Source organism: Ziziphus jujuba, chromosome 1 (assembly GCF_031755915.1).
Source record: "Ziziphus jujuba cultivar Dongzao chromosome 1, ASM3175591v1".
Taxonomy (NCBI): domain Eukaryota; kingdom Viridiplantae; phylum Streptophyta; class Magnoliopsida; order Rosales; family Rhamnaceae; genus Ziziphus; species Ziziphus jujuba.
The window spans coordinates 15,249,174-15,313,669 of record NC_083379.1 but is presented as its reverse complement, the minus strand read 5'-3'; the positions used below and the strand labels follow the sequence as shown (position 1 = coordinate 15,313,669).

Here is a 64,496-nt window from a genome sequence, read left to right as displayed (position 1 = left end):
ACCAGTATTTGAAACAAAAAAATATTCATTATTATATCTATGCTTTGCGACTTTACATATAATGCATATGCATTTTAGCATTTGTAAATTTCAAAAGATATTCGGTCCTTTTTTAAAAGTGTCAAAATCAGTATCAAATTGAAATTTTGTAGAAAAATAAAATATTTATTTGTTTTAATGATTTCTAACGGAAAATAAATTTCAAAATATAAAAAAATAGTCTACCGAAAAAGTATCATTTTGAAATTTTATTTTATACATTTTATTTAGAAATAATTTTAGCCTCAAATTTGAAACATAAATTAATTGATTATTTATAAGTCTTAAATATCTCAATCTAACCAAACACTCCAAAAAATAATCTATAAAAAATTGATTTAAAAATTTTAATTTTTAAAAAATCAATTCTTAAAAATTAATTTTCCTTTGTACTTCAAAACTTTCCAACTCGAAACTTAATCGGTATATTCAATTAAAAATTTAATAGATTTTTAAAAAGTTAATATGTTTAATGGAATTTATGGATTTTCTTAAAATTCTATAAACTTCGCATAGATTTTATCAGAATCCTATATGAAGTTTATGGGACTTATGTTATAGATTTTAACAGATTTTTATAGAATTCTAATAATTTTAAATTTATTTTTCCTATAACTTAATTTTACTATTTTGGTGAATAATATAATTTATTTTAGTAAAATAACTATACCATAAGCATAGTTTTTTTAAATTATTTTTATTTATTCATTTTTATCATACCACAGGCATTGTTGAACATTCCTGCTATCGGACAAATTAACAAATAGGCAAACAACATATATATGAATATTAAACTTTGATAATATCATCCTTGAAATATTTTTAAAAAAATAAAAAATAAAAAGAAAAAAACAATAACAAGATGAATTAAAATAAAATTAGACACATATATCAAATAGTCTTGAACCATCTCTATTATTTATTATTACATGTAAAATTTTATTTAAAAAAAAATTTCATTGTTCATTACTTTGATTTCTTGCGTTTTGGGCACCTATAAACATATTTAAAGCCATTGTAGTTTTCCATTCATTAGCATTCTCTCGTTGTTGCTTTTGACTTTCAAACAGCTCCTCAAAATTATTTTTTTCAATTTTTTGTGTTAATAACGATGATGGAGATTCATCATTTGGCTCTATAGAAAACTCATCAGAGTGACATCCCTTGCAAAGAAAATTATGCAGTCCCACACAAGCTAAAACTAGCTCTGCTTGTGTTTTAAATGGAAATGGAGGAGCAAACTTAAAAATTGGGAATGTAGTTTTGAATACACCAAATATCCTCTCAATCACATTTCTTAAAGAAAAGTGACGGAGATTGAACAATTCAACTGCAGTTTAGGCGTGACGACTTGGACCAGAAAAATCTTGCAAATGGTATTGAACCCCTCGAAATGGAGCTAAAAATGGTCAACGATTTGGAAATCCACAATCCACCAAAACATATTTACCTAAAAATATAAGATATTAATAATTAAGTCATAACTATTATTTTTGTAAAAATTAGTATGTATTGAAAAATATATATAATAAAAAATATATATACCTTGTGGCACTTTAACTCCATTCTTTTTTGATAAAGCATCACGTAGCAATTTTGAATCATGATCTGAACCTTCCCATCCACTAAGCACGTATATGAACTTCAAATCAAAGTTACAAGCTGCTAATACCTTTTGTGAAATTTTTTCATGACGATTATAGTAGCTACTTACATCACGACCTTTTACTATTGTTGGTATATGTGTGCCATCAATAGCTCCAATACAATCCCAAAAGAAATAATAAAATTTATAATTAACATAAAACATAAGGTGTTAGAATAATAATTGCAATGTTAGAATAATAATTACAACACTATAACAATAATAATAATAATAATAATTATTATTATTATTATTATTACTAAAAAAAATAAATAGGTAAAACATCCATTGCTTACCTTAAAATAAAGGTAAAAGTTTGTATGTTCTCTTATTTTACTTGACACTATAGATTTTAGTTTAACCATCATATTTGGTGCTATTGTGTTCAAAGTCCTCAACATTTTGTTAAAGTTTTTGCTCATTGTGAAATGTGATCAACTAAACGTTTCACGAGTCATACGATAGCGAGAATTTTGACCTATAATAAATAAAAATGTTGCAAGCATTTCTTCAATACAAATGAATCTTGTATCCTGCAAATGTATTTTTTCTCTAACAATTTTACATAGCTTCTAAAACACATTAGGATACATCCTATATAATTGTCGAAAATGTTGGGGATCTTCTTTCAATACTTTATGAATATAATTATACCCTTTAGAAGTGATTGGTCGTCGAGCCAATGGATGTTCGATATATTCATCACATATGCTAATTGTTAATGCATTTAATACCTCAAGTATTACTTGAATTGCCTACAATATAAATTTAATGGTTTCATAAAATTCTCCATCTTCTTATGTATCTCTTTCTCCGACTTCTTCTCATTCCATTTTCTCTATTGATTTAAAACATAACATCAAATATTATTATAAAAATATAAAATGTAACAAAAATAATAATATCATGAAGGGGACAAAAACTCTTTAATGAAAATTTCAATTCAGTATGAATTGAAAAATAAAGCAAAGGAAAAAAAAATCACTTAAATAAATTAGAGAGAAAAATATACCAAAACTAAAAACATAAATCGTAAAATAGTTAATAATGTCCAGATAGCTAATTATATATTTTAACACTCATTCCATATTAAATGATATCCATTTTGAGCGCTTTTCAGGTAACACCTTTAAGAATGCATCTTTAACTCCCATTTTCTGAATCAATGTAAGTACTTTATAATGACCACGACTATCTAAATTTGAAGTCTCCTTAAATAGCATTCCAAATATCATTCTTCTTCTCTTTTTCACTAATTTCCTTTTTCCTTTTCTCCATTAGGGTATACATTTTCCAAATTTCAGTTGCAATTTTTTCAATTGAGTCCGAACCATGAGAAAGTTTTCTAGAAGATTAACTTATGGCGTTCTGATCAAATGAACGAGTATTCCCTTCACATTCTCTTCTAGTTCATTTTCTTTGAACGATGTTTTCCATAAGAACTTCTAAATTTGGATCGAGCTCTAACATTGATGGTTCATTATGTTCAGGGTGAAGGTGCTTGGTATGATGGATCAAGTTGAGTTTGCACGTATGCCTCGTTAATGTCATCATATATATAGTCATCTATCCTAACATGTGTACTTTCATTTTACCCATAAATTCTTGTATCGTCTCCCAATCCAATACAGTTTTTTCCAATGGTAATTCCATTTCCAATAGCAATTTTCAAATCCTCAAAGTCAACAAAAGTGTCTATTTGAAATTGTTTTAGGTATGGATGAGACTGACAAATATTAAAAAAAAAAAAGAAAAAACAAATATAATACTTTGTTAACATATAAAAATACAAAAAATATATAAGATATAATATAAAATATATTCTTATGAAAATTTATAATCTCACCTTAAAGTAATTATCTCATGTTTCATCTATGGCAGTGAATCTTTGTGTGGCTACATCCCATCCAAAACCAAAGTGGAAACGCATGAGTTGAGAACGTGTTTGATAATGCATTTTAAACCATTTCAAGCGACTCTGATGTCGAGAATAATTTTTATTACACCCAAATGCTTCATTAAGCTTAGGAAGTATCTTGCTTTCCACAGATAGTTTGCTAAATACATCATTATTATCACATCATCCACGATTAGCAGCATCAACCATCAGTTCCAACAACATATTACTTTCTTACGAGGTCCATGTGTTATATGCAGTTTTACCTTTTCATTATAAATCTCCTATTGTAATAATAAATATCTAAATATAAAGCCTGTGAATAGTTGAAACTCATACTTATATATATATATATATATATATTATAAATTAAGCATATAATAAGCAAGATCAAGATCTTTCACATTCCAACTCATCAGGCTATAAAATCAAATTAAAAATATTTAATAAATCATATTAAATTCATGATACACTTTAAAAAACTACTAACTGAAGTCAGAAATAATTTATTTTCCTAATGTTTTCTTAAATCTTTCATTTAAAAAAAAAACCATATTTTCCACTTTTAATAATATACATTTTTTTTAATAGTTTTGCTTACATCCTGTAAAATGATAACCTATATCTTGACTTGCTAATATTTTGAAGAGTTACTATTTTTTAACCACACTATGAACAGGTTTTTAGGGAGCTTTTCTTCCTAAAAATGCATTTAAGAAGTCTGCTCTAGAAGAACGTCTAAATGCCGGTGTTTTTGTTTCGAAGGTAACTATCTAATGAGTAATTGTACTGGCAAACATACCATTTTTCTGCATTGGCAAACTAGATTATATTGAAGAGTAAAGATGATTTACTATTCCATATTCCAAACTCTAAAGCCTATCTAAAAATCCACTACACAACGAAAATAACAGTTGCATAATTTAACACAAACTAATCCAAGCACCCATCAAAAGTATCTAAAGAAGTTAGCTCAACTAATCAAGATTCTATATTTCAAAGTGGGAAATTAAAAACACCTAAAAATCAGAACAAAATATTGATATTTATATACCTAAATATTTTTCCAGGAACTCCTGTTCTTCTTACATAGCAGCAGGAAAATCATGAAAATACGAGCAATTCAAATCCTACTGACAAGGAAAAGCATTACTTTGAAGGCTTTCTACAGCTAGGGAATTTTCTTTTTCTATATGTTTTACATATGTCCAAGGAGCCAAATCAAACTTTTATATATATATATATATTATATTAAATAAAATTAAACTAATTACTTTTTCTTTTACTGTGGACTATAATTTACCAAATTTAGAGGATGAATGTTATTCTTCTTCGTATTTTTTAAAAAACAGTAGTGACTCGACATATACAAAGCATACTACTAAGAAAAAAGGAACAAAAAAAATTGAATTATACCCAAAAGCCCAGATAAAGCAAGGAAGCACGTGCAGAGAGCCCACAAGGAAGGTCATCATTTTGGTTGTTGTCAGTCTGTCAATTTTGTTCAGCCGATCGTCTATCGAGTTGGGTTTGTCCATCCGTTCTTCATTCTGTCTCAAGGCAGTGGTCTTACTCGATGTTAGGGTTCTAAAATTTGGTGAAATTTGTGGGGTGGAGGTTAGATTTATGAAAGCCTTTAGTATTTATACCTAGCATTCCAAAATCCAATCAAATCCATCAATTTATAAAAATTTTCTAAGTTAATGACTTTTTGAATATCAATAAACTTTTATAGACTTTTAAAAAGCAACTAAAAAAAAATTTGAATTATACCCAAAAGCCCAGATAAAGCAAGGAAGCACATGCAGAGAGCCCATAAGGAAGGTCATCATTTTGGTTGTTGTCAGTCCGTCAATTTTGTTCAGCCAATCATCTATCAAGTTGGGTTTTTCCGTCTGTTCTTCATTCTGTCTCAAGGCAGTGGTCTTACTCGATGTTAGGGTTCTAAAATTTGGTGAAATTTGTGGGGTGGAAGTTAGATTGTGAAAGCCTTGAGTATTTATACCTACCATTCCAAAATCCAATCAAATCCATCAATTTATAAAATTCTTCTAAGTTAATGACTTTTTGAATATCAACAAACTTTTATAGACTTTTAAAAAGTCATAATTGAATGCCACCAAATTTAAATAGATTCTATAGAATTCGGAATTGAATACCCTAAAACTTTAATAAATTCCATAAAAATCTTAATTGAATACCCTTTGACTTTTAAAATCTTCTTAAATCCATCAAACTCATGATTCAATATACCCCTCTTAGTACTAATTTAGTACTGCACAAGATAAGATGTAAAAAAGCTAAAACTACAAGTGAACATCTAGACCACAATCCCTTTTAACATATTATCTAAAAAACAAATAAAATAATGCCATATTTAATAGATGTAACATTAGTCTACTTGCAATTGGTAACGAAGTGATAAAAGTTCTGAAATTGGGCATCTTGAATATAATTTAAAAAATAAGAAAGAAAAAAGAACACACGGACTAAATAAAATTAATTACCTTTTAAATAACACAAGAAGAGCCGTAATTTGGAACTTTCTTTTGTTTTTTATTCTTTATTTTTCGATCCTTTTAGACTTTCAATGGTGAATGAAAATAAGACTCTGATTGGTTGGGTGAGAGTGTGTAGTGAAAATAATAGGGTGATTGGTGTGTGGTCAACCCAACCTAACCTCATTTGTGGTTTGCTGCTTATTTGGAGCAAGAAATGGAGATTGACACTCTTCTCCAATAGTTCCACATGCAAAGTGTGACAGTCCACACCTTTGGATTGATCTAGTAGTATTTTTGTAAATATTTGAAGTTCAAGATTTTCGATCTTGGACTCTAGGAATCTCTTAATAATGTCACTAGGATGGTACACATCGAATGTCAGGCTAAGATATGAAGGTCTGCAAGAGAAAACCCCATTTTGATTCTTCACACAAAATGATATTTCCAACTTACAAGAAGGAAATGACTAAATAAGCTCTTTAGGAGGGTAGTCCGTATCTGGCTCTCCACGACCCCCGACTCCGAGTTCAAGCTTGGGCTAAGCAAACCTCCCATGGGTGATAGTAAGTCGTGGGGCAGGCATAGATGCCACAAAAGTGGTCTTATGTCTCCGAGGGACATGAAGAACCTAGGACAGTACCGGTAGGCACTATTAGCTAGTATTACGTGTCACTCCTATGTCAGAGGTTCAATGTAGCATTCACTATGCCGTTTCCTATCGGCAATGCTAAAGACAGACATGGACCTTGGCTATAGGATTGTAGCAAATGTTCCATAGAGCAGGGGCTTGGGTTCTGCTCCACTCAAGAGAGTCGAAAGCCAGTGGACATGGACGAGGTGACACTATGCCATTGGGCAGCATTCATATGTAGGCTTCTGAATCTTGTGTTGCTACCTAGGGTGGTATGTTGGCACGATGCTAGCATACATTCTTTAAAGTCAAATGTTATTCAAGATGTGTATGGACCAAGGCCCAAATGGAGAATTGGATTCTTTAAAGTCAAATATTATTCGAGATGTGTATGGACCAAGGCCCAAATGGAGAATTGGGTTGCTGGCTAGATCTTGGCACAAGGTCGACTGGTGGCCGAGTGGGCATAATGCCATCGGGCTAGCTTGTTAGGTGGAGTGAACCTTAATGACTATGAGAACCTACAAATTGGGCAAATGTATTGGCTAATACCCTTAATGCCAGAAAGCAATCATAGTCGCCTACGTGTGAGACTAACAAGAGTAGTTCTCGTCGGTGAACCTCATAAATGTATGATTGGTATCAGATCGGTCGATATATGGAACTCGGATAGTTGAAAAGCTAGCCTTGACTAGAGAGTCTTGGCACTGCACGGTCTATTTCCACTACGTAAAATATAGGATAGTGGCAATTAGTATCAGAGCATGGTTTGTCCAGCAATAAACGACCTACGAAATGGATAGTGTTAGTCGGTGATTCTTAGATCCGTAGAACCCCAATGCTACTGTGGAGGGGCATTTTTGCATGGTGTGTGGGTAGTTGTGGCGATATGCCCAACTTGAATATGTTATAGGGATGTTCACCAAGAGAATATCTGTGCATAACTGAGATGCATCTTTACATGGAAGCTTAAGCAGCGAGCCAAATGCAAAGTTCTTAAATGGGACGAGCATTTATAATAAAGATTGGTGCTTTGAAAGGAACTTGTGCATTGTTCAATGATGAGCCACAAGAGATTGCTAGCCACAATGCTCCTCTTGGAGTTCATAAGACGTGTGGACAGTGAAGGACTTCATTGTAGGATTATAAGTTACAGGGGGCACATTCCTTCTTGAAGTCTATGGACGGATAACGCACATTTTTTGGAGGTTGTGTAGCTCTTTTAGGTAGTCAAGGACTTGCTAGCTATGTAGTTCTTTTCAGGGTGTTGATCTCAAAATTATTCAAAAACAATGCTATAAATAGATCTATTTTTATCAAGTCTCAATAGCCACGATGTGTAGGATGAAAGAAGAAGCCAGTGTGATGGGGTGGTATAGGTTACATTTGTCCAATGGTATAAGTTATGTTTGTCCAAAAGGAAGGACAACCTTGTTAGGGCAAATGAGAAGTCAAGGCAGATATGTGTGGGAGAGTGTCTAGAGCTAGAACTCCCATGGACATCATTGAATATGGGATCAAGGGCCAATTGCAATGCTACGATAGTGGCAAAATGCTGAACGACATTCTATTATATGGCCATGTAAGCCAAGTGAAAGGGTTACAATGGTGTTCCAACATAGGGCAGATTTGAAAATTCGACCATGAAGGGGCCAATGGTTGGGTGCCATAAAGGCATAAATATGGGAGAGAATTGGAAATTAGGCCAGTAGGGCCAAAATTGTGTGTGCCACGAAGGCAGAAGTGTGGATGAGAATTCAAAATTTGATCGGCAGGGCCAACATTGTGGGTACCATGGAGGCACAATTATGCGCAACATAGCGGATAGGGCCAAGAAAGCTAAGGAATGAGTTTGCCAAGAAAGGCAAAAAGCAAGCACCAAAGTCGACACGATCATGAGGGCCAAATTTTGAAATGCCACAATGGCATGAACTTCGAGGAAGCACAACAAACCACAAAGCTTGAGTAGCCTAAGAGATATTGTTGCTTAGAGGTATAAAAGATCAGTTGTGGAGGCAAAGAGCTTCAATAGAAGCAATAGCCTTGAAGGCATAGTGGTTTGTGCCATGAGGGCACAAGACTCTCGTACAAGTTCCTAAGGAAACCACAAACGAACTAGTTCAGTGAGAAAGCAAACACTTACTTGAGGTGGAATCACCGCACTTAAATAGAGACATCAAAGGCATAAGTGGGGGAGTGATCATTGCATTGACACCCGACACCTTGGACTCAGAGAAGTGATGGTTTTGGAAATCTTAAGCAAAAGAGTACGTTTAAGTCAAGTTGAGCAATGTGCTTTAAAGTGGAGGTCTGGCCAAAGGAATTCATGTGGGACAATACTATATCCTTGAAACTTTTGGCCAGAGATGAGTGTAGCCAAAGTAAGCTCGCGGTTGAGCAGCCTTGCAAAATATGGTAGCTACTTGTGGGTGGATAGGGGCTAAACAATTACGAGATTATGGAAACCCAAAACCTCACAAAGCGAAGTGCCAAAAGGCGTACATAGGCGTGGAAAACAAAAGGAATTCGAAAGGCAGTCTCAGCGGTGACCAGCAAGATATCCTATATGACCAAGAGGATCGAAGTTAAGCATGATATATTGTCAAAGGACAAAATTTGGTTCAAGGAGGAACCATGATTGCATAGAACATTGAGAATTTTTCGGAAGGTAAAATTGGCTTAAGAGAGCCTAAGTGCCGAAAGTGAGCAAAATTGACACAAAAGAATAAAAAGGAGACTTAGTTCAAGATGACATCAAGTGTCGAAAGCCGAAATGAGAGGGTCTTAGAAGAGAAGACTTCCACTTAATATGTGGCAAACTTGTCGTGTAGAGGATGCCACTTGTACAAAGGATAGGCTTGGAGCCACGAGAATGTTTGCACACTTGAGAGAAGTTGTGCATCAACTTGTGATTTTAGGTAAGCTAGCTAGCTTGGGATTTGCTAGCCGAACACCATCGTGGGGACAAAAAACCAAGCTTAGGAACAAGAGCTAAGAAGGTAACTTAGCTTGTCACAGCCATATGGTGCCAACATGATGGAAAATTGAGCGTGAGGACAAAGAGCTAAGAAGGCGACTTAGCTCGTCATAGCAGGAAAGCGTCGATGATTTGTGAAATGGAGTTCAGAGAGGAAAGAACTATCACATGAGAAACTTTCGAGAGTTTGGGTACCGTTGGGACCATTGATACACAGGCAACACCCAAGAGGAAAAGGGTATGCTTGCTGTGGTGGTCAGAGTCACAGTCGGATTATATTAAGTTTTGGTCCAGACAAGGTCGTTGAGGACATGGAGTGCCTTAGATCATAGCTTGAGAATTTATCAGTCCATGAGGGACAATGGAATTGGCTGTGGTGACAACAAATGAAGAGTTGCACTTGTCCAAGAAGGACATAAGTTTGGCTAGGATGCCATCAGCGAATGTGAAAGGCAAAATTTGTCTAGAAGGGATATCATTTACTTGCGGAACCAAAGTGCATGGTGGAGCACTACTATGTGCACATGGGGGTGCAAGTTTAATTTTGAGGGAAGCTTGATTATGGGTAAATGCATGCAAGAGGCTTTTGGCCAAGTACAATAGTGGGTGCGTGAAAGTCGTCACAAGGGTGACTCTAAAGAGGTAGAGGGACAAAGTATGTAGAATCTTGAGTTTGAGCCTGAAGAGCTTATATGGGCTAAGTTTAATGAGCGGCGTACAAGAATGAGGAGAATAGCCGGCAGGCACGTCAATGAGGGCATCAACATGATAAGTGGGGGAGAATGTGACAGTTCGCACCTATGGAATGGTCTAGTGACATTTTTATAAATATTTGAAGTTCGGAATTTCTTAATAATGTCATTAGGATGGTGCATGTCGAATGGTAGGCTAAGATATGAAGGTTTTTGCTAGAGAAAACTCCATTATGATTCCTCGCACAAAGTGATATTTCCGATCGCCAAGAAAGAAATGACTAAATAAGCTATTTAAAAGGGTGGTCTGTGTCTGGCTCTTCACGGCCCCCAACTTCAACTTCGAGCTTGGGCTAAGTGGGCCTCCCATGGGCAATGGCAAGCCATGGAAAGGGCATAGGTGCCGCGGAGGTGGTCTTATGTCTTCGAGAGACAGAAAATTCCAAGAACAGTACCGGTAGACGCTATGAGCTGGTATTGTACATCATTCCTGTGCTAGTAGCATTCACTATGTCGTTTCCTATCGGCAATGCTAAAGACACACATGGGCCTTTGTTATAGGGTTGTGGCAAATTTGTCATAGAGCAAGATCTCGAGTTCTGCCCCGCTCAAGAGGATCGGAAACCAGTGGGCATGGATGGGGCGACATAGTGCCATCGGACAACATTCATATGTGGGCTTCCGAATCTTGTGTTTCTACCATGGGTGGTATGTTGGCATAATGCTATTGTGCATATCTTAAGGTCAAGTGTTGTTCAAGATGTATATGGACCAAAGTCCGAATGGAGAATTAGGTGGTTGGCTAGATCTTGGCACAAGATCGAACAATAGGCTACTGAGTGGGCTAGCTTGTTGGGCAGTGTGAGCGTTGATGACTATGAGAACCTATAGATGGGGTGAGCATCTTGGTTAATAACCTTGATGTCGGAAAGCAATCATAGTCACCTACGTACGAGATTCGCAAAAGTAATTCGCAAAAGTAATTCTCGTCAATGAACCTCAAAAACTTATGATTGATATTAAATGGGTTATATAAAATTTATATAGTTGAAAGGCTGACTTTAACTAGAGAATCTTGACACTGCACGATCTAATTCCGTTGCATAAAATATAGATCTATTTCCACTTAGTAAAATATAAAATCGTGACACAAAGCTACTTCCACTTTTTAGTGGATTCAAATTAAGAAGATTGTCCATCCTTTTATTAATATATTGTTCAACAAAATAATATAATGCTGCTAAAATAAAATTGTTAAATTTGATTATCAAATAACGTTAACCAGGTGATAGAATCATAATAAAAACATTAAGAGTATTGCTCTCTATCATGTTTTAATCAATTAAATTACTATATGAATATATAGGATTCACTAATCACCAGTTCATGACACAATCCGTGAAAATAACATTTTTCAAAGCTTTGTTAATTTTTGGACATCTTGAAACAATCAAAATATGAGTCTTGAGAGAATAAAATGGAAACAAACGAGGGTTGAATAACAAAGAGGTCGTGGTTACTTTTAAATAAACCAAGACACCGACATTTCAACAACTCCAGTCTCCAGAAAAATGAGAAAGATGGACGCCTATTCCCTCATTTTCCATTGATACCAAAGATCGGTTTCTTCAATGCACCTACCACTCATAAAGCTATTAAAAAGCATCTTAATAAAAGAAATAAATAAATAATTTGACCATTTTGCCCTTTTCATCAAATATGACATATTGTACATTAGTGATGCCTAATAAACATTGTTATAAATATGATACTGGTGCAAATACAATAGACGTGCAATTTTTTATTTTTTATTTTTTGAAAAAATATATTATATTTTGCAAAACTTTGGGGGATATCCCATCAAATGAACCAGACCCCATTTCTATCTAGTCCTTACCTAAATTTCGGTGCCCAAGTCCTTCCTTTTTGAATCGGAATATGCTTAGCTGGAAGATCTCATCTTTGCATAATGTCTTGCAGTGTTGAACAAGGGAAGGATTTCCTTGTCGTGAAAGCATATATGGTCATTATAACCTCCATATATCATAATGCCTTCCATTGCAAGGCAGATGACTTAAACTGCATGGTGGCCAAGGGACTATCGGACACCGACCTTTGCATTCTGACGATCCAATATAACATTTAAGATCTTGCCAGGGACAAATATTCTTTTTTTGACTGCCATCCCATTCAAGTACTTGGACAGTTTTTCATCCTTTGAAGCCAACTCAAAAGCATCTTCCTCTGAGCATGTTTCTTCAACCTGGATGGTACCCCTTGTCTTGCCATTGATTTGAACTGGTAGGACAATAGTAGATTCCTTCAAGTAAGCAGGATCAGCCTGCAGTAATAACATTCAAGGAAGAGAAATGATGGATAATGAAAAAGAAAAACTTGTAGCAAGTCTTTAGCTCTTTGTTGCACTATTTTCTACTTCATTTTCTAGGGTATTAACCAAAATGTTAAGAACCATAACACCTGTGCTTACCCATTAGCAAAAGAATACAAAGATTTTAATCATCACTATGGTCACAGAATCCATTTAATGTGACAAGTTAGGTATAAAACATAAAGTATGGAACCGTGCTTTTTCAGATTCAAGATAATTCTTAAACGTAGCAGCTTGAAGGACACAAATACAAACCCGATGAAGTGCTTAATTGATATTCCTAGAGGAAAAAATGATTTGCAATATTCCCACTTGTCATCTATGGATTTATCAAAGTATATCTATTGTTTTATGATTCAGAAGACAAGAGTATTGTATTGCCAAATGGAAAACTACTGAGTTCTGAAAAACAAAAATGATCTGCCATACATACAGTTTCAGAGTTATCTTATAAACAGAGAGTAGACAGATCCACACCTTAGGAAACTTCTCATATGCCAATGATTTTGTGTGTCCCAGGCGAAACCAAAGTTCCTCAGCCACGTGAGGTGCATAAGGTGAAAGCAACAAAATAAATGCTTCAATAATAGATCTTGGATGTTTATCCCACTGCAAACATTATGTAGAAACTCCTTAAATATCAATCAGAAAATTCATATTAAATGGCAAAATGTGTGTGGGGGGAAATTATGTAGAAACTATTTAAAGATTCAAAATAATATTAAATTACTGGCAAAATCTGTGCGGGGACTGGGGAGGCAGGAGGGAGAGAGACATTCGTCAATCCACCAAATTATATTTGGAAATATTTATGTTGAAGTTAAAAAAAAAAAAAAATAACCCTCTCTTCAGAAGGATAATGTACAGGAAGAAGGATAATATACAGGAAGAAAAAGCAAGATCTTCTTAACATTTTTTTAATTTCCCCTCTCAAGCCTCTCAACAGAACATAAAACCAGGTGAAGAGCCAGAAGCTTCCACTAAGGAGCCAAAATGAAAGGAGGTAAATTTTTTTGAACATTATAAAAGTGAGTGACCTATACACTGAACTATATTATCATATAGAAAGATTTAATATGTGATTACATGTATACTAAAAGGAATTACTAATCAGAACATGTAAAATGCTTTTGAAAATGGTGAATTAAGATCCACTAATACTAATAAAAGAATAAAACACTATAACATAACAACACCAAATAACAAGCAACAATTAGAAGTATCTTAGCCACCTAAGAACATCAATAAAATCAAGATCAACTAAGCTCTAGAATTCCCAGCCCACTGGAATATCAAAATGATTGGAAGTTCACTATTTAGCTCCCATCAGAAGAATCTCTACAAAAATCAAACGGTACATCAAAAGTGATTGGAAGCATGCTCCTTCCACGCACTCAAAACAAGCAGGATTATGTTCCCACCAAGAAAACAATACCAGTCAACTATCAATGATTAGGTTTTTTTAGCCAGTATAATTAAGCGTATGTTAGAAGAGAATTTATCAAACCTTATAAGCAACATTAATGAACTCCATCATTGCTGAAATTCCAGTGTTGAAACGTGTTCCTTCAATTTCCTCTGTCACCTGAAATTTACAGACAACTTACTTATTATTATAGATGTAGACTTATTGTAATGTATTTTATGTACTATTTAAGGGAATTAGTTTTTGATCCAATCGTTTAAGGTTTTGGATCAGTAGAAATTTAACATAAAGAGACAATTTGTATTGATATGCATGAATGTCACACCAACAACCAACTTAAAGAAAATGCGAAACCAAGCAGAGTATTAACTAACTAGTACCCTGCTTAATTAAAAAAAAAAAAAAAAAAGGGTGATAAAGTCTTCTCTGACCTTAGCAATGCATTTATGGAGAGAACGAAGTTGTTCCACTGTAGGTTCCTCATCAGTCACCACCGTTCCATCGGGAAATGTACCATCAGTTAAAGGCGAACCAACAACCAACCTCCAAGTTCTCCCCAAAAATCGATGGACACCTTCAATACCACTTGTATTCCATGTTTTTGAATCTCTAGAAGTAAACAAGTTGTGAAACATCATGTAAGAAAGGATCATATATTTTTCAGTCTCTCTTTATGCTTGAACAAAGAAAAGGTTAGACTGACTGAGTAATCAAATATTCATGTCAAAATCCTACCTAAGTGGACCCATGAACATTTCATATAAACGAAGTGAATCTGCACCATATTCAGAAACAACATCATCAGGATTGACAACATTTCCCCTACTCTTACTCATCTTGTGAGCACGGGCAATCAAACGAATGTCCGGATTGTCTTTCAGGACAAAAGAATCCCCAGATTTCACGACCTGAAGAATGGAGGATTATCATTTTGTCAAATAAAATAAAAGATGAAATCTCAGAAATAGATTGTACAATGAAAGATGGAAATTTCAGAAATTAATAGTCTTATCTTTTCTCTATCATTTCCTCTTACTTTTTCTTTTTTTATTTCTTTTATCAGAGTTGAATAAAAAACCATGCCATACCTTCTCCTCAGGTATCCTTTCCTGAATATATTCATCTGACATTTCAGCAGAGTCTGCAGAGATAAGATTCCCTTCAGAATCCCTCAACGCTGTATATTGAACCTGCAACTCATAAAATTAGAAACACAAATTGATGAAGAAATACCCAACAGGAAGAAGAAATAGACTTATTTCACCCAACATGCCGAATAAATAGACTTACTTCCCCAAGAATAATTCCCTGGTTTATGACACACTTGAATGGTTCTTTGGTAGAGACAATGCCTATATCAAAAAGAACCTGAAATATTGAAGTTAAATATGAGTGTGAGAGAGAGAGAGAGAGAGAGAGAACTAAAAAAAATAGAAAAAAGAAGCAAACAAACAAAAAAATCGTGTATTAAAATATCTTGATGAGCCAAATCAGGTTAGAATACTGTCGGAACCACCCAACAAATATATGAATACCGAATCCCATGTGTTATCCTCCCTTAATGAACCTCATAGAAAAGTTCCAGTACCCTTTTGCAGAAATATCACCTTGATTGAGCAAAATATTGGGTTTAAAATTGACAAACAAAAAATAAAACAAGACCTATTTTTAAGGTTGAGACTCACTTCATAGACATAATATAACAAGTAATATGCAAATGTTTCTCATAATGCAATTCAACGACAACAATCAGAATAATTATAAAGAATAGCAATGATGAATAAGATAAAATGTGTCACAATTTGACATACAGGTGCTTTTTTCTATCGGAAATAATTGGAATTATAAGACTCTAGCTACCAACATATCCCACATTTAGTTACAATGAAAGATTTGGAAACAAACCTTGTGCCAGAATCTAGAATAAAGCAAATGGAGAACAGCATGTTCAGCACCACCAACATACACATCAACTGGGCTCCAATATCTGCAGTTAAGAAGAAGACAGGGAAGTATGGCAAAAGTGCAAAAAAATTTGTATCCTAGCAAGTAATCTTAATAGAGTTATTAAAGATTTTTACTATATGTTAAAAAGAAAAAAGAAGTAATGTACTCTTACTTTTCTTTTGTCCTTGCAACCAATTCTTTTGAATTTTTTGTGTCCATGAACCTCAAATAGTACCTGGACACGAGCTTTAAATAAGTACAAACTTTAATCCCATGTGAGTTCCCAGAATTTGATAACTCCACCAGAATAGATAAAAAAGAATTTGCATGTGACTAATTAAAAAAAAAAAAAATTGCAATCTCACCTCATAATATTCCAAAATTCTAAATGGTAAATATGTGTTTTCTCCAATCAACTCATTATAAGAAGAGGTATATTAAAGATAATTAGTTAAAATAGAGAATGAAGCAAGACGTGAATGGTTTATAGAATCATCCAGAGACAAATAGCTTCATCAGCTCACCATTACAAATAAATAAATAAGCCTTATGAGATTCAAAGAATTTCAGCTTGCAACCTCACAATATATCATTTGGTACAGGTGCAGAAAATAAGACACAAATTCACATGGGAAGGAATATTGAAGTGACCAGTACTTCATGCCAAGAAGACTGATGCAACCAACTAGCAATGGATCTCTGGAAGTTTAGGGAAGACTTTTGTGGAGGTTCACTGTAGTCATGCTATGATTTTTGCTTGTTAGGATTGGTATGCTAACCTAATAGAAAGTACAATCCGAGTTGCAAATGAAATTACCTCGGATAGGCTTAGTGGCAAAAAGATTTATAGAGCTGATGATTTAATTGGGATAAATAATAATTTGTTATTAATTAGAATAAGAGCTTAGTAAGAAATGAAGAAATATATCACAATTCTTGAAGGTTATAGAAAAACATATTACCAACAAGAACCAGCCCACTGTGGCATAGTACTTGTTTCTCGTCTAGCAGGTTTTCCAGATAAAGGATCGTTGGTTTTAACCTGCAATAATAGAGAAAGTCTAAGTGAGTGATTTGAGAAGCATCAATAGAAAAAGAAAAAAGTAATCATAAAATCAGCTAAAAAGAAAGAAGTAAAGAAAATTTGAGGGTAGCTCTTAGAGCTAAACTTAAGAGGTAAACAGCTTAAAATAGTTTAGCAATCCTATAATTAATGATCATGCAGTAGCCGGAAGATTCTAAGGCATTTTAATAGAGTAGAAAATTGCCCACTCCTACATTTAAAATAAGCCAATACATAACAGGAAAATCTCTCTTAGAGGCATTTTTTATGCTTACCTGCTTACGATAAATATTTTCCTTCACTATGTGCTCAATTTCCATAACATAATAGGTTTCAGTTTGAGAATAGCAGCTTCAAGTTTTTACTCATCTCCTTATATACATTATGGATAAATTATGTGTGAGGCAGGATACACATATAGTCATGAGCTCTTCTTAATTCTTTTATTGATAAGATAGATAAACGCAAAAGATAAAATAAAATATAATAAATAAAAATCACTTATATTGAGATAACAAATGATGCAATTTGGAAATTCTGCATCGAGAATTTTGAAAAAACAAAATCATCGATCCACAACTTGTTTATGGGACCACTTGAGATTTATGCAAGTCATCACAAGCTTCACAAAACTCAAACCAGTTCATCTACAGCCAGTAGCTGACAGAATGGGCATACGAGGATAACATACCCAAGACACTGCTTTTGACAGTGGTGGTTCCCCTGTTCCAGTGGGAGTAAAATCATCCAATTCAGGTAGCATAAGTGGCAGTTCAGTTTCAAGAACCGGAACACTTTCACCAGTATCTTCCAAGAAAATCACAGGAATAGGTTCCCCCCAATATCGTTGGCGAGCAAAGAGCCAGTCTCTCAACTTGTAGTTCACCTAAAGGAAGACAATTACAAGTTTGAGCAGAATAAGTTCACATCTTAATTAAGAAAGTTAGTAACCATCCCAACCCCTGAATAATAAACGTCAGTTAACCAAGAAAACCACCTTTTTCTTCCCATTTCCTGTTTTCTCAGCCCAATCAATGACTTTAAAAGCAGCTTCTTTGCTGGACATTCCATTAATGTCAAGTCCAGATGTTGGATTTGATGAATTTACAACCATGCCTTCACCTGAAAATGCTTTTCCAGAATTCTTAAGTTCTTTATCATCTGGTATCACAACCCAACGTATCGGGATATCATATTTTAAAGCAAACTCATAGTCACGACTGTCATGCGCAGGTACAGCCATAATTGCTCCTGTTCCATAACTGCACTTGTAAAGTAGTTACATCTAGCAATTGCAAAACTTCAAGTACTTATTTACTAAAAAAAAAAAAAGGGAGGGGGGGGAAGAAGAAGAAGAGAGAGAAGAGAGAAAGAAATTGAAAGCTTAACCGCTTTCAACACAGACAGATATTTTTATGAAATTGGAATAATCAAAACCTCATAATGCCATCCCAAACAATATGACGGGCAAATGCTTGAACTCCAGCATACATGCATCTACCAATAGATGAAGATTTTATAGAACCTTGAAGGGCATAAAGCAAAACACACACCTTCCCAAGACATAGTCTGCAACCCATATCGGTATTGCCTCGCCATTAACTGGATTTTTCGCATAGCAACCACTGAAGACCCCAGTTTTTTCCTTCTGAAGCTCAGTCCTCTCAAGATCACTCTTTTTTGAAGCAAGATCCACATACTCCTCCACCTGTGCTCAATAATGGTCAACCCTCTAATTACAAATTATAAGAAACCTTTCAGACCAGACTATTCAAGGGAACAAATGAACATACAGTCTTGCTCTGTGATGTTGATACTAACAGTGGCAACAAGGGATGCTCAGGTGCTAATACTAAGTAGCTGCAGACAAACAAAAAATAAGAATAGTTCTAATCCAGAGATAAGATTTTTAAACATATGTTAGATGAGTACATCAAACCCATGAAATATATCAAATAAGAAGATAGAAACAAAGTGAATTGTTTATTACGTTGCTCCAAAGATGGTGTCAGGCCTTGTAGTATAAATTTTAATGTTTATGTCTCCTTCCTTCCCATCAGTACTAAGAACAGAAAATTCCATCTCAGCCCCTTCTGACCTCCCTATCCAGTTCCTCTGCATGTCTTTTACACTTTCAGGCCAGTCAAGGTCATCTAGATCTTCAAGAAGACGATCAGCATATGCAGTAATTTTGAGCATCCATTGCCGCATTGGCTGCTTGGTAATAAACAATGACACTGTAAAATTATGAAACCATCGAAAAATTGGAATTAAGCTAATAAGTAATAAGCTGCATAAATTTGATAGCTTATACTACATGACATACATAAAGCTATACATACCTTTCTTATAACTGGATGACCCCCACGCTCACTCACACCATCCACCACTTCCTCATTTGCTAACACAGTGCCAAGAGCAGGGCACCAATTAACTGGCACTTCAGCCTGAATGAAACATAAGTAGGTATCATTTTTGGGTGTAGCAAAGAATAACTGACAGAAAACTACTGGAAACCGGATATTACTTAGACCTGATATGCCAATCCTCTTTTTAACAGCTGAAGAAAAATCCACTGGGTCCATTTATAATATTCTGGTTCTGTTGTAGAAATTTCACGATCCCAATCATAAGAGAAGCCCAGTGATTTAAGCTGCAACACTAATACAAAGTGTTAATCCAAACTTTAAGAGAATAAACTATACTACCCAGCAATAACTAAGAAAGCAACATGCTATACATGGAACTAAATAAACTATACTAACCAGCAATAACTAAGAAAGCAACATGCTATACATGGAACTAAGGGGTTAAAACAATTATTAAAATAATAACATTGATATTCTAAAAATCTTATGCTTGTTAACTTGCCATCAATGTTTTCTCAAAGCACACCCTAGCACTATGAGTGTCCCTCTCCATACAACAGTTAAAACCAAGGAAATATTTTCTAAATTAGATGGACTGCATTAACACTACTCTAAAAAATTGAAAGAGAGCCTTTGCTATTTTTGAATTATCAAACTCTTAATTATATGATATTTTCATCCATAAGTACGAGACAATACTGTTACCAAGAAACAAACTCAGTTTTAGCATAAACTCCTAGTTGGAATTGTTTGGACCCTTAACAATATTTCAAACTATAGTTGGACCCTTAACAATATTTCAAACTATAGCTAACAAAGGTTTTATAGTTCATCTTTGAATTGAACACCAGTGATTATATAAGTCAAATTTTAGCTAAGAAACGTGACTAAAATTGAGTGATGCAGTGAAATTATCCAACTATCTCCTTCAGTAATTTGATACAGTATTTACACACGTTGAGACAAATCTCACTGCAAAAATTACAAATTAACAGTAAGCACATTGCAGATACCTGGGTGCGGAAGCGGGTAATGTTCTTCTCCGTCGTGATCTTCGGGTGGGTTCCTGTCTGCAAGATACAAATGCAAACCAGCTGATAAATGTGCATATCCACGACAAAAAATTGAAATCGTTGTAAACCATATACAGGATTGCCACCAAAAAATAAAAAAAATTGAAAACCTCTATTGCATATTGCTCCGCAGGCAATCCAAATGCGTCCCACCCCATTGGGTGCAAAACATTATAACCCTGCATCCGTTTGAATCTAGCAAGAATATCTGTGGCAGTATAGCCTAGTGGATGACCAACATGTAACCCCGCTCCACTGCAACAATTGACCAAAAATGAGAACAAAACCACACTACAAATACTCCCAAAATATAAACTCACCAGAATCATAGCCAAACACACAATAAAAATAAAAAATAAAAAATAAAACAAAATATCCCAAATTTTCCACACAGACCCGATTTTCACAATTCAAACCGTCCTAATAAAACAGGGTCAAGAATTGAAATTTCAAGATTGAGAGAGATAGAGAAACCAACCTGGGATAAGGAAACATGTCGAGGACATAAAATTTAGGCTTGGAGGTATCAATCTCATCCGGCGTTCGAAAAGTTGAGTTTTCCTCCCAATGTCGCTGCCATTTGGGCTCTATTTCGCGGAAAGGGTAAGCCCTCCTCACCGCAATCTGTTGATTCTGCTTCTGCTCCGCGACTTCATTTGCTTCTTCAGCCACTGAGCATCTGACCGCGCTTCCACTACTACGACGACCACCACGACCAATGCTAAAACTGAAGCTAAAGTGACGAAATTGGGGTAAAAAACTATTATTTGTAGCCGAAATGGTGGGCTTGGAAAATTTCCGAAGCTCAAGTCGTTGTGCGTGCAATGGAACTGAGCTGGAGTAGAACGGAGATTGTGGCAGCGCCGCCTGGACACCGAGAAGTGTCTGCATATGCTGCGAATTCATCGTGCATAATATCTTATGGATGAGATATTACGACGACGATGAAGAAGAAGAAGAAGAAGAGCGTAACTGAAGCTCAGTGGCAAAGGCAAATGGATGAGATAATGTCTTATTGGCGGTTAAATGCGTATAAATTCTTTCTTTTCTTTGAGGGCCAACTTTTTGTTACAGTTTGGTTTGTTGGGCTTTGGCCTTGCCCAAAAAGATAAGGATGAGTCTTTGGAATTTTTATTTTCATTTTGGAATTCTAAATACAAATCATTCGGAGAGAGCAATTAATGTGGAATTTAGAAGACTTTTATTAACTTTTTTTTTTTAGTGACTGAATTTTATATATATATATATATATATATTTTTTTTTTTTTTTTGAAAAGATGAATTATATTTATGTTGACCTGTAAGTTTATAAAATTAACCATGAAAAGTTCTCATCAACTTTTATAAACTTTCTTTAGTTTTAAGAGATTTTAATAGGCTTTTCAATTTCTTTTTTTTTTTTTCTGGTTTACTCCACTTGTGGCAAGAAGGGAGAAGGAGAGAAATGTAAATTAAATTGGAACCATATATCAAAAGTCTTCAAATTTTTTTTGAGAGAAAAATGGTGAGACTTTTTTCATTTTTTAATTAAAATGGGAAAGTTTTATTGATATATTGAGTACCATTATTTTTATAGGCTTATAAAAAGTCATAGTTAAACAAGTCAAACTTTTTCCTTTAAAAAAAAAAAAAAAGGCTCAGAACTTTTATAAACTCTAAAAATTTATATTGATTACACAGAGTCTTTTAAATTCCATAAAATTCTTTTAAATTGAGATTAAATACAACCTCTTTGGATGACAATTGTGAAAATTCATTTCGCTACTAATTTGTTAGGTCAAATTTGTTATATAAAATAAATATTGTTGATAAAATAAGAATAACTTTTTTATAAAAAAAAAAAAAAGGAAAAAGAATAGTCATTCATATTTATATATTTGATAAAAATAATGAATAAAGAATCAAGCTTAATCTTTTCTATAATATTTTTGGTTTAAAACAATTTAAATAAAAATTAATTAAAAGTTTATTTTTATATTTATTTATGTATTTTTACTATATGATAGTCCTTTTAAATTTGAATTTATCAAAATATGGTAAGTGTATTTTCAAGGTTTATCTAAATAAGAACGTAGGAATTACAATTTTAAGATTTTTTTAAATGAAATAGTTATTTTTCAAAATGAAGATCTATCTATTCTGGTAGAATAGTTTATCTACAAATTTAAACACCTAAAAAATACAAAAAGGCTATACATCAATAATATCTTTTTGAGAAATATTGATATATATATATATATATATATACTTTGACGATAGGTTGCTCGTAGACCTAATTAGATATAACTTAATCCCCCTTCAAGAATTAAATATATCTTTTCTCCTAACAGCAGCAGCTACTCCGACTTGAATAGTATAATATAATTTGTACTGTTAGTCTCTTATGTTTTTGCACATTTGGGCCCTTTTTTAAGCATTTTTGTTCAGTCCCTACCTCAAATCCATCCATCAAACGTTTGAAATCTTACATTGCTAATAATGCATGGGTCATTTTATTCAAACAAAAAAACTTAATAACCATACTTACATCTTAATACATTTTTATATTCTTAAAATATCCTTTGATAAAAAGGTCGCAATACCCTTAAATACATAAATAAAATATTATATACACTACAATGAAATTTTAAGAAAAAATAAACTTTAATAATGGAAATAATAAAATTTAGATATTAATAGGAGAAAATAAATAAAAATGATTGGTAAATTATTCCTTTCAACCTTGAAAACATAAATATTTAGCTTTTTTATAATTTATTTGTTGTCTCCATATGTATTTTTATTTTTATTTTTAAATTTTCGTTCTATTTGTTTTTTCCATGAATTTTTTTTTTATTTTTGTAATATATATTCTGAAGTTTTCTGAAATACGTAATCTAAAAATTTAAATGTATTTGAATTATTTATGCCGAAGAAAATAATTACGTTTGAATTATATAAACCAAATAAAAATACAATAATATATAAAGTCATTCAATATACATAATTTGAATGACTTTAAATTATTGCATTATATATATTTCAGACAACTCTAATTCTATCTACATTATATAAATGAGATGAAAATACAATGATACATAAAGTCATATTGTATACATAACTCATACAATTTAAACCCATCTAGGTTATTGTACACCAAATAACTCAAATTTTATCTAAATTATATAAACTGAATAAAAATTCAGTTATATGTAAACTCATTTATTTATATATCTATATCTATATATATATATTGGACAACCTCAAAAGACCCCGATGATTGCTAATAGGAGCAAAAGCTTTCTCACATCTTGAAACAGAAGGAGAGAAGAGATTTTGTTGGAAAAGAACAAAATCGGACTTGATGTTAAGCTTTCTCACATCTTAAAATATATATATTTTTTTTAGATGAAGTAGTATGAATCCAGTTTGTTGCTTTATTTAGAAAGGTTGAAGATGACGCGAGACAAATTTGGAAATTAGGACAATTGGAGTGCATCTTTTATTTTCAAAGGGAATTAGGGGTAAAAATATGTTATATTTGTATTTAATTGTATTTAAGGATAAATTAAGTATAACTAATTGGTGTGAGCAAAATTAATTGGCGTGACCACTAAAAATTGAATTAAAAAATAAATAAATATATATATATATATATATATGTGTGTGTGTGTGTGTGTGAATAGAATCATGATAATATAATTCTTTTTACACTACTAAAAAACAAAGTGTTTATACTTTTTGCATCAAAATAAAGATAAATAAGAGAAATGGAAAACACTAAAGAACTCAAAACCATATAATCATCGATATTAGCCTTTTCGCTGTCATATCAAATTGAATCCTCCACCCCATTTGTGGAATTCAAACTCTTTATCTATTTCCATTGTTTGATTTCTTATTTTGAATGGCACCAACATTCCCCTTCATGACTAAAAATATATAGCCGTCCTCTGCTCCCATTTTTCCATCGTAACATGAAATCCTTCTTGAAACATCACCATCAAGGTTTTAACAATCAGATTGTTTGTCTTTGGAAGCTATGTGAGAGTACGTGAATTCATACTCTCTTCTACAGTTGTACCACCTTTGATTACTAGGATAACATTGCACTCTTCATTCATCATGGAGTTCAACACCTAGCTATCTTTCCATTTGTTTCGTGTGAAAATTAGATGCTCTTATAGCTCATAGCTTTGAAATTTTGAGGTGGAGATGGATTTGGGTAAGAACCTGTTGGCTTGGATTTAGGTTTGGCTGAGGAGGAATTTCATATGAAATTGATCAGAAAAAAAAAAAAAAAAAAAAACAACTCTAATTTCTTTTACAATTTCAGAGGCATGAAAATTTTCTGTACATTTGCTCTAATTTGTTTGAAATTTTTCAAAAAGACAATGAATGCCATTGGCATGTGCACCCCAGATGGATTTTTAAATGGTTGATGGAGAAATTGACACAAGCATCTAACCATGCAAAAGAAAGTGTGATTTTGGGACAAATGCTAAGAAATAAAAAAAATAAATAAAAATAAGGACCTAGTATGCCAAAAAGCATTAAATATCAAAAACCAACTATGCAATAACACTGACAATAATAATATAATTGAATTGTTTATTAAATTGTATTTATCAAAAATTGTGGCGAATAATATAGTTGACATATATTAAGATTGGTTCATTTATTTGGGTTTAATTTATATTTAGGTTTATTTTTCAATCAATAATAAATTCACTCATGATTTATCAAATTATTTGATAAGCAATTCAGAGTTTGTAATACTATTGATATTTGTAGTTTTTTAATATGTTATTAAAATTTGACAAAAGAATTGCCTATTAGTTTTTTAAATATTAATTAATATATTAATAACCAAATTTAACCTTTCAACCATACTATATTTTTCATTATCTCTTATACCACAAACTTCGAATACCGTGTCATGAATTATTACTTTATGTCAATTAATTACAATAAGATATTTTAACAATAAATTTGATAAAATTAAACATATAAAAAACTTATATCAATCTATTTAGAAATAGGTTTTTTTTATTTTTTCTTTTGAACAGTATGCATGATCAGTTTTGCCAAATTTTAGTAGGAAAATTTCATGATTGGACTAAATTGACCAATGGAAAAAAAGTCCAAAGGGTAATATAAAGGATTTTATAGTTTGGAGATGCAAATGCAAAAGTTAATATGTTGAGGGGTAAAATATAATGCCTCCTACATTTTCTTATGGTTTTTTGCACCAATCTCCCTTGTTATATAACTCATGTAACATTTTACCTCCAATTTTCAAAATCCATAGTGTTACCTCATGTTATTCTCAAATGATGCTTCATAACAACAGAACAACATCATTTATTTTGTTTGCGTTTTTTATTATGTGAGTTGTAAATGGATAGTGAGTGGAAGGGCAATGTATGATTAAGAATGATAATTAGATTGGATCAAGTCGGGTTTTGGGAAGATCTGACCCGATCAGGTTGGGTATGGATAGCCTTAAAATGGATTTCAGCATGGATGGAGTTCGGATGAAGTCAGGTTCAATTATACCTATCTGGTACCCGAATGCATATGCATAAAAATGCTCTTTTTGGATTTTTTTATTATATTTAAAACTAAATCCGGTTTGAGTATACCCATCCCTTACCCTGCAGTTATATGCATAAAAATGCCCTTTTGGGAAGGTTTTTGTTATATTTAAAATTGTATCGGGTCAAGACGGGGCAAGTAACCTAGGTGGTCAAGTAAATAATCGACTCAAGGTTTTGCCAAGCCGAATTATAATCAAGTTGGGTTAGGTTCATCCGGATTCGGATAAACCCAATAAAAAAATATTTTCTAAAAAAATATATATATATTTTCTAGATCCCATAAAATTATGTAAGGTTAACAAAATTTTCTAGGACTTCTTATAATTTATTGGGCTTAAACAAAATTTTTTATGACACTTCTTGAATTTTTCTAGAATTATTGGGCTTGAACAAACTTTTTATGACACTTAATTGAATTTTTCTACAATTTCAAAGAAAGTGTAGTTTTTTTTTTTAATCAATATTTCAATTTATTATAATTTTCGAGGATGGAGGATTATTATCCAAATCAAGATTTGAATTCTATATATTTTCAATAATTTTTACTATTGAACCAAATCTACGAATAGCTAGAGAGTATACAAGAGGTACTGATGCAAATATTGTTAATAAAATGACAACATTAGCTATTTTCCCACAATTTGTGCAGCTTATGTGAGATAGCGAGAAAAATATACATAGTTAACATTTTGTCCTTATGAAACACGATTTGGAAATAACAGGAGCAGCATTGCAAATTTTGAAGTTTAAAGGGTAAAATATAATAGGTAATATAATTGAGGAAGCATAATGCAAAAAAAAATATTTAGGAAAATTACATTTAGAAGTGTCAACTTTATTTTAATTACAAGTAGAGCCCATGTTCTTTAAAAATCAGCTTTTAGACCTCATCTATTAGCTTTTGTCAATTAATTTTAATAGTTAAAGATTATAATTGTATTTTTATATTATTATTCAGTTATAAAATCTTGATTTTTAGCCTTCTTTTGGCTTTTTTAATTATGAAGATTAATTGACAAAAAAAAAAAAAAAACTAACAAGTGAATATGTTATGATAAATACAGAAAAAATTCGAAGAGGATCCTTTTTTAGTTGTGCCTCCTATAAGAAAACTACAAACAACTACATCAAAAACCTTTATTCCTGACCTAAATGGACGCTTTCAGTTAGTTAGACTTCTATAACTATATAAACAAATATAACATAAGTGTGCGATATTTATAATTAAAGAGATGTTAATGATAATTTTCCAAAAACATTAAATATAAATATAATAATAAAAAGGATCTAAAATATAATTTGTCCAAAATATTTTCTTACTTATATTTAATTCGGGAAAGACTTCAATGTACCATTATTTTTGATAAAACATTTTAATTTTTAGTTGGATATGAGAAGTTCTTTTCACAATTATAAAAGAATTCTATACAGTATAATTTTGTATGCACTATCACTTAGATATACAAAAAATATTAAATAATTTTATACAATATTTCTAATATCTAAAATATTCATAATTCATAGTCTTAATCAAGGTTTAAAAAATCGATATTGATTGAAATATCGAGAGTTTAAAATACATAAATTTCTATTGAAATATTTAAAAATATTGAATATCGATTAAAAATTATAAAAAATGATAGAAATTTATTTTAAAAATGGAAATTCTTATTGAAACTTCAGAATTAGTTTATTTGATCCATCAATTATCAAATTGATTATAAAACTTGCTAAAATATTAAAATTTTTTTAGTGAATTGATTTATAATAAGCATTAATGACCATAAAAGAATTATTATTAATAAAAATATGTCAAAAAATACATATATGATAAAATTATTTATTAACTAAAATATATAAAACAATTATTATAATTATATTGTTATTCATAAATATCATCTTAATACCATATAGAACTTCTGAGTGATTGAAAATCATCGGTTTCTTTCTCATTTTAATTTTGAAATGTGAAATATGAGAAGTAGTTATGAAAATATGTATTTCCTTGATAATTTTGCATAAAATTATTGATATGCCAACCATATGGATCTTGTATTATTGGTTGACTATATGCATAACTATTATTCTCTAATGATTTAAGTTTGAGATGGTACACATGAGTTACTACTTGATAACATTCCATAAATATCTATTAAATAAGAGTTATGAAAATAATTTCCAACCCTCATAGATCCAAAATTCATAAAAATCGATTTTTTTTCTTTTTGTGACATCTCCATTATAGATTTCTATTTACGTATATAGTCTTTTTCTAACAATACCGAATCCTTGACCTGCATCTCTACTTCCATGTTCTTCATCTTGTATTGCATGTATGTAATATTGTTCACCAATAAATGGACTTAATCCAACTTCTCACTTAGTGATTTCTTTTAGCCACTACCTTTTCTAACTTCTTCAAAAATGTCAAAAATAAAAATAAAAATTGTGAATTGTCAAGAATTTTTTTTATTTTTCAAACAAACATTATATTTCATATGTATATATTTCATCATTTATTGATCCATATTTGTAAAACAGATATTCCCAACAATAAGATATGTCAAGTTCAAAAATATAATCAACAATTTTTGTATTTTTATTTTATTGATATTCGATAACTAGAACCTATTAATGTTATTCAATTCAATTTATTTTATTTTGTTTATATCACCAAATGTCTAAAAGTAATTAAATGGTAAAAAAAATTATCAATAAAGTTAATTTGATAAATTTTTTTTTACTAAATATCAATAATATTTATGAATTTTTTTAAAAAAATTAAAAAATTCCTTGGATATTTTTGAAATTTCAACTGAAATTATACATTTTTTAACCAAATCATTAAATATTTGATGTGGATATTTTACACAAATTTCCATGGATATTTTGGTGAAATTTTAAAAATTTCAATGGATATTATGGAAATTCTATCCATTTCCATTTCAACCCTAAATTTTATTTCGATCCCTTCAAAAAATAGAAATATCAAATATTTTAAACCTTGGTCTTAACTAAGATTAAAAATATATGCTTTTTTTATTTGTGAATCTTTAACAAATCAAATACTCTTTTACAAAACTCTTCATAATATTTTTGGATGAAATAATCAAGGAAATTTCACAAATTTTTTTTTGGTTCAAACACTTTTTGACAATGAAAATATATATTCATTAGAATGTTTTGTTTCAAAATTATGAATGTCTCTAAAGATATTCAATTGTATAATTCTGAATACATTTAAAATGTTTAGTCGCATATTTATAAACATATTTGAGATATTCATTTCTAAAAATATTTAATAGTATATTTTTAAATATATTTAGAATGTTCATATTTTAAAATATTTGATTGTATATTTTTAATTATATTTAAAATGTCCAATTATATATTATTAAATACATTTAAAATATTCAATTCTATATTTTTAGATATAAAATATTTAATTATTAAATATCTTTAATAATAATTTTATATAAAAATAAAAATATAAATTTAAAATAAAATTATATAAAATTAATTAGTAATGCAACTAAAATTTCTCATTGGATATGTTTTAATAGATAAATATTAAAAACTTATTTATTTATTTTCATGATCAGTAAAAAATTTTATCAAATATCTTAATACATAAAACCATTAATATATTAACAAGGATAGTTTGGTGATTTCACCTTTGATCATGAAACCTAAAAGATGGAGCACAGTATAAAAGAACTTCTCATCTTCATCAGCTTTCTCCATTGGCAAGTTAGAAGTCTCAAAAGTTCCTCTTTCTTATAGAAGAGATTCTTCCTTCAAAACTCTTTGGATCAGTTTCATCATGTACAGCAACTACTGGAATAAAGCTAAGAGCCTTTTCAGAGCCTCAAACCAGCAAGAAGTTGACAAAGACGTTGCCAATGGCTATGCACTGGTAAGAAAGCCTGAAAAAAGGGGGCGGCCAAATTAGAAATTTTTTTAATTTTGATGGTTGGATCTAAAAGGAATTGGCTTTTTGATCAACATCCAGCAAAAAAAGGTCAATCTTTTGGGGTTTTAGATAACGCCCTTTTTCAGATTTCGTTTTTCACACGCAATATATATATATATATATATATATTTTTTTTTATAATTTAAAAACAGGAATTCTGAGTACAGACTTTACCCCTTTTGCTTTAAAAAAATTATTTTATTTTTAAGGTGATTAATATTATTATTTTAATATATTTTTGGATTTTAAAATTCACTATAATTTTAAATCTTGTTAAATTAGTTTGAAAAAAAGTAGAAAGTATGATCTTATATAATTTTCTTTTATTTTTAATGTTTATCTGATGTGTATTTTTTATTTTGTATATTTCATGTTTAGATCTCACATGATATATTTAGATGTTTATATATTTTATACATTATTTTGTTTTTATTTTTTATATTTGATTATAACAAGTTTTCTTAATACTATATGCATACACCTAAAATTTCTTTTATTTTTTTTTAAATAATCATATTTTTTTCCTTAAAAAAAATTATATTTTTATTATAGTGCTTTTTTGTGTAACAAAATGGTAATGACCATAGCATAAATTAAAAATTTTAATTTATTATTTAAAAATGTATATTTGAAATTAAAATTTAAAAAACTTTATTAAATAAATTTATCAGTTTGATATAATTTATATAAAAAAATTTTATTGAAAAGCTAATGAATGTTTAGTAGTGTTTGTAAAACAATATGTTATTAAAAAATAAATTTAATATTTGTTTGAGCTTTCCTATAAACTTATGTTAAGTTTTTTTTGAAGAATTTTAAAATTTTAACTTTTTCTTGACTTTAAAAAAAAAAATTAAGTCAAAAACCGGTTATTAATTTGTAGCCAAATATTTATTTTTTTAAATAAAAATTTATGACAATTAATAAATATGTTTTGCTAAAAAATAAACCATATCAAACAGATGCTAAATGATTGAAAACAATTTACCTTTATTTTCTCTTTTTAAAATTTATAAACAATTTTATTTTTATTGACAATAAGATTACAATAAAATTGTTAAAAATCAAAACCAATTTCTATATTTTTCTATGATTTTTATTCTCAATATTTTAGAAATGCTAAATTCAAAAAATATAGTATTATTTTATTGAATTCACTTTTCATAATTTTAAATTATATTAATTTATCAACTATTAATAAAATCTCACTGTCCTACTATTTAATATTCAAAATTTTTAAGTCTCACGTTTAATCTATTTTTTTTGTAATTAATTTATTTTTATTTTTATTTTTATTTTTCTTATTCCAGTTTTATATTTGTGATTAGTAATGTTGATCATTCAATTTTTTTTATTTGTGTTTTAATATTTATCATCAGTGATGATAATTACTAATGAACTAATATAATTATTATTTGTTGATTACTTTTAATTATATAATAAATAACATTTAAAAACTTAATTTTGAAAAATGAATTCTTTAAAAAGCAACTTAAATTACTAAATCTTATTTTCTCTTTAGAAAGCAACTTAAACTACTAAATCGTATTTTTCTTTTCATTTCTATATAATATATTTTCCTTATTTATTTTATTTTATTTTATTAGTTTGTTGCTTTTCTTGTCTACATTTTTTGTTGTCTTTATTTTTTCTTTTCCATTTCTTATACTTATGAAAATTGTGTTAACACATAAAAGTTATTCCATCATGATGAAAAAAATATGGCCACACAAAAAATGCAGTTGATATCGAATGACATATTTTTGTTAGGATGGATGATGTTAGAACTTGCATAACTTGCATTGTGCTTGTCAGTTCTTCGTCATTCTAATAAGGATCTATGGTTTATATGGTTTATTACACTCAAAGGGTGGATCAGATGGTAGAAAGTTAATATATTTTTTTAAGGAGTTGCGAGTTCGATTTTTGATAACTTCTATCTGAATTTTGATGCAATCTCATATATACTGTATATACCGTGAGAAAAAGCAATAAAAACCACTAGATAATAATGAACTGGACAATATATAAACTCCCACACACACCGAATCAAAAAAACACAGCTGTCTGTCCATAATTTCCTAAAATCAGGACCGAAGATAATCAGATAAAAGTCCATTTTTTATTCACCAAAAAAAATAAATAAATAAGGACCCATTATTGATTTATGCTGAAGTGCCGACACATGATACAAAAATACCCTCACCATTGCCTGTAGTTAGCGTCATTGATAATGAAAAGGGTGTATTTTTTTGCTACACTGATGATGAAAAGATTCATGTCTTGTCAAAAACTTTTCCCGCATAATTGTCCTCTCATCATGCTTGCCAGTTTTTTTAGATAATTTTTTTCTAATATTTTTTATTTTTTGACAAAATTGTATCTGAAATAATATCCAATTGATTTCTCTCTTTTTTTTTTAATTTTTTTATTGGTATGGTTAGAACACATTGACAACTAGTAGTGTTCAAATGGATAGTCTATATGAACAAGTTTAATTTATTTTTAGGAAAAATTATAAAAATTGAAAATATTCTTGGATAAATTATTTTTATTTTATTTTTTTTATGAATTAACTTTTCTGTTTAATAAATTAACTATTATTTAAATAAATAATAAATAGGCTAGCTATTTATTTATTTTAACATTTAGGATAGAAAATAAAAATTCAATATCATTGTCCAAGGAAATTTTAGATGCACTCATATTTTTAACTCAACAAAAAATATTTTAGTAAATTTTATATCTCATATCATATCACCAACATTAACATTATAGTTTCTCATTTTGTATTGCAGTTAAAAGCCACTTGCACAGGGAAAAATATCAGGTTAGGAGTGCAATGAAAGCTCAAATGAACTCTATAACAAGTTATCGGTGTTAGTAGCCAGATGCACAAAAAGCTCCAATGAACTCTATCACAAGTTATCCTATACCGGTGTTAGAAGCCAGGTTAGAGATGCTAAACTGTGAGTTTCATGGCTTCCAAATCTTTAACAGCTTGGTCAACTGCATAAAGTATCATCTTCTTTATCTGTTCAAAAAAATTCATTAAATCGACAATTACACTTGCAGAAGAAGAAGAAAATATAAGGTGGTCGTTGTGGTGGAGGGTAATAAAGAAGCAGATGTTACCTCTAGTTTATCTTCTCTCGCCCTATGGTTCTTCGGAAGTCGTCTGAACTCCTCTGTCAAACGAAGGCATTCATGCACATTTTCTGGAGAGACAAAGTCTACAGCAACTTTGGTGCAGGACTGCACGATGAAAAGGAAAAAAAAAACGGAGTCAGCAAGACAAACTCATTGAAAACAAAAAGCAATCCACACATAAAGATTAAAACTTCGTCCAAAAATAAAAGGGAAGGATTAAAGCTGATGATCTATAAACCTTAAGATTTCTAACTTGATGCGGGCATCCAGCAGGAATAAATACAGCCTCTCCAAGTCTTTGCTCGAATGTCCATGGTTCGATACCTAAAAATTGTTAAAACAATCATACACATTAAATTGACAATGATAATATTCTTGTTTTTGGTATAGCAAACATAATTAAAATTTTACCTACCGTATTCCTCCTTCAACCTTCTTTTGTGCTCTGAATTTAAATAAAAGCATTGGTCATGAATAGGGTGAATAACCTGAACAAGAAAAAGCAGATCAGAACCCTGAACCCTGTGTGCTTTGAAAATGGGTAGACCAGAACATCAAGTGGCTAAAATTTTACCTGTTTAACCGGAGAACAGAATGTATGCCTAAATTCTTCTGAGTGCTTTCTTAAATATGCTTCTAACTTTGGGACATCCTGCCTGCGGAAAATGTCCCAAAGTGCACCGCTGGTGCCTGTTTTCTCTGCATCTAACACGAAACCAGGAAAATCATCCAGATCGTTTTTTAGAGTCTGGAGTCTTCCATCAATTTCTGAAGTTTCCATATCCTCATTCCATTCAACAAGTTGTTGAGCATGATAACTGCCAAGTTTAACACTACCTAAATGCTCTCTTACATCTTGCGCCTTGTGCAACTTTTTCAACCTTGAAATAGAGAAGCGCTGCTCTATACTTGATGAAACTTCTGCTGTATGCATTAAAATATTCACCTACAAAGTTTATAGTCAAAGGAACATGTGAAAATATTGCTATTGCTTCGATAATTAGATTCATGATACGGATTATTTTATAGCAGGACTAGTTAATATATAGATAACAGAGAAATCCAGGAGGTCCAACAAATGAAATTGGAAAGAAAAATAAATAAATTTAAGTGAATCCCAAACGATTAGAAATATACATGTTTGCCTTAGTAACGAGATGAATTTGTTAGTCAGGCACTGACAAGAAAGTCTGCATTCAAATAACTAGTAGTGATAATTTCAATAAATTAGTTGGGGACATGAATAAAATGCAAAAGGCCAACGAGATCATTCTCTAACACCAAAACATGCAATATATTTCAAAAATATTAAATTAAAGTTTGAGAGAGAGAACAAATGGTAAAAAAGATCTTCAGCCCCTAAACTACCCATACAGGCAGTGCAAATTATTATCAGATAACATATCAGATTTTCAAGGCATACCGCATCTGACATATCACAATGAAGCTTTGTTACAGAGTCCCCTCTACCAAGTTCTTCTGCAATGCCATAAGCAATATATGTTTTGGGTCCCATGTCTGGCTTCAGCACATCTGGTGGCAACTTTACAGCAAGGTTAAGCATGCCAGTCCTAGGCTCTGTATATTCTTGAAATGGCAATGCACTTATAAATTCATCACAATGACGAGGTAGAAGATCATCAAATTTATCAGATGGAGGCCAGTCCTTCAACTTGAGCATCTCTGGCCATAAATTTTCATATGTTCTCCCTAAAGTGTAACCTTCAAAAAACTGAAGAGTACTAATCTCCACCTGCAAAGTTTAGAATGAAAAAACAGTGTTAAGAATACAATATTATGCATGTAAAACCAAGTAACAATAATCACATACTTAGGCAAGGAAGACATCATTTTCTCCTTAAAGTTTCTACGAAATTTCTAATTTTTTTTTTTTTTTCCAAGTAAAAATCAGGTAGGTGGCTTAGGGAATGATTTCTTCGCAATAGAACTAGTAAACAAAAGTCCTAAGACCTAATAGTAGTGGAATACTACAAAAATAGGGACTATGCTGCCAGAGGCAAAAGAGGACCTGTGCCCTTCCATCAACAAGTCTTATGTAGGAGTAAATTCATCAACCCAACTGTTGAATAGATGACACAAAAATGTAATCAAGCAATCAAATCTGGGTAAAATGTTAGGCTGAAAAGTTAAACTATAGGAGAAATAGAACTAGACCTCACAACCAGCAAGACAATCAATGGCCCTCACTTCTAAAAATTTTGAGTTGACTTCAGAATCCATGTTTTCGCATAATGCACGCCACATGACCATTGGCTCCCAGCTCAAACCAGTAGCTTTTTTAAGAACATCTCGAACTATAACAGGTTCACCAATAATCCAGTGTCTTTGAAAGGTCAAAAAGTCTCCTTCCAGACTGCCAGTAGAGGCAGGACAATACAAAAAATTATCATCAGAACTTGTTCTGGATGCTGCCTTCCGTAAGGCCTGCGCTCTTCTTTCACCACGTTTTTGCTTTAAAGTTGTATGCTCAGTTCCATCAATCAGTAAATTTCTGGCTTTCACTTCTAAACTTGAGATCCAACCACATGGAAGGATGCACTTGAGCTCCAACATACAATCACTGCATCCACCCATATCTTTTGGAGCACACGTAATACTCCCATCACCATTTGCATTCCACTCAGTCAAAGATTCAATACAATCCTCAAAAGTTTTTGAAAGACGAGATTCTGGTGAAGGATCTCCACCATGCATATATTGATAGCCCTTATTCTTATATTGAAACTTCACTTCAGCACGATCTTTAAGGCTTCCCTTGCGAATTTCTTGACAACAACTAAGACAGAGTTCATAAGAACATTTTGGGCAGCTTCGGTGAAAATCAACTATTGAAGTAGCACAATGGTTGCTGCACCAAAAACAAAAATTAAGTTTCGTCAATGATGGAAACATTCATATATTAACTTACTTGAAGAAGAAGAGACTCACCAATAGACACGCTCATCATTAGAACAGAGGGTCAATGGTACTTCAATTTCAGAAGATGAAATCCCTAAAAGCAGATTTCTATTAGCAATGTTCTGGCTTTCAAATAACGAATCCAACCAAAGTTGAGAAATTATACCTTGAATCTTAGCTTCAATCTCCATCTCCTGATCTTGTTCTTTGCAAATTTCTTTAAGAAATGGAAGTAGTGATTTAATTAAGTATTCCAGAAGCTCAATTTTTTCACAATTGCCAATATCTATATTTGATGTCTGCAGTTCAAAATGGAGATCATTCAATTTTGCCCCAACAAAAAAAATGTAATACTAAGGGTGTAAAATCCCAAATACAAACCTTGATAATCCCAGTTGAATGCAAGCATCTATTGCAGTTGCAATTTTTGCGGCAAAATGGGCAAAGCTCCTCTATTTCCTCTACTGTCAATTGTGGGTACCTAGATAAACAAGATAAAGAGATAACGATGTAATCAAAGTAATTTCTAAACAATAAAAAACAAAAAATGGAACCTGGGGATAATGTATACCATTGCTTGGCACATTGGATGCAATATGAATTCTGTTTACAAGTTGTACATGAAACAACAGCTTTTCTCTCCATTTTCATGCACTGATGGCACTTAATATGACTTTGTCCATTACTCTGCTTTACAAAAGAATAATTAATTACTTTCCGCTAAGAAAACATCATAGGCTTAAATAATCAATTTCAAATCTAAAAGTGCACAAAATAGAGATGCATTTCACCTTTGTATTTCTCACAGCACATCTGCTATTGTTATCACCAGATGAACTAGGAGAAGATACCGCCGTAGAAGACGAAGTACACAATGGAGACTCAGAATTTTTCATTTCTACATCCTTTGAACTTCTTCCAGTCATTCCCCAATCAGATCTTCTACCTCTACTTCTACGCCGTTGTTTTAACTTTGTTAGAAACATAAACTCCCCATCTTCTTCCAGTTCATTAATTAAACAATCATCTTGAAAGATAATTTCAATGTCTGAAGCATTAAATTGCTTTTTTAATGTTCTTTTTCCATTTGATGACTTAACTTTTCGCGTGACATGTTCTTTCTTAGATGAAGGCTTTGATCCAGTTGGTGATGAAGAACAGCCATTCTTCATTTCTTCATCTATGGATATGCTTCTTTCATTTCTCTTATGTACTATTTCTGAAAGTTTTCTCTTAGCCGGAACCATGGAAACATCTGAAATTTCACCCAAATCGTTATTAGAACAGCAGTTCAACCGTCGTTGTCCTGGAACCAAGACTTCCATTTTCTCTGCAGATGAACAGAAAAGATTCTTACCTAAGTACAAGCATAATGATATGAAGTTAACTTTCTATCAAAATAAGCAAAGTTCACACGGTCAAAATGAAGCAGCAACCATGTCAATTGTATTTTCGTTGAGAATATAGAAGAGAAGAAAATATGAACATTAGTACTCTGGTTTCCTTATTAATATGCAAGTTTTCTTTATCTTCTGGTTTACTTATTTTAGGGATACCATTCTGGTTTTCACAGTATACCTCTGCTCTATAGAAGAACAGAATCCCAAATTCTCAATCAGCTTATTGAACACAAGTGACATTAGTATAAAATTATTCAGAATCCATTCAAATATTTCAACTTCAAATCACTGCATTAACTGTTTCAGCAAAAAGACCCATCATTGGTTCTGAAACTTCCTCAACACAATTACAACTATATATATGCGTGGATAAAATACGTATGCATACATATAAACCAAGCAACAAGAAGTCACTACGCGGAAAGTGCATGATAGTTAATAGTGAACCCAACCCAAGCAACAAGAACTCCAAAGGAAAAATAGATAAATAAACCAAAAAAAAATTAAAAATCAGCATCCACGTTCCAATTACATTTGAGAGTCAAATAAGAAAACTCTCACTCACAACCTTTATATTACCCAAAATAACAAATAAATGTACATTAAACGTAAAAAACAAGCTCAATGAGTCAACTCAACGACAAAAAGTATAGTAGACTTGGAGTCAACCAAATTAGAGAAACCAATCGAACAGCAAAATCAGCCATCAATTAGGGGTTATTACCAGGAAATCAATCTTGATTCAATCCCATTCTAATCCTGATGTATCAAACAGTAACTACATTGCAATTTTAAAGAAAAAAAAAACCATCCGCAAACGCCGAAAAAGATAACAATGAAGAATTTCGGAACGACCTAATAAGGAAAAAAGAAAAAAATATATAGAAAGAAACAAAAAAAAAAAAAAAAAAGATATTGAGTTACAAACCGACCCAAAAGATCATTAAAAAGGGGGGGGGGGGGGGGGGAAATCCAGACTCCAAATAGTGATAGGAATTGGGCTTCAGAGGTGAGAAAGCGGTCGGATTTCTTTATTAGAGGTCGGAAAATCAAGCTCGGTCTACAATGCCTCGTATCTCCGACGGAGATCTTTGGAATCGGACCGGTCACCAATCAGCCGGCGAGAGAAACAGAGAGAGAGAGAGAGAGAGAGTATCAAACCAGAAGAAAATAAGGCCAACGCATACAATTGGTACGTACATATATATAAATATATATATATATATATGTGAGTGTAATGGCAGAAGGAAAGCGTGGGGATTTCTGATTCGATAAGGTTGTGGTTCTTCTCGTTTTCAACAACCTGGTGACTTGGCCCTCAATTAAATTATAAAATAAAAAAACGTGGACTGAAATTATATATTTGTTTTTATTCCAAAAAATTTATAAAAAAGGGACAAAATCGAATCTAAAATACAAATTGGATGGACCACCCCCTATGTATGGATATATTTCTCTTTTGGTTGTTCTTCTTTTTGATATTTAAAAAAATGTCACCTTATGAAAGTCCTTTTGGTGAATTTTAAAAAATAAATAAATAGAAATGTGACCTTCTAAGGCTGTCTCACAATTATCATCTGTGTACTTATTTTCTTTTTTTGGGATGAAATAGTGTGTACTTATTTGGGAAACCAGATATCAACGTGTAACTAGTTTAGCTATTTTCTAAAAATGTTGGTTGGAGTTTTATTTGTTATAACCTTTTGCTTATGCTCTTTTAGAAATATTTTATGAAAAAAAAAATTAATCTTTTATTGATTTTGTTTAAAATTATTTTTGGACACCAAAAGCTTTTCTTAAAAGTTCTTAAAATATTCTTATTTATAGCTTTTAAATTAAAAAAAATTATGTTAACATTTTAAATTTTAAAAAGTTAAAACAGCATTTAAGTTTTTTTATTACACTCAAGGTTTTAAAAAGTTAAAAATAAATAAATAAAAGTAGTCAATTATCAAACATGAAAAAAGTTTTCTATTTTAGATTTTTTTTTTAATTCAAGATAAAGATTCAATTTAAAATGATTAATATCATATGGACTTTTATATTCTATTTTTAATTTTAAAAACACCCTATAATTTAAGATATTTGAGAAACACCTGTACCATTAGTCAATTTCCATTATAGTTAGGTAAGGAAAGGTTCAATAGTAATTGAATATTATTAAAAGTTTGAAAAGCTAAAAAGTTATCCTATATTCATTGAAAACATGCAATATATTATTTAAAAATAAAAAATCAACTTTATTTTAATTAAATTAATAATTATTTATATTTTATAAAATAAAAAAAGTATTTTTTTAGAGTATTTTGGCCTTTTGGATTGGAGAGTGAAGTTTATTATTATTTTTTTTTTTGGAATTTTATTTATTTATTTATTATTTATTTTTGACATAGGATTTTGTTTTGCGCACGCACATGGTTTCCTGACAGACTGGGCAGCCCACTGCTTTTCCATCGTCCACTTGCACGGTTGCAGTGTTTCCACTTTTTTTTTTTTATTATTATTAACCCGAAAATCTAGAATATCTGTAAATACCATATTCAACCCTGCTTCCACCGAAAAGGAAATAATAAATCTCTGTAAATCCTGCATGTTTTCTACTTGTTATATATTTATTTTTAACAATTTTAACAAAAGAGGTACTAAATTTATGGACTTATTTCACAAGTTTTAATTTCAATTTGAAATTTTTGAATGTTTACCATTGTACTTTTACTTTTTTGTTTTTAATAGAAATTTGCTTTTGAATTTCACTTTATTTACAATTTCTCCGTTCTGTGGCATAAAATTTAAAATTTGATACCATTTTATGAGTGGACTGATAAAATAACTTGAATAATACTGTAACATATTTCTAATTTCAATATAATTAAAAAGGAACAATTAGTGGCTCAAACAAAAATTTTAAAAACATAATTTATCAATTGTTTGGCAAACTATGCCATACATTGTAGATTAGAGTGAATTAACAAACCGAATCAATTTTACTTTACATCATCATCAATAATAATAATAATAATAATAATACCGGATCAATTATACTTTACATCATAAATAAAATGATAATATGCTAAATCTTTTCACTCATAAATTTTAATCTTTTTTTTATTTTATATTTTATGCTAATTGGATAGAGAAAGTGAAAAGAAGTGGAACTCAAAAGGAAATTTCTACAAAATTAAATAAATAAAATAAAATATAATGGTAGATATGTAAAAGTTTCAACCGATTTAAGGGAGAAAAAGGAAGGTGGTAAAATTATCCCAAAACTTATTAATGAAATAAATATTTAGTTGATTAATAATTGATAAGTACTTATACTAGTATTTTGAAAATTGTTTAAAATATATATATATATATAGTGTTTTGAAAATCTTGCCAAAAAGATAATAGCCTTTTTTTCTTGGGTTTAGTGTTTTGAGAAAGGTTTTCTTTGTTTACAATAGAAATTAAAAAGTCTCCTCAGCGAAGTTGCAAACTTTCAAATAACCCAAAATACTTGGATAATTCCACTGATCATGACGATATTACCTAATTTTATGAAACGAATGTTTTTATTTTCTTTAAAAAAAATAATAAGACCAATTTATTCTCAATAAGACCTTTTTTTTTTTTTTTCCTATCTTTCCAACTTAAATTTCATCGTCCATAACGAAGAGATCAGTTATTTAATTATTATTATTATTATTATTTTCTTTTTTTCTTTTCTAACAAACTCATAAGTTTTATTCTTACAAGTTAATTAGACAGCAAAACTGACAATTTAATTTAATCAAACTGTAAAAAAGCACTCTTCCTACAAACTATTTGTCCGAACGAGAGAGAAAAAAAAAACGTGAATAAAGCTAGTTAAGATCATTTATAAATTTTTCCTCAAATAATATGTTCTTCTGTCCTTGTTCCGTCTTGTGTTTATAATTTGATGAATTTCTTTGTCATGTTGTATAATTTAATTTGCTGATTTTCCAACCACAAAATGGCTGTAATGCTGCAGTAATCACACTTAAGATGTCAATCATTTCTCGGCAAGGCATTAAGCAGATCTTCAACATACAAACATTCTTAATTACAGAGATACACTATCCATTCACAATAGAACCAAAAAGAAAACAAAAACAAAAAAAAATAATAATAAATTAAAAAAAAAAAACAAAAAAAAAAAACAAAGAATAACATGAATTTTAACTTTTAACGAGTCCTTTTGGCCATTGTACATTCAATTACCAATTTCTTCCAATTGGCAGACACAAAATCCAGAACCTACTTCCTTCCGTCATTATATAAATTTTCTCTGTACATTATAGTCCTTCTCAATATAATATACAGCGCCATCCTCCACTGGTGTGATGTTGTAAAGGTCAAATATACATTACATTAAATATAAGATGGTTGAGCTTGGGACCTAAAGCTGCTCCTACGGTTGTTCTACAACAGCATCAGGCAATGAAGGTGAAGATACGCCGCTTATTCTGCTGGCCAACGGCGTATTCCTTCGGGACTGACGTTTTGTTGGCACACGTGCACTCTCAGTTTCCCAACTGTCACCACCTACTTCATGGTCTTCTTCTTCATCCTCCTCGCTCTCCTTAAAAACTGGATGAGTATATGCATTTTGAAGGTATCCTTTCAAATTCAGGTTTGGCTCCCTAGCTCTTTCCAGTGTGTCTTTCATCATCGCTTCCTATATTACAAGCGAAAGAAGGATTAATAAATAACAACCCGAGGCAACACATGACAGGAGAAAACTGGGAAGCACCTTTATTTATATATATATATATATATATTTTATTTTTCATTATGCATGCACTTACTTATTAGGAACTATTTGGAAAGCATTAACATTTATTGATTATGTGAGCTCCAAATTTCTGAGTTACCTGTAATGGATATTTGACGAACGCAGATTCATAGCGACCTTTGCAGAACATGTGGAACCATATAGTGAGTACAGGAAGTGCAATGATAAATGGTGTCGATTGAGCAGCTTCCTTTGTACCAAGCAATCCCATCATAAGCACTTGCGAAATGACCAATGCAATTATAACACGGCCATGGACATCGGGCCAGAATGCCGCACCACTCTCATACTCCTGATTGTAAACGTTAATGATCTGCATTTCAAATTTGAAAACAAAGACAAGTTCAAAGAAACTCATATATGATCAAAAACCATATAAATACAGACCTGTGCATGTTTTCAAACATTGGAAAATTATGGGAAGATACCTAGGCTAATGTATTTACAAACAAAAACATATACAAGGACAACTGAATAAACTATACGTTTTCTATGACTAAAAAAGAGGGGATGGTAAATCAAAATGTCAACAAACTGTATTATGTTTCACAAAGACTGTACTTCTTCAAGGCTTTATAGATGCTTTTGCAATATTTCAATGCAAAAAGAAGAGAAATAAAAAGAAGCCGTGCATCAACAACTTCAACCGGTGACAGCAATGGTGATGATATCAATCTCTTCAACATAGAGAAACCCAAAAATGGATGCTGCAGATACCAGGAACTTTTCTTGACATCAAAGTAGAGACATAAGTCGCCCCAGTTGAGACAGCAAAAGCCATATTAGCTACCCAAAGCCAGGTTTGATCCTGGCTGTGGAGTGTGGACTCACTTACCATTTACAAAAACAAAAAAAAAAGAGAATTAAGTTGGAAAAAGAATTTCCAGACTTCGATTCATGGTTCCATGACCAAACAAAAAAGCATGAATCTAAACTGTCTAGTACTTCCTATGTGCATTGTGAGGGCAAAGTTTCAGAGTAAAAGAAAATAAATGTTTACCTGATGACGGAACACGACATAAGCCAGGGCAAAGAAAACTATTATGAATGGAAGTAGAACTGGTGTCACTGTAGCATAAACAAGGCCTAGTAAAAAGTAGAATTGTATACGAGGTTCCCCAGTGTTAAAACCAAGACTTCCTGGATCCATTGCCTCCTCTCTATCCTTCTCAGTTTTCACCAAGAAGAAATTCTTGAGGTGATAAATTATGAGTGGTTTCAACATTAGAATCTCTCCGGCTATACCAGCCCATCCATCAACCATTATATAAGTTATGAAGAAAGTTGCTTTCATAGGAATTGCTACACCAAGTGTCTCAGGAATTCTGCCGAAAAGTGCAAAAAATTTAATCAAATCGTGTAAAGAAAATAAAAGAAGGCTTACATATGATGAAATATAATTCAAATACAATAGCTCAATTTATTCAGCAATATATAGAGGAACCTATAGAAGCTTTATCAGCAATGCAGTCATACCTGTGTGTTTGATATAGACCGTAATTTTTAGTGCAAACTTGCAAGTCATTTGGTAAAGTTTATTTTTTGGTTCTTTTACTCTTGAAAAGAAAACTATGATTATATCAGTGGTAACTAATGTCAATATAATATCCATTTATAATTGGGGAAAAAAAAAAAAAAAACACTAATAATAACAACAACAACATTTAGAAAAAGGGCTTGCTAACCAAAAAATTAAAGCCAGCCTAGGATGGTTTTCTATTTTATGTTTTCATTTTTGTTTTCAAGCCTGTAACCAGGTGAGAAACCCAACTATCATTTGAAGAAAAAGCCCAATTTTATTAAAAATTAAAAACTAAAAATGCAGGATCATCACTAGTCAACCTAAGTATGATTCCTCATCCAAACAAACCTTATCGATAATCACGAGCACAATTCACAATTCACAACTTCAAGACACCAAACACAATCCTATAATGTCCATGATGGTCTCTAAATTTCAAATATAAGAACTTTGCATTGCTCACCATCATGCATGTTCAAGTTACAAATACAAATATCATCTTTTAGGGGTCAGGGGAAAAGAAGAAAGACTCATTTTAAAAAAAAAAAAAAAGAAGAAGAAAAAGCGAAGATAACAATTGAAAATAACATACTCATTTGCCGATTGATTCATGAAAGTATCCAGCTGCTCAAATGCTGTTCCAGCAATTATGCTCCCAAGAAATACATTCACAAAATTGAAGAGATAATATCTAGATGCTGCTCTTCGTTCGAGAGAAGATAGGGACGTAAAGCCTTCAAATTTAGACATTATCATCAATATCCCAGGCAGAAAGATGAGAAATAACTTCAATGCAATTCCAGGTAGAAATCCTTGGATGAAGGACTTAATGAATTTGCTGCACATGTATCATTGTACCATTAGGAATTAGTCATAATTAAGTTAATGTATTAACCCAAGAGGTGGAAAAATGATATAAACTTGCATTTCAATCAGAGGGATTTAAGAATTAGAAAATAGCAGATTACATATTATCTAGAGGATAGAAAATGTAAGAACTTACATTTCTATAATGGGCTTCAGGAACGGTGCTGCTTTCTCAATTCCCTCAATGCTTGCAAGAGATTGTACAAATGCAATGGGAATCATGAAAAAAAAGGTGAGGAAAAAGAATGAGACACCCATAATTAGCCTCCTCACTGTTAGTGAAACATATGGGATAGCAAGGTTTTTCCAGTAAACATCACGCGGTTCTGGAGCCCAATCTGTTAGCCAAAGAGTAGGATTTCTGGATTGCTGAGTTTGTGCACAAACAGCAGCACCCCATCGAGTTTTAAAGGAAACAAATGCTGCAGGCACGACAGACTTGGGATCATTTATGACTCTTTCCCTTTCTTCAGCTATCTGGGCAAGAATTATTTGATTTGAACATAATTAGAAGTAAGTAATAAGTGTAATAACATAAAATGTTTGTCCAGAAACTTTAAATTCCACAAAATTGGACCTAAGCAAATGAAGATCGCTTTATCATGAGGATCGACTAAAAGGGAAAAAAACAACTAAAGGATCATTCTTATACTTCATTAAACAGGAATATGAAATTCCCTGTATACCAGAACATTATAACCCAAAGTCCAGAGAATAACCGCCTCCCTGTTCTTTCTTTTTCTTTTACTAGAAATCCAGGAATGTGTTGGGTGGGGAGGTAGATAATTACTAGAGGACCATGGGATCCCTAATGGTGCCAAAAGATAATGGACTACTTCTGAAGTAGATCATTCCTAGCATCAAAACTAGCATCCTTCACTTCAGAGAAAGTTAATTTTCCCTATTAAGATTGTCTCAGTAACTTTCATAGATTGCTTTCTTGAGTATGCAGACAAAATGATGTGCCTTATCAGCATGCTAGGCCTTGTGAAAATACAAGCAAATGCATATAATAATAATTATTCCATTGAAATTTAGGCATCTACTATTCTTAGTTGGATCTCGAATAATTAGAAGACAATGCAAAAGAACAGATAAAGGAAAGGACACTTAAAAGTTTAAACAAGAAACTTGAGCTGTACACCTCGTACTTACTTCTTTTGACAGTTTATCAATCTCAGTTGTATAATATTCAAGTGCATCCACTCTATCTCCCCAAAGCCCAAGAAAACCAGTCTGTAAATAAAGTTATGTGTAAAAATTAGGCTCAACCACAGAAATGATATCAATAAATAAATTGGAAGACACTAACATTTAAAGAAATATTGGTTCAACTAAGTACCTTCATCATGGGCCTCTTAGAATCATTTCTTGAAAATTTGTTTCTGTAATACACAAGCCAATTCTGCATCTTTTTCTTCTTCTTCACCAATTTGGCAAGTTTGTTTGCATCGTACACCACCTACATGTTATTTTTCTTACTATGAGATATGTCTATACGTGTACACGTGTGAACACAAACAAAAACAAGAATGGACACACTAGTAAAGGATTATTATTACTTCCCACATGAGTCTGTTAAGGGAATCATTGTAACCGGGGAATAAATTTTGACACATAATGACTGTAACAGACTGACAAAAATAGATTTAAGAGCATGTCTTGGTTACATGATTCATGAGTACGAGAAGACAAGCATGAAGTGGGTTCTCTTTTGAGCCTAATCTCATTCTGACCTAGTTCTTTGGATTTATTAAGTCTCCCACTGGAACAAGGCCCAATATAAGGCAAGCATGCTGAGAAACCCAAACCATTTATTTTGTGGTTGAATTAGGTTTGAAGATTGGCTATAAGAAAAGATAGCATAATTCTAAGCTATTTTCTCTTTTCTAGCACAAGGACAGTGTTCAAACAACATGACCACAAGTACATAGTATAAGGACAGTATACAAACAACATGACCATAAATTCATGGTCTCTTCAAGCAATCACTATCATTCAACTCAATTTATAAATCATTTAAGGATATATGCTTTACTCTAGCAGCAACACACCTGATGGGTAAGATAGTGATCTGGATGATTCACCAGGAAAAAGTGCTCCACACTTTCACTTACGGATTCGTCTGGGTCCGGTGGAACATTTCTAACAAGCACCTGTAAAGAATTCAACTCCATAAGATAGATTTGGGGAAACAATAACGACATAAAAAAGCAGTCTTTCTCCTTGTGACATAACACTCAAAATTGTCCTATCTGGTATACCTTGATGAATCTAAAGCATTCTTTTTTGCTACCATAATTCAAAGATGATAAGATTTCATCTTATGATCAAGTAACTAAATGGTTAAAACAGCAAATTTAACAAGCCAATAGGATCACTTCAGATTTTATATAAGCTTAAAATATTAGTCCAATATAATCACCACATCACCTTCTCAAATTACAATTTTTATATCTCGATAATCAGAACATGCATGCAAAATAAGCATAAAATTATCTTTGAACATTTGGAATGCAAGGACTTAAAACTATTATATCTTAACTAAAGAAGACAGAGACTATTATTTAATACTTATCAAGATTCAGATTATTCAACTATTATATAATCTAAACTAATAGAGACAGAAACATGATCTCACTGAAAATTGATCTGGACGGCGTCTTTCTGATGCAAGAAATTGCAAGCGCATTGAAGCAATTTTTTCATACTCCTTTAGCAGCACATAGCATGTCCAAAAGGTAAAAGCATAAGCCATCACTATGTGAGTCCAAAACCTGCAAATTGAGACTTACATTATGGTCATGTTGATGTGAGGATGAAAAAAAAAAAAAAAAAAAAAAAAACACATTGTACTATGCGAAACTTCGAATTATTATCATGTCAATTTTTGGAAGAGAACATTACTTTTTGGATGAGTCAAGGAGCACAGATAACATAGACACTATAGGGGTACAGTTGAAGCAAGAAATCAAGATGATTTACGATTGAAGAATAATAAATAAGCTGTTGTGTGTAGACACAGAAATTTCCAGTTTGTAGAGAGGATAAGAGAAAGAATGATGAAACATGAGTAGGATTGTCTGAATATATAGATTATCGTCAAGTATTTCAGAGTCGTGGGGGAAGTTATGGGAAGAATGCTTTTTGGAAGAAGTCACAAGAATAACACACCCTTATTTCTCAGCATCAAATAAATACCAACATAAGCAAAAACTCTCTCCCATTCCAAAATGTGAGACAAGAGTAAACAATCCGATTCAATGCCATCTACCAGTAAAAGAAAAGAAGTTGAAATACCAAGACCTAAGATGGATCACATATGAGTCTTTCTGTATCCTCCACCAATTGCAAGAAGTGAAATTTTGTGTATGAGCAAACAAATATATCCACAAGACTCAATTTCATATTACAATATGGATGCAGCACAATTAAACACTAAGAACAGGAAGAACAATTCACTACTAAAGGACCATATAGTCATTCAAGTTGAAGACTTGTGCACAAAGATTCAATTCCTTGTACTCTTAGTCTAATCAATCAATCAAAAATCGTCTAAGCAAATTGATGTGGTACACTGCATATAACAATCTCATACAACTTGATAAAGTAGTTAACTCCTACAAAGAAGGCCAGAATCACGCACTATCCGATTCAAACTTAAAAGCGCTATAAGTTAACACAAGAGGATAGTTGCAAACCTGGGGGATTCAGCTGGAACATTTGAAATCGAAAGCTTATCAATGTCACTTGAAGTTACATTCAATAACTGCTTGCCATTCAAATTGCTACTTGTCCAGTTAACTGGTACCAAGATAGCCCATGCAAGAAAAGCTATCGGAACAAATATCTTAAGTCTGCATAAAAAAATAACAAATAGTTAATATAGGACAACAGAACATAGTCCATTATGAACACTCAGTGAAACAATGTCCTCAAAGAAATTAAAAGAATCAAATGCTATATGGAAAACAGAGACTTAAAGTCTGCTCATAGTAACCGAGAATCATTACAGCATCCTTGCACGGACTGTCATGTAAGGTCTTCAAGGTGAAGATTAGGTTTTTAAGAGACTGTTTTGATGTTTAACCGTACTTTTTCTTTTAGGCCAGTCGAACCAACGATACAAGTGTCACTCAAAATGTCACTTAAAAATAAGGCAAAATCAATATGGAAATTATATAGTGTAATCAATCTTTGCAATAATAAAATTCAAGGAAACATGCTGAAGAAGACGCTTATTTGGCATGTCCAAAAACTATATCTAAATAACCAAAATACTAGAAAATATTCCTAGAATAAAGATCTAAGTCATTCTCTTCTGTTACGTCCTTTAAAATATCAAAATCCAACAACTGAAACGAATACCATTCTTTTGGCAACAACAAAAATGGAGCATTTAACATTGATGGGTGCATTACAAGAAAACAAAAAAAAAAAACCAAAAAAAAAAAAAAGAGCATGTGTAAGAAACATAGCGAATAGAGATGTGGGAAATTAAAATCCATGTAGCATTCTCTATAAAGGAAATCCAAAACCACAAAATGGATGTTTAACGTTAAACACGACAAACAACTTAGCAAAATATGACACAAGGGAAAGTGAAAACTATATATTGGTAACAAAATTTCATACCCCAACAAGTAGATTCGCAAGTAAACAGCGGAATCAAGTCCTGCATGATCAATAAGCTCAGGTTCCGGCATCTTTAACGCAACCGGCATCCAATTCAAAAACCTCAAATAAGACCTAAAGTCCAAATTAACAAACTTGCGCACGAATGCCCCAGAGTGTGATGGGCTGCTTCTTAATCCTTTAAGATACCATTTCGGAAAATAGACTCTGTCATTGAAAGGTTGTATCCTCAAAAGGGCAAATGCCAGGAAGAAAATCAATGCGCTAAGGATGTTTAAGGCTGCTGAAAGCCCTATATCTCCGAGTGTAGCCATTTTTCTCAAAAATTCTGTTTTCCCTCCCTGAAAGAAAAGAGCACAGGAATACCTCTATATGATCAAAATAATGAAAAAGGAAAAAAAAAAATCAAAAAGTACCAATATAGAAAATAAAGTTCTAAGAAAATATCTACAACAACTAGCAAATAAAATAATTAAGTCACGGTTTAACGGCTATATATTCTCCTTTACAAACGGATACATAATTTTTTTTTCGGGGGAAAATGAAAGCTTTCCAAGGAACCAAACATAGACAAAGCTACTTTTTTTTTGGAGAGAAAAAAAAAAAAAAAAAAAAAAAAAGGTTCGTTCAAAATTTGTTAAATCTAACAGTCTTGAACTCAAAAAGCTTTAATTTTAACTTAAAATCTGACAAATACACGCACTCAGCTCCAATCCACCAAGAAATGAAATTGAAAAACAAAAGCCAAAAAAATTTTTTTTAAAAAAAAAAGGCAATGAAAACACATTAAACACAAAGCATACTTTGGGTGTTATGCTAATCCCTCCCTAAGCAGTTACTTAGAGAAAAACAAAGAAGCAGAGCAAAATTGCAAATCCAGATAGAAGGTGTTTGGATTGCTTCAAGTCCAATAAAAGCAATTCCTCAACTCCTTATCCAGGAAAAGTAGGAACCACGCCACTATGCGCCTTTAATTCCCGATAAGGCTCCAACAAACAATCAATCGTCAAGCTTTCAATTTGCAAGCCAAACAAGAATCCAAACACTGGTATTTTCACTAAGCGAAATTTTGTAAGCGAAAGGCCCAAACAAAATAAATAAAATAGATAGAGATAGAGATAGAGAGAGAGAGAGAGAGAGAGAGAGTGTGTGTGTTTCTACTTTGGATTTATAATCCCGTAGGTTCTGATTCGATGCGTACGTTTGGACCTTTTTTAAGCCAGAGCAGCGTTTTCAAGCCCTCTGATTTTGTCAAAATCAGTCTTCTCTTTCCCCAAATCTGGCAAAATAGATTTCTTCGTCCCACTAGAGTAAAAAAAAAAATTTAAAAACAAAAAATTCTTGCAATGTCGGCAAAGTGACACGTGTATCTCCAACGGCTACATTTTGAGTTGAGGGTATTTTAATCCACGTGCAGTTTGAGAGCGTGGAGACACGGACCAATGGGGATCCCGACAGGTGGTGGAACCGGGTGTAGGGAATGGCATGAGATAAGCGATTGAATGGGACTGAGAAAGACAGAGATTGTGAAATGCGAAGCGGTGTTATGCGTGGATATAGAGTGTTGTCTGCGTGTGTTAAATGGTCGTTAAAAAAGGTGGAGACAGCTTGGACGGAGTTGGATTAGACCGGCTTGGGATGTCACTGCGATAATGTTACAGTGATTATGATATTCGGGACACCAAATGCCAATCAAAATTCGACATTTGGCATTTTGGACCCAGAGGTTCGCCTTGTTTTGTCCCTCAACAGAAATCGATGATAGTTTCTCAGTGGGGGACCCTGTATATGTTTTAACATCATCTGGATTCTCTTTTTTGGCACTCATTCGTTGCCTTTCCTGGTTTAATAGAATAGAAAAAATCTAGGTACAAAATAATTTTCCTTTTGTTAATTATGGAGTTTAATCCTTTTTAATTAAGGTTTTTGTTTCTGTAGCTCTTTCTTAAAGTCTTTTTGATTTCTTTTCTTCTTTTGATTTTTTTTTTTTTAATGAAAATTTCAATAGTGTCGGGTATGTTTTACAACTCCTAATAATAGATTTTATTTTGTTTGGTTATAAATTTTTGAATTTATTTATGTGTAAATTGAAGATTAAAAAAAATGTAACAAATTTCCATAGATATTCAATTAATGGTATTACTTTTAAAGTATTATAAATACCATTACATTGTAGCAAAACAATTATGAATTATCTATGAGATTCGTTGATGCAAAATTACATTTTTCTCCCACGTAAGTCTAATATATCTTAATAAAAACAAAATACTCATAATAATTTCCATTGATATAAAAACATAACACTAAATATGCATGTGCTTATCCAGAAAGAATTGACTTTTTTATTTTTTTTATGTTAAGATGAAACTCAAATATTGGACTTCACAAACTTGCAATACGTTTTAATCACGTGTGCATCTTAATTTGTTAAATGGAGAAACCAAAGTCAATCCACCATAATTTTATTCAACCACTTAGATTTGGACAGTAGGTCGGCGACGCCATTTGGATTCAAATCTATATAACAAGATCGACATCACCAAAGTATTATATATATATATATATAGATAGTAGTATAAATAATGTATATTATTTATAAAATCATATTATATAATATAGAAAATTCACATAAAAAGTGGAGACATCTTCATGAATACTATTATGGAGCGAAGTTTCGTGGCCTAACTAGTCGATAATAAAAAAGATGGGACCAAATCGTATTCAATTCCACACCAACCATATCTACATTTCTCCATTAAACGTTTGCGTCTTCCGTGTTGAAAGATATATTAAGTAAATAATTAACAGTGACATCCTTCTGAAGCATGAGAACTGCGACACAAGTAAGTACTAGTCGCATATGGCAAGTTGGCGACTAGACAGAACTTGTTTCTTTCAGTTCTCATACCCTATGAATTTACATGTCAACATGGAAGAATCCACACGGCTACAATGGAACCTTTTTATCAAAGATGAAGCACCAAGAAACGAGTTGAATTTCTATTTGATAACACATTTTTTTTAAAAAAAAAAAATTTAATTTTATGTAATTTGTTTATTTTAAAGAGTACAATTAGAAATAACAATTAGTTTACTAAAATTATGTGGCAAAATACCATATATTTTTATTACACTAGTTAAAGTTTTAATATAATGAACAAGTAAACACTTTAAAAAATAAGTGTAATTAAATATGAACTAACAATAATAACACTTATCATTTGATAAATATCTTGATTGTTAGTTGATATTTTGAGCATTATTTTATTTAAATGTTTATTAGTAAATGTCACATTTCATTATAATCTCAAATAATTATAAATTTGTGGGAAAAAAAAAATCAGATTGAACACAATTTCAAATGGTTTTCAATTTTGTATTTATGTTATTTTTTTGGAGTTAATGGGATGCCTAACAAACTTCAATTAATATTAATCAACATTTAAATGCCACATAATTGTATAAAAGCCAAAAACCAATGAGTTTGTGTCATTTGATAAGGTGATCATTTTTAAATTTTTAATTTTTTTTATCTTATTATATATAATTTATTTACATTAATTGTTAGTTTGTAGTTATAGTTTATTAAACAACTAAAAATATTTTAAAAAAAAAGTAAAATAAAGAAATAAAGAAAGTAAAAAAAAAAAAACACAATTTGAAATGGTGTTCTATTTGCTATTTATGTTTTTTTTTTTTTTTTACTCCCTTAACTTTATAAATATCTAATAAATTTCAGCTTTTATGAACAAATATTTGAAATAAATAAATTACATAAAATTTAATAAAAAATAATGATTAAAGATAAAAACCTACTATGTTAATAAACAGATCAAACCACGCCTTAATTTCTTTTTTGAAAGTAACTACTCCTTAACTAGCAAAAATTTCTTTTTTGAAAGTAACTACTCCTTAACTAGCAAACTTTATGGGTACAAAAAGAAATAACCACTTTCCACTCCAGCTAAAAAAATAAGATTGCCCTGTTTTCATTAAAAAAAAGAAACAAGTACAGATTGTGATAATAGGCCAACAAAGTGGACATTTATATATGGAATAATCAAAATGGACTACAAAATTGTCACGCTTTTGATGTGACATGGTTCCTTTTTATTCTGTTTCTGCTGATTTTTTAAGGCGATTTTTTTTTTTTTTTTTGTGGCTAAAATTTAAGGCAATGGTTATTTTTTAATCTGTGTGTAAATGATATATATAAAAAAAAAAAATCCAATCTGTGTGTGTATAATTTCTTATCAGATATTTTCATATGGTTTTATGGGCCAAAAAACAAATTTTTTTTTTTTTTTGAATGTGGCATAATAATTATTGTTAATCAAGTGGGTTGTTTTCTTTCTTCTTTGGTTTTTTTTTTTCAAATAATTAATCAAGTGGGTTGTTTTTATTAAAAAATAGTGTCCGATTTTCACGTGGTTCGCATAGCGTGAAAATGAGGGAAGCCTTGAAATGACATCACTCTCCGCGGCCCACAAAATCATTTCATAGATTTTGATTTTGATTTTGATTTATATTCTAAAAATTTTTATTTACTTGAAAGCCTGCTTTTAAGATATTATATGTATTTTTAATATGAAAAATATTATCTTTATAATAATTGATGATAGTTTAATGATATCTAAGTGACTGGTGAATCCCTTAAAAAGTATAAATTTACTATATTCGATGTTACCCATATTTGGAAGATTTTAAAAGTTTTTTAAAGTTTTGAGTTATTCGATTTAGATTTTAAAGTAGTCCATACAAATTTAATGATATTCAATTAAGATTTTGATGGATTTTATAAAAGTTCATTAAAATCTAGATGTATTCAATTAGGACTTTATAAAATTTTTTTAAAATCGGGTGGTATTCAAAAAGTCATTGATTTTAAAAGATTTTAAAAAATGATGGATTTTAATAGATTTAAAAGGATTTTAACAGGAAAATTATGAAAAAAATTGTCAATATGAAATCCACCTTTAAATCCAAAGATTTCATTAGATTCTTACAAAATCTTTATGGAGTCTGTAGAATTCTATAACAATCCATCAAATCCTTTAAAGTCTATAATTCATTTTAAATCCATCAAACTCTAAATTGAATACATCCCTATAAATTTACCATATTCAATATTATTTCTTAAAATATCTCAAAGAATATCATTTACCTTTTTGATTAAAAAAAAATCAGAAATTAATTCATATTGTGAATAACTCATGAAAAAAAGAAGAAAGAAAAAATCCATATTGTGAATAGGGTATTAGAAAGTAACAGTTGAAGAACATAACGATTCACATTGACAACAACATGACATTTAAAAAGAGTAAACCATATTGCCAAAAAAGGAAAAAAAAGAAAAAGAAAAAGAAAAAGAAAAAAAGAAAACCAAAAGCACCCTTATTGCATTCCTTTCCCATCCAACTGAACCTAACAAAGGAGACAAATCATCATGGATGGCAGCCTAGATGTTCATAAATTCGTTTGGATTTGTGAAATATTTTTGCTCAATTCAACTACCATTCTTCTTCTTCTTCTTCTTCTTCTACTTTCCCTCTTTTTTTTATTTTTCCTTTTGGATGGCTAGAAAAGGGTATTAAAAAAGAACAGCTACAATACCATTCTCATTCTATTTATTCCAAATTCCCTCTCTCCAACAAATAAAAAAATAAAAAAAAAAATTGACCATGGAAAAGTTTGAAGATTGCCTTTTATGACGGCAGTCAAAATGAAATTTCAATTCTCTTCATAAACAATTACAAGGAAAAATAAATAAATAAATAAATAAATAGAACACCTATCTTCATGAATAAGCATATGGTAATAGTAGGTGTACTTAAAGTTGAAGTTCTACCGAAAAAAACATTAGAGTACAATTGAAGAGACTATAAGCTATGTTGGCTTGGCTGTTTATGTTCAATTATTGCATAGAATATATTGAGGCAACAATAATAGGGCTGTACGCTCTCCAATAAAAGTGCTTTCAAAAGGATCAGAATAAAAGGCAGAAAACAAATTAGGTAAGAGAAAAAAACAAAACAAAGGATAGACCTTAGCATCGTGCACGCCCACATAAAAATATATATATATATAATTTTTTTTTTTGGTGAATAAAAAAAAAAAATATATATATATATATATATATATAATTCGATAAATAAGAGGAAGTAACTAAGAATAACTCATTATTCACCCAAAAAAAAAAAATTAAGAATAACTCATTCTAAATTTCTAATCAATTGGTTCTTTACACCGGACTAAAATTTACCTTGATATTATATATATATATATATATATATGTATATATAACATTTAAAGTTTTTCAATGTAGACGTTCTAATTAAAATTCTATACCTATCATATCAGTTATGAAAACATAAAAAAATTGCTAATTACCATATCATCCTACTATCTTCTCCATACATTCTTTTCTATTTTCCGTGTCTATCTTTTTCTAGCGTAAAATAGTTTCACTAATGTATATTCTTTTTATTTTTTATTTTTATTTTGTAAGTTATATATATAGGATACAATTCCGTAGCACCTCAAACATCCTAATTGCTGTGCCCGAAAATGAAATTGACATTTAAAAAAAAAACAAAATTGCATTCAGCAAAGAGACCTCGCTAACATATCTAACACCTAATAAAGATCCGGGGACAAACTATCTTTAACCAATGTGCAATGTTGCTTTTTTTAATTCTGATTCTATACTTCCTACCAAAAAAGAAAACAAAAATAAACCCTCTAAAAGAAAAGATATAAATTTAACCCCCGTTTCTGATTTACAGAAATTACAAAAAGAGATAAATTTAACCCATATTTCTTATTTACAGACATTACAGAAGATGATAATGACAAAAGCAGGATATCAGGATTTGGAACAATGAGATCACTTTGCCAAAGGCCATTTCAAACAATTATACATATATGATTCTGTAAATGGCTAAAAAAGCTACCTCCCTGACATTAGATTGAGTAGGGTTCGATTTTCATAGAAAGAACCAACATCCCAGTCCTCAGTAGGAGATGAAAGTGTCAGCAGTGCAACCACAATGGATCTCATGCTTGGCCTCAGCTGAGGATTTTCTTGTGTGCAAGCTCTGGCAAGCTGTGCCATCTGCCAACCAAAACAGCAACAATTTCTGTAGCTTTTGAGAAAATGATATACATGTGTGTGCATTCGATTGGAATGAGATATTCACCTTACAGACTGAATCTAGTGGATAGTTGTTGCCAAGTCTGGGGTCAACTATTTTACTAAGATCTTCCTTTAGATCAGGCTGATTAACTATATCTTCAAACTATATCAAAACAAATACCATAAAATTTAGATCGAGTTACGTTGGAAATATTTTTGTTTTCTTTATAGAAATGGCCAAGTAGATGGAAGTAAAAGAACAACCAAAGCAACAAGTCCCTTGGACTCGGTAACATATTCATTTGTCTTGACAACAGCTTCCTTGGCAGATATGAGTTCATAGAGGACAACTCCGAAGGCATATACATCTATTTTGGGGGAAACATCACCATATTGAGCATACCTGTTGCAAAGGCATCATTCAGTTAATGTTCTTGTTAATAAAATATGAAAGCATAAATTTCCTTGATTTGGAATGAAGTACAAATGAAAAGCAATACTTTGGCTTTATCTATGCTATATCCCATTTAATGTCCAAACATTTGCCAACTTGTCAAGTTACAACAAACTAACAAAACCAAATTAGCAATAAAGGGTTTTCTGATTTTAATTTGATTCTTCTTCAAATTAGCAATAAAGGGTTTTCTGATTTTAATTTGATTCTTCTTTCTTTTCTCTAAAACAAAAGAATTTTCACCTGCATAAGAAATTTTCTTCAAGTTTGGCGATACTATCTTTTTTGTCAAGGAAAGATAGATAGAAGACTAATAGGAATGAAACATGTTAAAACCAAATGCACTCAAGTCGGAAGCATCATAACAACAAAAATTGAATCAATATATGAAACTGAAATTGAAAGGATTACTTCTTACTCTGGAGGCATGTATCCAAAAGTACCCACAAGACGAGTATGCAGCGAATTAGTTCCATATTCAGTCAATTTTGTTAGCCCAAAATCTGCAACCTGTACAAGAAATTAGTCAAATGTGTTGATTCAAACTCTGGTTCCTATTATATGCATTAGAAGAAATACCTTTCCACGGAAGTTTTTATCTATTAAGATATTTGCTGACTTGATATCACGATGAATGTAGACAGGAACCGTGTGTTCATGCATGTATTCAAGTCCTCTTGCTGAATCCAAGGCTATTTGTACTCTAGTAGACCATGGCAATGGCTCCAACCCTGAGTGCAACATTGTTAAGATCTAAAACAGGCCAAGCATTAAGAGTTTCATGTGCTTGTGCACTGTCTTCCTCACCTGATGAGCCACGCAAATATCGACTCAAATTGCCATTCTCAATGTACTCATAGACTAGGAACAAGGAGCCTTCAATGCAATAACCTATCAAGCGCACCTGCATAAAATTTTAGTGTATACGATAAAAATTATAGGATATACAGTTTAGAAATTTTCTTCAAGAACATCTAAGGCGAACAGAAACTATAAAGTTGCAGAAAGAACGCAAACACAGCAGGGTTACTTATCCATAGTTGTTCAAATAAAATTCCAACGTATTTATTCTAGTGAAAACTATGAACCTACCCAGCTATTTTTCTTTTTTTGTTATATCTTAAAAAAGAGTGCTATACTTGTGATTTGCCATAACCAAGCTAGTACATTTGTTTCCTTATTCAGGAGTTAAACCTTCTTCGGAAATTAGCCATGCAAAATCTGCACTTCATGATAAATACTATAACAGAGAAACTATTACCAGATTTAAGTGATGAACATGAGTTAGGACCTTCAGCTCAGCAAGAAATTCTTTTGATGCTTGCATATCCATCTTCTTTATCGCTGCTTTCTGCATGACAGTAGGAGGAAAGAATTTCAGCTCAGCAAGAAATTCTTTATTGCTTGAATTATAATAACACTTTTTTCCTTATGTTTGGTCTTTTATACGTATTTCCTTTTCCCATTCAATCATATTATAGTGGATTAATAATATAAAATAGAAAGAACAAACCTCTCCTCTAAGTTCTGCATAATAAACAGATCCAAAGCCACCTTGGCCAATCTTATTAGCCAGGCTAAAGTCATTAGTAGCCTTAGCAAGCTCTTCATACGAGAATTCGACGGATTTGTCCACAGTAATTCCTGTATGACCAGGAGAAGCACCACCAACACCAACACCAACAAGAGCACTTGAATCTGAAGTTTTCTCCAAGGTACTTCCTGAACCTAAACCCAACAAAAATAGACAACAAAACCAATCACCAAAAAACCCAAAACCACTCCTTTCTTTTCCCAAGCCAACTCATGAAAGCTGACTCATTCTCATCACTAAAATCCGACTCTTTCACATAACATTGTCAAATTTTAAGAGAAACTTCAATAGAATGATATCATGGAGTCTCAGCGGTCCGTTGGTAGCATTTGCATTTGCAGTTTTAGTTTTTTTTTTTTTGAATTATCATTTTGGTGGAGTCAAATTGACCTCTTTTTTACTTTTTTTCAAATGACCATTACATTTGCCACCCAGTTACAAGCTTTTTAAAAAAAAGAAAAAAAAAAAAAAAAAGAAGGAAGATTGAAAACCATCCAAAACTATAATAGAAAAGAAAAACATAAATGCCACCAAATCAATAACAAATGGAAAAGATCAGAGAAAGATGGATCACCAGGTGTAAGTTGAATATAGTGGTCGTCAGATGCCTTGGGAAGCAGCGATGAAGCCTCAACCAGCTTCTTCCTTCTGTAAAAACCAGCATATACGAACAATCCCAAAACAAGTGTCCCGCATACTCCTGCTACTGAAATTCCGGCGATGACTCCTTGTGAAATTCCTGCTTTTTAGAGGACCACATTGTAAAAAAAAAAAGTTCCAGATTATTAATTGTTTTTGTACCCAGAAATTGAATATGATCAATAACCTGTTCTGCAAAAAAAAAAAAAAGAACGATGAGATGAAATTCCTAATAAGCAAAATCTGTAATAAGCGAAATTATCGATTTGGTAGTCTATTTTACCTTGAATTCAGTGGTGGAAATTTGCCGTTTTCATCTGCGGAAAAGGAAAAAACCCAAAATTCAGTGGATAAAAAATTGCATTGCATATTTCACAAAATCTTTTGCGAAAAATGAATGACCAAAAAAAAATGGAGTGCGATGAAAGGTGTAACGGTCACTTTGCCCTCCGCCATATGAGCCTTTTCAAAGTTGGCCTGGGCTGGATTTGCAAGATGGGCCACCTCAAAGCCCAAAATTTATTTGTTAACTATCTACTTTTGAGTAATGAATTTCAGAAATGTATCTTAATCTTTTTAATTTTTATGTTATCAAAAAAAAAAAAAAAAAAACTGAGTTATAATTCTATAACCGTTTTGTTACTAGGTTTTTCTTTAAAGAAATTCATTTGAGCACCAAATTGAATTGACATTCCACACATAAATTAAGGTACCTTTTTTAAGGTAATAACCAATACAATCTAATTACTAATCGGTTTGATTTTGTAATTTTCAATATAATCTTAACCGATTTCTACAACAAATACAATCTGATGATAGTTGGTTTACATTGAATTGGATGATTAATTTAGGATTAATTTTGAACTTCTGTTTATAAACTTTGAAATTTAGAAGTTTAGAAATTAAATGGTTGAAATTTTGGATTTTTACTTTTTTTACTTGTGCAAATAGCAAAAGTTTTAATTAAAATCTCTTTAACATTTTAAAAATATTTATTTATTTTAAAATAAGATAACTAAAGCAAAATTGATTAAAATAATATATCTTATACAATTATTTTTTGAAATAAAGAATTGAAACCAATATAAACATTAAATTAAACAAAACAACAATAATCTATTAATTATTTTTTAAATATATATATATATATATTTAATCGGCTTGATTTGGATCAGCATCATCAACTTTTGTCTTTTGAAACTAATTTGATTATTTAAAATTGATTCAATCTAATTACTATGAAATAACATATCAAAACAAGTTGGATTGGATTAGTTGATATGGTCGTGTAATGAATTTTTTTGCATATCTATATTATATGGTGGGTTTTAACTATTTCTTCTTGTCCCTTTTGTGAGAAAAAAAATTGGTTTAAAAATCTCATTTGGATCTTATTGGATGTTTATTAATAAACTATTGCCTTGTAATAGCAACATCAGAAATTGATTGGCAATAATGTATAACTTCTTCTATTTAAAAAAAAAAAAAAAAAGTTTCCAAAATAACGCAACTTCAAAATCTTGAAGTGTAACAAAATAATTTGGTTTAGAATAAACATAAATGTAGAGCATGTCACATCATATTCCTACAACAACGGCAATAAAATAAATTGGATTTTTTTACTGAATTTTATAAGCAGCCACATTCAAAGTGGCATCTAAAAATAGTCTCTCACATGATTGATTAGAGACGGCCTTTGTTGGTTTATCGTATGCATGTATTCTAATTACCTACTTTAAGATATATATTATTATGCAAATATTAGAAAACTGACAAACTTTCCTTAATTGTGTGACATATGTTTATTTCTCATTTCTTCCAGTTCTTAATATCAACTAAAATATGCTTCATGGCAAAGAATTTTTGTTATCTTTCTCTGTCACAGCAAGTAAAATATAGAACAAAACAAAACCTTTGAAGAGGTAAGACTATGCATCATTTGACACCATATTGACAATGCCAAACCCTGCCAATATCCACCAAAAGAGACATTGTCCCATTTCAAAAGAACAGCAACTATGGCTCTTTGGATTTAGATGTTTTATGAATGAGTTTTTAAAATACTAGAAAGTACTTTCTAAGAACAAGTAACATTCTTTTTTCTTTAGATGAAATGGTATTCTATAATTAACTAATGGTGAAGAATAGCAATTTTATCCAACAAAATTGAAAATGAGTTGACTAACCTCTTGCAGGCACAAAGACTATACCATTCCCTGAACTAAAATTGTAACCGGGGTTGTACATCTCTAGCACCTTCGCCGGAACACCGGACTCATCGGCCAAGTAGGACAAGCTCTCATGGGGCTGAAGAGGGTAAGTTGCAAACAATCCAAAACTCTTGGACAAATCTCTGTCACCACATGAGCAATTCACTGTAACATTGATAGGAACATCAGCTGGCATCTCGGTCGGTTTATAAATGTTGACTCTTTGGATCCAATCCTCTGTGGTGAGATTGGCAAAAGCAGTTCCAGCAATTTTGTCATAAGTATCACCATGCTGGGTAGTGTAAGTGAAAGTATGACCCAGAAAATCATTGTTCAAGCACTCACAAGAAAAGGGTACATTGATTCTGGAACCGGTAATGATGGTATTCTGGTTTGGGACTTGATCATGGTTGTATTTTAGAATTTCAGAGATTTGTTGATCAAAGACTTTGCTAATATAACTCAGATTTGAACCTTTCCATACATAATATGAAGCAAAGGCAAGGTTGCAGCCACTTTTGCACTTGGCTTTGGCTTTGATGGATAATAGGAGAAGAACATGAAGGGCCAAGAATTGAATTGGTATTCTTTTATTTGAGAGTAGGATCATTTTGTAATCAGAGAAAGTGAAAGGAGGAGAAAATCTGTGAGTTTGCAGATCATTTGGGAAATGCACAGAAGGCTAAGATAAAAAAGTGGTTAAGGAATTTTGGTACATAATGTATCTATGTATAATGTCATGCAATTCTTTGATGTGTAAGCAAATATTTGTTTTTTAAATAATGGAGTATACATGATTGTTTTTTTGTATTTGTCATTATGCTCTCCGATTCGTTCAACTATGAACTACTCTTTAACGATTTTCTTTTGAATTAAAATTTCTATATATATAATTTTTGGGCTGATGTAGAACGGTTTCTGTCTTTATTAAAAGGACAAAGAGAATCAATTATGTTATTTTGTTTTATTATTATTATTTTTTAATTTTTTCAAACTAACTTGTAATATGGAGCAGGGGAATTTTGGATACTCTGAATTAGATATGCCAATGTAAACAGCAGGTAGTAGTCTGCATATGACATATTAACTATGTTATTCAGATATATAATAATCCAAGATTCAACTTCATGATATTACCATTATACCAGGGCATGGCAGTGGGAAAACAGACTAAAAATTAAAGAAGAGAAAGTATGGAATCTACAATCAAAGATATCAAGCTTGGGACACTTTATAAGTGACTGATATCAAATTATAAGTCAGATAATTTGTTGGTAAAAAAAAAATAATAATAACAAATAGCTAATTAGCTTGGTGGTTTAGATATAAGGTATTTAATTTTCTATTCGAGGATTTCATTGATTAAATATATCTGTCAACTACTAATTTCAGATACCATCCAAAAACAAAAAGCTATTAATAATTTTGGAGTGTAGAGAAGGACATAACAAACAAATTGGTCAGCTCCATAATATTATTATGAAAAGGTCATGATAAACAATCTTTTGATGAATAAGTCAAATATACCAGGGAATCAATAGGATTTTGATTCTACAAACAATCCTTCATTGCATTTTGTGAAGAAAATTGTATTGCACAGTCACTAACCAATCTCTAGGCGTAATAAAAAAATTGGGTCATTGTTCTTTCATGGTCAGTCCAATCAACCAGCTATTTCAGGCCCACTTCCGGCTAATTTCCTGGCTACATACCCTTTCCATATGGGAACAGACCCTTTCTCTGGCTACATAACCCAATTATATATACTCCCTCTATTTCAGAGACTATATTAAGCAGTATTTACATTTTCTTCACATTTGTGGACGTGAGGTAGATGGATTTGGAAATAACCAAATAAGTCGTTAAATGAAATTTTCTCTTTGTTTTAAAAGGTATATATTGTATATGGAGATTTTGGTGTGTAAATAGAACTTAATGGCCAAAATTAATTGTTTTACTTGGCGGTAGCAGACAGAATTAGATGGGTTCCACAGTGGATATATGTGGTAAACTAAAAAGTCCAAGTTACTTTCCATATAGGCCTAGAGATATTTTGTGCAAAGGAGCTTGGTTATGAAGATATTTTTTGTCCGGCAATTGCAATCTCTTGGGTCTTAATTACAAGCTGGTCTGGTCTCTCACAAATCCCAGTTCATCATATCAATTGTTAATTTCCCCAACAACCATATCCAATGGAATCCTCTGCAGCAGTTCAACCAGTGTCTCAGCTCTCTTTTCTCTTCCCAACCAAACCAAACACCAAAAGAAACACATTTTATCCTTCTTCTTGGCCATCCAAACCAAGAACCTCTCGACCCACTCGCTTACACTGCCAAAAGATGTATGTCCCTGGTGGGTTTTACTCGCCCCATCCTGTTTTTGTCTTTTCTTTTCCTGTTTGTGAGTTTGTTATATTAAAAAGTGGAATTGATTGTTTAAAATAATGCAGGATTTGGAGAAGCATCACCAGAAGCAAAAGCAGCGAAAAACCTCCACAGTTTTTTCACTTACATTGCTGTCAGGATTGTCCTTGCACAGCTTGAGGTTCTGGTTTAATTTGTATTCAGTTACAGACTCTAATTGTGAATGGCCATCAGATGCTCTTCTTAAATCTCACTTTGCAACCAAAAATTACCCTTCTAACATATCCTTATAGTTAGTTGTCTCCATGTGTAATATATGCTCCTATTTTCTTTCTTTCTTTCTTTCCTTGTTTTTTTATTTCCTTCTAATTTTATTTATTGATTTCCTTCTTCTTTTATTAACCAAATCAATAAGTTCTTCTACACGCTGGTATAATTCCTTATGATCCAAATTATGCAAACTGACAAAGTATTTATGCTCTAATCCCTCCAATACACAAGACAAATAATCCTTCACATCATTGCTAATTAGTTAAATGCATCAGGTTGAAGGGTGGGCATCCTCTATATAATCAATATATTATATTATCATAAATATATAATTAATTT

General features: G+C 31.5%; 5 protein-coding genes and 1 long non-coding RNA gene across 12 annotated transcripts in view; 2 read left to right on the top strand and 4 right to left on the bottom strand.

Annotated features, from left to right (window-relative positions):
• Positions 1 to 12,053: 12,053 nt before the first annotated feature.
• LOC107421111 (leucine--tRNA ligase, chloroplastic/mitochondrial) lies at positions 12,054 to 21,663 on the bottom strand. Its single transcript, XM_016030275.4, has 20 exons — positions 21,128 to 21,663; positions 20,760 to 20,904; positions 20,590 to 20,646; positions 19,741 to 19,860; positions 19,550 to 19,654; positions 19,198 to 19,421; positions 19,001 to 19,067; positions 18,761 to 18,915; positions 18,205 to 18,469; positions 17,899 to 18,093; positions 17,107 to 17,186; positions 16,317 to 16,379; positions 16,103 to 16,184; positions 15,488 to 15,565; positions 15,286 to 15,387; positions 14,933 to 15,105; positions 14,629 to 14,806; positions 14,279 to 14,356; positions 13,249 to 13,380; positions 12,054 to 12,723 (listed from the first exon to the last, which is right to left on the bottom strand). Exons 1-20 carry the CDS (start codon positions 21,553 to 21,555, stop codon positions 12,481 to 12,483), a joined length of 2,970 nt encoding a protein of 989 aa, XP_015885761.2. The 5' UTR covers positions 21,556 to 21,663; the 3' UTR covers positions 12,054 to 12,480.
• An 8,254-nt stretch (positions 21,664 to 29,917) lies between these two features.
• On the top strand, positions 29,918 to 33,682 carry LOC112489194 (uncharacterized). Of its 3 annotated transcripts, none has more exons than XR_009635202.1 (3): positions 29,918 to 30,144; positions 33,000 to 33,153; positions 33,277 to 33,682. It is a non-coding gene; the product is annotated as an uncharacterized LOC112489194 (long non-coding RNA). The 3 variants fall into 3 exon arrangements; XR_009635203.1 differs by having other exon boundaries at positions 29,924 to 30,144; positions 33,000 to 33,170; positions 33,280 to 33,682; XR_003053480.3 differs by having other exon boundaries at positions 29,924 to 30,144; positions 33,000 to 33,170.
• Positions 32,856 to 38,987, bottom strand: LOC107420983 (lysine-specific demethylase JMJ26). Of its 4 annotated transcripts, none has more exons than XM_060813527.1 (13): positions 38,603 to 38,987; positions 37,062 to 37,600; positions 36,842 to 36,957; positions 36,652 to 36,751; positions 36,437 to 36,569; positions 36,301 to 36,364; positions 35,560 to 36,220; positions 34,775 to 35,104; positions 33,926 to 34,297; positions 33,767 to 33,839; positions 33,590 to 33,675; positions 33,337 to 33,456; positions 32,856 to 33,235 (listed from the first exon to the last, which is right to left on the bottom strand). In XM_060813527.1, the coding sequence occupies exons 2-13, from the start codon at positions 37,593 to 37,595 to the stop codon at positions 33,164 to 33,166; spliced, it is 2,661 nt and encodes an 886-aa protein (XP_060669510.1). In that variant the 5' UTR covers positions 37,596 to 37,600; positions 38,603 to 38,987; the 3' UTR covers positions 32,856 to 33,163. The 4 variants fall into 4 exon arrangements, with proteins under 4 accessions (XP_060669510.1, XP_060669507.1, XP_015885578.2 ...); XM_060813524.1 differs by having other exon boundaries at positions 35,527 to 36,220; positions 38,595 to 38,985; XM_016030092.4 differs by having other exon boundaries at positions 35,527 to 36,220; positions 38,603 to 38,985.
• A 2,853-nt stretch (positions 38,988 to 41,840) lies between these two features.
• Positions 41,841 to 50,789, bottom strand: LOC107420521 (calcium permeable stress-gated cation channel 1). 2 transcript variants are annotated; one of them, XM_016029521.4, is made up of 12 exons: positions 50,654 to 50,789; positions 49,493 to 49,833; positions 48,559 to 48,714; positions 47,499 to 47,634; positions 46,912 to 47,013; positions 46,200 to 46,319; positions 46,013 to 46,093; positions 44,994 to 45,334; positions 44,583 to 44,828; positions 43,469 to 43,793; positions 42,548 to 42,781; positions 41,841 to 42,351 (listed from the first exon to the last, which is right to left on the bottom strand). In XM_016029521.4, exons 2-12 carry the CDS (start codon positions 49,804 to 49,806, stop codon positions 42,085 to 42,087), a joined length of 2,322 nt encoding a protein of 773 aa, XP_015885007.1. In that variant the 5' UTR covers positions 49,807 to 49,833; positions 50,654 to 50,789; the 3' UTR covers positions 41,841 to 42,084. The 2 variants fall into 2 exon arrangements, with proteins under 2 accessions (XP_015885007.1, XP_015884998.1); XM_016029512.4 differs by lacking the exon at positions 50,654 to 50,789 and adding an exon at positions 50,296 to 50,647.
• A 5,504-nt stretch (positions 50,790 to 56,293) lies between these two features.
• Positions 56,294 to 62,191, bottom strand: LOC107420127 (lysM domain receptor-like kinase 3). Its single transcript, XM_048470881.2, has 12 exons — positions 61,501 to 62,191; positions 59,598 to 59,631; positions 59,502 to 59,506; positions 59,250 to 59,414; positions 58,595 to 58,809; positions 58,343 to 58,432; positions 57,889 to 57,985; positions 57,661 to 57,812; positions 57,500 to 57,591; positions 56,892 to 57,030; positions 56,692 to 56,790; positions 56,294 to 56,606 (listed from the first exon to the last, which is right to left on the bottom strand). The coding sequence occupies exons 1-12, from the start codon at positions 62,132 to 62,134 to the stop codon at positions 56,442 to 56,444; spliced, it is 1,887 nt and encodes a 628-aa protein (XP_048326838.1). The 5' UTR covers positions 62,135 to 62,191; the 3' UTR covers positions 56,294 to 56,441.
• A 1,373-nt stretch (positions 62,192 to 63,564) lies between these two features.
• LOC107420723 (chaperonin-like RBCX protein 1, chloroplastic) overlaps positions 63,565 to 64,496 on the top strand; it is a 2,064-nt gene continuing 1,132 nt past the window's right edge. Inside the window, exons 1-2 of the mRNA XM_016029758.4 lie at positions 63,565 to 63,876; positions 63,974 to 64,068. Of these exons, the coding sequence (XP_015885244.1) occupies positions 63,717 to 63,876; positions 63,974 to 64,068 (255 nt within the window). The 5' untranslated portion in view covers positions 63,565 to 63,716. The remainder of the gene's footprint in view (positions 63,877 to 63,973; positions 64,069 to 64,496) is intronic.

What these genes read in the sequence shown, in the direction of transcription:
- LOC107420521 (XM_016029521.4), bottom strand. Translation starts at nt 49,806, where the DNA reads ATGGCTACACTCGGAGATATAGGGCTTTCAGCAGCCTTAAACATCCTT. An exon ending in GCCGTCCAGATCAATTTTCA is followed by an intron (nt 47,014 to 47,498) that starts GTGAGATCATGT and finishes AATTCTTTACAG; the next exon opens with GTGCTTGTTAGAAATGTTCC. An exon ending in TCGTCAAATATCCATTACAG is followed by an intron (nt 42,352 to 42,547) that starts GTAACTCAGAAA and finishes CTTGTAATATAG; the next exon opens with GAAGCGATGATGAAAGACAC.
- LOC107420127 (XM_048470881.2), bottom strand. Translation starts at nt 62,134, where the DNA reads ATGATCCTACTCTCAAATAAAAGAATACCAATTCAATTCTTGGCCCTT. An exon ending in ATGCAGAACTTAGAGGAGAG is followed by an intron (nt 58,433 to 58,594) that starts GTTTGTTCTTTC and finishes ACTGTCATGCAG; the next exon opens with AAAGCAGCGATAAAGAAGAT. An exon ending in CCAAGGGACTTGTTGCTTTG is followed by an intron (nt 56,791 to 56,891) that starts GTTGTTCTTTTA and finishes GTTTTGATATAG; the next exon opens with TTTGAAGATATAGTTAATCA.
- LOC107421111 (XM_016030275.4), bottom strand. Translation starts at nt 21,555, where the DNA reads ATGAATTCGCAGCATATGCAGACACTTCTCGGTGTCCAGGCGGCGCTG. An exon ending in GACATGTTTCCTTATCCCAG is followed by an intron (nt 20,905 to 21,127) that starts GTTGGTTTCTCT and finishes CAATTGTTGCAG; the next exon opens with TGGAGCGGGGTTACATGTTG. An exon ending in AAAGAGGATTGGCATATCAG is followed by an intron (nt 19,655 to 19,740) that starts GTCTAAGTAATA and finishes TGTTTCATTCAG; the next exon opens with GCTGAAGTGCCAGTTAATTG.
- LOC107420983 (XM_060813524.1), bottom strand. Translation starts at nt 37,595, where the DNA reads ATGGAAGTCTTGGTTCCAGGACAACGACGGTTGAACTGCTGTTCTAAT. An exon ending in ATTGTCTTGCTGGTTGTGAG is followed by an intron (nt 35,105 to 35,526) that starts GTCTAGTTCTAT and finishes TAAACTTTGCAG; the next exon opens with GTGGAGATTAGTACTCTTCA. An exon ending in TCTGTTCTCCGGTTAAACAG is followed by an intron (nt 33,840 to 33,925) that starts GTAAAATTTTAG and finishes TTTCTTGTTCAG; the next exon opens with GTTATTCACCCTATTCATGA.